The sequence below is a fragment of the Triticum urartu genome, chromosome 5A, assembly GCF_056163025.1.
Source record: "Triticum urartu cultivar PI428250 chromosome 5A, HENAU_Tu73, whole genome shotgun sequence".
Lineage (NCBI taxonomy): Eukaryota > Viridiplantae > Streptophyta > Magnoliopsida > Poales > Poaceae > Triticum > Triticum urartu.
In genome coordinates, this window is record NC_141877.1 from 157,074,831 (window position 1) to 157,146,919 (window position 72,089).

Genomic DNA, 72,089 nt, shown 5'->3' on the forward strand with positions numbered 1-72,089 from the left:
AAAGCAGAGGTCGATCAGACGAGCCTGGATGATCTTGATTAGAGAAATGAATATATTGTTCTAATATTGTTCTTATGAAGGTGAACTAGCTATATGATGTATTGTGCTATTTTCAGGTAGCTATCGTATTGTGATGTTAAAATAATTTATGTGCCTGAAATGAAATTGGCAAACAACTGTTCGATATGAAATGTGAATTTGCATAATACTGGAATTATTAATTATAAACTAATAAACCTGCTAAATGGCTCATGGAACTTTGCAAATGGATCTAGCAGTAAAAGCGGTTGTGATGGATAGCCCAATGTCATACAATTTTCTTCATCAAATCGTGTGTGATGTAGTTGAATAAAAGCAAACGGTTAACCGAAGCAGAGCGTGTGTGATAGGTACACCTATCACACATGAGGCTATATATAAAACTGTGTGGGGTGTATATACGAATGGAAACATTTTCCCTGGATTGACTGTGTGGGATGTACATACGAACGGAAACATACTTCTTGGATTGACTGTGTGGGATGTACATAAGAACGAAAATGTATTCCTTGGATTTACTGTGTGGAATGTACATAACAAACGGAAATGTTTGTCTGGGACTGACTATGTGGAATGTACTTACGACTGGAACCGATTGGGCCTGTATAATTGTATTTGACCGCTCACCCATCGCACACGATCTCATTTTGCCCAGCATGTGTGACCGGAGGGCCTATGCCCGACGGTTTCTGGGTCGTGTGGGAAGGACCCCCCTATCGCCCACACTCACTTGGCTACGGTTTAAAATGCCGTCGCAGAAAGGGGGTTAAAAACCGTTTGTATAGCACATCGTTGTACCAATGACTGCGTCACCACTTCGTCAAGCCGAATTCTTCGCTCGGTCACCTCGGGCTTGGGGGCTGGGACCTCGGTCTGGCCGAGGACTATGTCTTTGTCCCGCCACAAGCTCGTACCTCATCATCAACGTCGAGCACATTAACCAGCTAAGTCGGTTTCATGCTCAAATTTTATCCAATCTTTTAATTTTTGCTCGGTTCAACCAATCATTATATTTGTGTTAAACAAAAAGGTTATTTGTTAAAAACTTAGTTTGTCAAAAACATTATTTGTAAATAACACTTCTTTTACCCAAGCTAACTGGGGCTCTTAAAAATTATATGAGCCATTTAATAATAAATGTTCTCTTCTTAGTCGTTGCAAAGTCTTTTTCTACCACTCCTTTCTCGACTCGAGTGTGTGGTCAACAGCCAGATATCCTGGTTTCTCTGTAAAACCGCTCGAGTTTAGTTTGCTAAACATGCCTAAAAGAGAAACACTCGGCCTTTAGGATAGGAGGTTGAAACCGAAGGCTGGCCCACTTGATGTCTTGAGATCGGATGTATCATGCTAAAGCATGAGGAAGCACAAACTATTTTTAAGACCAATTTTCGGATTGGCACCAAAAAACTTGATTTACTTCGGACGTAAAGTTTTCGCACAAGTTTTTTGTTTTTTCGAGCTTATGGAACTTTTGAGCTATTTGTATGTTTCTCTTTCAGGAGGCGGGAATCCTCATGAACAAGGTGCCCTACGTAATAATTCAGCTCGGGAGATCTTTTCCGACCCGCAGCTCGGCATCTTTCCTGCCGACCTACACCTCGGCGTTGGTGAAACGCACATGACATCCGAACTAGTTCCCGAGGAGGTCGGTTGCACCCAAACTGAGTCTCGGGGATACTGTGTGTCTCCAACATAACTCTCGCAGTACAATGTCAGATGCCTTTAAAGCGTCGGTAATATCAACGGGGACTGCAACTAGAGCCGAACCCACCAAAAGCCAAGGTACTCTGAGGAGTCCTTGGCAAAATGCTCTTGGATATTGATTTATATGCATCAGTTTCAAATTGTGTCTTCGGTCAATAGTTGGGTTGCCCGGCTCCTGTGATTGCCTCCTATGTTCCCGCATTGTTCGGCTAGGTGTGCAAAGGGAGAACCACTATGATTGTGCTTCCAGCTCGAATGGTTAAGCGCCTCAGTGGAGAAAGCCGAAAACTGACTCTCACAATGAGCGTAAACTGGTCAGCGATCCGATGACTGTGTCAAACTATAGATCGATAGAGGTCGCCCCGTGTTAATGCCTTTCATAAAACTGGCCGAAGTGTTAATGGCTTGACCTCGGTTGACGCTGAACACTAACCGGGGGCTCGTAACTAGCCTCCCAATTTAAAGCTCATATGACTAAGTGAAATTTAAAAAGCCTGCACATCTGATTGCCTCGTTTCCGCTAACACAACCGCCTCCAGGCACTAAGACGTCGACTAAGGGTTGTCTTGTTAATACTGAAACACCCTGCGTAGCATCTACAAAGGGGTGGAAGCCGACGATGGGCCACTTTCAAATTATAAACAGTCGCAACGGAGAATTTGCCTTCCGTAATCATTGTTATAAAGCAATAAATATGCATCAATTTGACTTAAGATTTTGGCCAAGCTGGGTTACCTGGCTCCTATGCTTACCCCCCACATTCCCGATTGTTCGGCTAGGGAGTAAAGGGAGCACCTTTGTGATTGTTTCCGGGTCATCCGGATTAGTACCTCAGACTGGTTGAAGCCGAAAGCTAGCCATCTTAAGAATATAATTGGTCGGCAACAACGGAAGTGAAAATCTAGGTTCATTAAGACCATAGAGTTCGAGAACTTTCCCAAACTAAATCTTCAATATTTTCCTCCCACATTGATCGGAGGTGAGGTTCATGATCATGGTCAATATGACAACCTGGGAAAAGGGACTTATAAAGGAACTATTTTTTCCAGAAGATGTTTCTTACGTTAAATAGTAATAATAGTAATATAACATATCTCTTTGCGTGCCTTTGTTCATAAAACCACATGGACGGATTGCCTTGTTTGCCGTAAATCTTTGCCCTTATAAAGGCTTTATAAAGTAGGACAAACACTCCCCGGCTACTAGCCGAGGAGGTTGAAGCCGATGGTCGATCAACAAAGTTTTGTACAATATAGATCTGAGCATTCATGATGTAAAGTACTTGGATACATAGAATCATTACACATAAATTGTGATTACGGTCAATTTTAAAGCCACAAAGGGGGTACATTGATCCCTTGATCTGGCGTTGCCACCCGCCCAGTGGCTCGGGGGGTTACTGCATTGCCTATTCAATGCAGTGCAAAACAGTTTCTGAGGAGATTACGATCCTCAGGTTGGTCGGCCGCACCCAACCTGAGTCTCAGGAGCTATTGTGCACCACCTTTCTGTTCCTAGAGTATGATGACGAACAAGGAATCGGTCCTGAGGCCGATTTCGCAAATCGACCTGAGTCTCGGGGGCTACTGGGATTGGCGGTTTTATTTTTCCCTTCAGGTACATCTCGGGTTTTAGACCTACACACACCTTGAGGGCTACTGGCTATATGTCTCGTCAACAAATAAATTGCACCGATCAGAACTAAACTCCACAAAAAAACATCCCAAGACCGAGGTGGTGCACCACCTCGGAAGTGGTCCAGCATAAAGCTCAGATGCAAGTAGCTGGCTTCATAGAGGGCATTTCCGGCATTAAGCTCGGCTGAAATCCTTCAAAGTTTTCCAAGAATGTAGTAATTTATGACACCTCGGATGTAGATCGGCATTGGATCTCGGCTACGAAAGACACCTTGGATATAGTCCGGCATTGGAGCTCGAACGCAAGAGGAAATCGTCGCACGGGAAAAACTTCAAACACGAGGTGCGGCGTGAAAAATAACAAGGCATTGTTTAAGGCCGAGAACTTAAAGGGGCTCCTCTGATGCCTGATGTGTAAACTCTTCGGATTCACCTCGGCGATCCTCAAGATCAAAGATGGGAAGATTTGTTGAACCAGTTTTCAAGACCGACGACCGAAGATGAAGAACAGTTCGGATGAATCAGGGGAGCGTCCCCAACTTGAAGACCGGTTCAGGGGGCTACTGACGGTGTCCTGGACTAGGGGCTACTCACCACGTTGTCTACCGACCAGGTGGGTCGGGTCGAGGACCCCCATGGCGGTTCACTAATGGGCTTCTTCGGGCAGCCAATGACATATACAAGGAAGATTCCACAAGACATGGTGATTGATACGTCTCTAACGTATCTATAATTTTTGATTGTTCCATGTTATTATATTATCAACCTTGGATGTTTTATATGCATTTATATGGTATTTTATATGATTTTTGGGACTAACCTATTAACCTAGAGCCCAGTGCCAGTTTCTGTTTTTTCCTTGTTTTTGAGGATCGCCGAAAAGGAAAACCAAACGGAGTCCAATTGACCTGAAATTTCACGGAGATCATTTTTGGACTAGAAGAAGCCCGCGGAGTACCGGAGATGGGCCAGAAGAGTTCCAAGGCCACCACGAGGGTGGGGGGCACGCCCTACCACCCTGGGCGTGCCCCCCTACCTCGTGGCCGCCTCGGGGACCCCCTGACTTGTTCCCGACTCCAACACCTCTTATATATACCCAAACTTCCAGAAAGAAACCTAGATCAGGAGTTCCGCCACCGCAAGCCTCTGTAGGCACCAAAAACCAATCTAGACCCGTTTCGGCCCCTGTCGGAGGGGGGAATCCCTCTCCGGTGGCCATCTTCATCATCCCGGCGCTCTCCATGACGAGGAGGGAGTAGTTCACCCTCGGGGCTGACGGTATGTACCAGTAGCTATGTGTTTGATCTCTCTCTCGTGTTCTTGAATCGGCACGATCTTGATGTATCGAGAGCTTTGCTATTATAGTTGGATCTTATGATGTTTCTCCCCCTCTACTCTCTCGTAATGGATTGAGTTTTCCCTTTGAAGTTATCTTATCGAATTGGGTCTTTAAGGATTTGAGAACACTTGATGTATGTCTTGCATGTGCTTATCTGTGGTGACAATGGGATATTCACGTGATCCACTTGATGTATGTTTTGGTGATCAACTTGCGAGTTCCGTGACCTCATGAACTTATGCATAGGGGTTGGCACATGTTTTCGTCTTGACTCTCTGGTAGAAACTTTGGGGCACTCTTTGAAGTTCTTTGTGTTGTTTAAATAGATGAATCTGAGATTGTATGATGCATATCGTATAATCATACCCACAGATACTTGAGGTGACATTGGAGTATCTAGGTGACATTAGGGTTTTGGTTGATTTGTGTCTTAAGGTGTTATTCTAGTATGAACTCTATGATAGATTGAACGGAAAGAATAGCTTCGTGTTATTTTACTATGGACTCTTGAATAGATCGATCAAAAAGGATAACTTTGAAGTAGTTTCGTACCCTACAATAATCTCTTCGTTTGTTCTCCGCTATTAGTGACTTTGGAGTGACTCTTTGTTGCATGTTGAGGGATTGTTATATGATCCAATTATGTTATTATTGTTGAGAGAACTTGCACTAGTGAAAGTATGAACCCTAGGCCTTGTTTCCTAGTATTGCAATACCGTTTTCGCTCACTTTTATCATTAGTTACCTTGCTGTTTTTATATTTTCAGATTACAAAAACCTATGTCTACCATCCATATTGCACTTGTATCACCATCTCTTCGCCGAACTAGTGCACCTATACAATTTACCATTATATTGGGTGTGTTGGGTACACAAGAGACTCTTTGTTATTTGGTTGCAGGGTTGTTTGAGAGAGACCATCTTCAACCTACGCCTCCCACGGATTGATAAACCTTAGGTCATCCACTTGAGGGAAATTTGTTGTTGTCCTACAAACCTCTGCACTTGGAGGCGCAACAACGTCTACAAGAAGAAGGTTGTGTAGTAGACATCAAGCTCTTTTCTAGCGCCATTGCCGGGGAGGTTAGCGCTTGAAGGTATATCTTTAGATCTTGTAATCGAATCTTTTTGTTCCTTGTTTTATCACTAGTTTAGTTTATAAAAGAAAACTACAAAAAAATGGAATTGAGGGTACCTCATATGCTTCATCTTTTTAATGTCTTCCATGAAAATAAGGATTCCGATAATTGTGCCAAAGTGTTAGAAGAAGAATGCATTAGAATGTTTGGCACTAAATCTTTGTATGATGAGCATGATTGCAATGTTGTTAGTACAAACTCTTTGAATATCACTATACTAATAATGATTGCACTAGTCATGATGAAAATGTCTCTTATAAGCATGTCAATTTTTGTTGAGTGCATAGAGTATGCAAGTACACACCAAATAGGGAAGATAGATTTTGTAAGAGGCATAAGTATTTAAAAACTAAATGGTTGCAAGAAAGGCTAGATGTTTGTGCTGAAAATTTAAATTTTCTTAGCCATCCTTGTAACTTTGCAATGAACATGGTCATTTAAATATCCAATGAAAATTGTTTCATGATCGAATCGTGTCCAAAAATTGTGATGACTTGATTTCCCTTGCGCATCATAATGAACTTAGTTTGCTTCTAGGTTATGAAGAAATGAAATGTATAATTAAGGATATTCCAGAATTTGCCCTCGATAATGTTCTTGATTTTGATCTAGAGGAAATTTATATGTATTGTGCGGTGAATTGCATTGAAAATCCTTATATTGCCAATTACATGAAGACAAGAAAACAAATAAAAGATGAAGAGAATACTAATGAAAGGGAAGAGACTTCCCAATATCCTCCTATTATTTCTTATGATGAATAAGGTAACGAGGAGGAGCCTTCTATTCAACCAATCCCATTAATAAGGAGCTCCAAAAAGAGGATTAAACCCACACATGATGTGGAGAAGAAAAAGAAAAGACAGAGAAGAAAAGTTAAAAAGGCATCCCTCTCAAATGATGTTGCTCCTACTACTCATTGTGATGATAATAGTTGCTATAATATCGGTGGTATCCATACTATTAATGATGAGAGTGATTATGCTTATGATACGAAAAGGCCCAAACTTGGGGATGCTATGTTTGATGAAAATGACATGTTTGAGAATTTATTTGCTGCAATTAATGTTTGTCCCAAGCTTGGGGATGCTATGTTTTATGAAGATGATATTTTTAACCTCCCAAGTTTTGATATGCAAATTTATTATGATTATAGCATGCCTCCTATTTGTGATGATTATATTGATGAAAGTGGGTTTGGAAGAGTGTCAACTTTAGGAAGTAATGATCCCACTATTTTGGAGGGTGTTGAATCTTATTGTCACAACTATGAAAGTGGATTTGGAGAGGTCATGACTTTATTTAGTAATGATTCCACTATCTTGGAAGAGGTTTCAATCGATTATGATGAGAACAAAGTTGCTACTTATGATAATTATTGTGATGATACTTATGCTATAAAAAGTAGTGATGGTTATATTTATAAAACTTGTCATGATTATGATTACCCTTTTTCTGAATTTTATTCTTTCAGTATGGAAACAATTTATAGTATTCGAGTTTCTTATGATACTCTCACTATTCCAAATGAGAAGAAATTTGCTTATGTGGAGAGTAATAAAAATTCTATGCTTGTAGATCATGAAAAGAATGCTTTATGTGATGGTTATATTGTTGAATTCATTCATGATGCTACTGAAAATTATTATGAGGGAGGAATATATGCTTGTAGGAATAGCAATAATATCAAGTTTCCTCTCTATGTGCTTAAAATCTTGAAGTTATGCTTGTTTTGCTTTCCTATGCTAGTTGATTCTTGTTCCCATAAATTGTTTGCTCACAAAATCCCTATGCATAGGCAGTGGGTTAGAATTAAATGTGCTAGTCATATTCTTCATGATGCTCTCTTTATGTTTCATTCTCATCTTTTATGTGAGCATCATTGAAACATCATGCCTAGCTAGGGGCGTTAAACGATAGCGCTTGTTGGGAGGCAACCCAATTTTATTTTTGTTCTTTGCTTTTTGCTCCTGTTTAGTAATAAATAATTCATCTAGCCTCCGTTTAGATGTGGTTTTATGTTTTAATTAGTGTTTGTGCCAAGTAGAACCTTTGGGAGGACTTGGGTGAAGTCTTTGCGATCTTGCTGTAAAAAACAGAAACTTTAGCGCTCACAAGATTAGCTGCCATTTTTTACTGAAGAGTGCGATTAGGTTTATTCTTATTGAAGATGATTAATCGACAAATTCCTCAGGTCCACCAATTTATTTCAGAATTGTTTGAGTGACAGAAGTATACGTTTGATACAGATTACTACAGACTGTTCTGTTTTTTGACAGATTATGTTTTCTATGTGTTGTTTGCTTATTTTGATGAATCTATGAGTAGTATCGGAGGGTATGAACCATAGAGAATTTGGAATACAGTAGATATTACACCAATATAAATTTATAATGAGTTCACAAAAGTACCAAAAGTGGTGATTTATTTTCTTATACTAACGGAGCTTACGAGTTTTCTGTTTAGTTTTGTGTTGTGAAGTTTTCAAGTTTTGGGTAAAGATTCCATGGATTATGGAATAAGGAGTGGCAAGAGCCTAAGATTGGGGATTCCCAAGTCACCCCAAGTTAATATTCAAGGACAACCAAAATCCTAAGCTTGGGGATGCCCCGGAAGGCATCCCCTCTTTCGTCTTCGTTCATCGATAACCTTACTTGGAGCTATATTTTTATTCACCACATGATATGTGTTTTGCTTGGAGCATCATTTTATTTTATTTTGTTTTGCTTTCTGTTTGAATATAATACCAAGATCTGACATTCTTAAATGTTAGAGAGTCTTCACATAGTTACATAATTATTCAACTACTCATTGATCTTCACTTATATCTTTTGGAGTAGTTTGTCATTTGCTCTAGTGCTTCACTTATATCTTTTTAGAGCACGGTGGTGGTTTTATTTTATAGAAATTATTGAACTCTCATGCTTCACTTATATCATTTTGAGAGTATTTAGAACAGCATGGTAGTTTGCTTTGGTTATGAAACTAGTCCTAATATGATGGGCATCCAAGATGGGTATAATAAAAACTTTCATATAGAGTGCATTGAATACTATGAGAAGTTTGATACTTGATGATTGTTTTGATATATGAAGATGGTAATATTAGAGTCGTGCTAGTTGAGTAATTGTGAATTTGAGAAATACTTGTGTTGAGGTTTGCAAGTCCCGTAGCATGCACGTATGGTAACTGTTGTGTAACAAATTTGAAACATGAGGTGTTCTTTGATTGTCTTCCTTATGAGTGGCGGTCGGGGACGAGCGATGGTCTTTTCCTACCAATCTATCCCCCTAGGAGCATGCGTTTAATGCTTGGTTTTTGATGACTTGTAGATTTTTGCAATAAGTATATGAGTTCTTTATGACTAATGTTGAGTCCATGGATTATACGCACTCTCACCCTTCCATCATTGTTAGCCTCTTCGGTACCATGCATTTCCCTTTCTCACCTTGAGAGTTGGTGCAAACTTCGCCGGTGCATCCAAACCTCGTGATATGATACGCTCTGTCACACATAAACCTCCTTATATCTTCCTCAAAACAGCCACCATACCTACCTATCATGGCATTTCCATAGCCATTCCGAGATATATTGCCATGCAACTTTCCACCGTCATGTTCATCATGACACACATCATCATTGTCATATTGCCTTGCATGATCATGTAGTTGACATCGTATTTGTGGCAAAGCCACCATGCATAATTTACCATACATGTCACTCTTGATTCATTGCCCATCCCAGTGCACCGCCGGAGGCATGCATATAGAGTCATATTTTGTTCTAGAATCGAGTTGTAATCTTTGAGTTGTAAATAAATAGAAGTGTGATGATCATCATTAATAGAGCATTGTCCTGAAAGAAAAAGAAAAAGAAAGGCCAAATAAAAAAATAAAAGGGGACAATGCTACTATCCTTTTTCCACACTTGTGCTTCAAAGTAGCACCATGATCTTCATGATATAGAGTCTCTTGTTTTGTCACTTTCATATACTAGTGGGAATTTTTCATTATAGAACTTGGATTGTATATTCCAACAATGGGCTTCCTCAAATGCCCTAGGTCTTCGTGAGCAAGCAAGTTGGATGCACACCCACTTAGTTTCTTTTGTTGAGATTTCATGCATTTATAGCTCTAGTGCATCCGTTGCATGGCAATCCCTACTCCTTGCATTGACATCAATTGATGGGCATCTCCCTAGCCCATTGATTAGCCGCATCGATGTGAGACTTTATCCTTTTTTGTCTTATCCACACAACCCCCATCATTATATTCTATTCCACCCATAGTGCTATGTCCATGGCTCACGCTCATGTATTGCGTCAAAGTTGAAAAAAAAATGAGATTACTAAAGTATGAAACAATTGTTTGGCTTGTCATCGGGGTTGTGCATGATGGGAGCATTTTTGTGTGACAAAAATGAAGCATAGCCAAACTATATGATTTTGTAGGGATAAGCTTTCTTTGGCCATGTTATTTTGAGAAGACGTGATTTCTTAGTTAGTATGCTTGAAGTATTATTATTTTTATGTCAATATTAAAATTTTGTCTTGAATCTTATGGATCTGAATATTCTTGCCACAATAAAGAATATTACATTGATAAATATGTTAGGTAGCATTCCACATCAAAAATTCTGCTTTTATCATTTACCTACTCGAGGACGAGCAGGAATTAAGCTTGGGGATGCTTGATACGTCTCCAACATATCTATAATTTTTGATTGTCCCATGCTATTATATTATCAACCTTGGATGTTTTATATGCATTTATATGGTATTTTATATGATTTTTGGGACTAACCTATTAACCTAGAGCCCAATGCCAGTTTCTGTTTTTTTTCCTTGTTTTTGAGTATCGCAGAAAAGGAAAACCAAACGGAGTCCAATTGACCTGAAATTTCATGGAGATCATTTTTGGACCAGAAGAAGCCCACGGAGTACCGGAGATGGGCCAGAAGAGTCCCGAGGCCACCACGAGGGTGGGGGCGTGCCCTACCCCCTGGGCGCGCCCCCCTACCTCATGGCCGCCTCGGGGACCCCCCCTAACTTATTCCCGACTCCAACACATCTTATATATACCCAAACTTCCAGAAAGAAACCTAGATTGGGAGTTCCGCCGTTGCAAGCCTCTGTAGCCACCAAAAACCAATCTAGACCCATTCTGGCACCATGCCGGAGGGGGGGAATCCCTCTCCAGTGGCCATCTTCATCATCCCGGCGCTCTCCATGACGAGGAGGGAGTAGTTCACCCTCAGGGCTGACGGTATGTACCAGTAGCTATGTGTTTGATCTCTCTCTCTCTCTCTCGTGTTCTTGATTCGGCACGATCTTGATATATTGAGAGCTTTGCTATTATAGTTAGATCTTATGATGTTTCTCCCCCTCTACTCTCTTGTAATGGATTGAGTTTTCCCTTTGAAGTTATCTTATCAGATTGAGTCTTTAAGGATTTGAGAACACTTGATGTATGTCTTGCATGTGCTTATCTGTGGTGACAATGGGATATTCACGTGATCCACTTGATGTATGTTTTGGTGATCAACTTGCGAGTTTCGTGACCTCGTGAACTTATGCATAGGGGTTGGCACACGTTTTCGTCTTGACTCTACGGTAGAAACTTTGGGGCACTCTTTGAAGTTCTTTGTGTTGGTTGAATAGATGAATCTGAGATTGTGTGATACATATCGTATAATCATACCCACGTATACTTGAGGTGACATTAGGGTTTTGGCTGATTTGTGTCTTAAGGTGTTATTCTAGTACGAACTCTATGATAGATTGAACGAAAAGAATAGCTTCGTGTTATTTTACTACGGACTTTTGAATAGATCGATCAGAAAGGATAACTTTGAGGTGGTTTTGTACCCTACAATAATCTCTTTGTTTGTTCTCCGCTATTAGTGACTTTGGAGTGTCTCTTTGTTGCATGTTGATGGATTGTTATATGATCCAATTATGTTATTATTATTGAGAGAACTTGCACTAGTGAAAGTATGAACTCTAGGCCTTGTTTCCTAGCATTGCAATACCGTTTTTGCTCACTTTTATCATTAGTTACCTTGCTGCTTTTATATTTTTAGATTACAAAAACCTATATCTACCATCCATATTGCACTTGTATCACCATCTCTTCATCGAACTAGTTCACCTATACAATTTACCATTGTATTGGATGTGTTGGGGACACAAGAGACTCTTTGTTATTTGGTTGCAGGGTTGTTTGAGAGTGACCATCTTCATCCTATGCCTTCCACGGATTGATAAACCTTAGGTCATCCACTTGAGGGAAATTTGTTGTTGTCCTACAAACCTCTGCACTTGGAGACCCAACAACGTCTACAAGAAGAAGGTTGTGTAGTAGACATCAGTGATCAATACAAGGAATCCTCTCCATCGATGTAACCGAATAGGACTCTTGTTATCCTAGGCCTTCGGTACATTATATAAGCCAAGGTCAGGCTAGTCGATAGATATATGCTAGATCATTAGAATCATACATGACATAGGATCTTGAGGTAGATCAACTTTGTACTTGTACATCATCATCAATATAAACAAGAGCGGGACGTAGGGTTTTACCTCCATCAAGAGGGCCCGAACCTGGGTAAACACTGTCTCCTTCGTCTCTTGTTACGCATCGATTAAAGATCCACAGCTCGGGACCCCCTACCCTGAGGTCTGCCCCAGTTTTGACACTGACACTTATCTTTAGTATTTACCAAATATGCATATAAAAATGTAGTTGAATTATCTATCACAGTCATGAAATATTTCTTTCCACCTTTATTTCATATCATTCATCTAACATAGATTAGAATGTATGAGCTCTAGTGGTGCCAAGTGTCTCTCCTCCGCAACCTTGTTAGGCTTGCGAGGTTACTTTGCTTGCACACACGCATGACACTGAAAGCCTTTGGCTAAGGTGAAACTCGGGATTAAATTCACCTTATCTTGATGTGTTGATATCCTGCAAGTGCAAAGTATCTAGTTGTAGTCTTATCGAAGTAAGAGCATTGATCCCACAGGGAGGACAAGAATTGAACTTTGTCTCTCGTAGTGATTTAGATTATAGTGCCGGCAAATTACTTGCATTGATCCCAAGCAAAGCGGAAACAAAAGTTTAAAGTATTGAGTAATTTTTGTGAACACGGAAATAAAGAGCAAGAGTAAAATAAAAGAATATGAGACGTAAGTAATGGTTATCAGAATCGATAGGACTAAGGAATTCTTAGGAGTTCGGATTCCCCACTATTATGTGTCTACACCACCTATGCGTAAGCATAATTTATAGTTTGGATTCCTAACCCGATTTATATGTTTCAACAAGTGGGCGGAGCCAAGTACAAATACTTCCATGCATGCAGCAGCCCCGTATCCCATACACCACTGCCATTCAACCCCACTCCGGTTTACCGAATGGTAATTAAAGGTTTCTCGATGGGCGCATCTAATGTGATCTCTGCTTATCCCCAATTGCAATGATTCATCCGCTTCTCACCTTCATATCAATAGTAATACCCTCCTGTCCAAAGGAGCCATATGTTGGATGATCGACTTCACCCAACATCTATAAGATCATTAACATAAACATATATAGAGGATATTAAATCATATTATCATTTGATCGTAAACATACTAGGGTTCATCCATCCATGAGAACTAGGAAGACTACTCGCACATCGAGGGCATAAACATCGCGAAGTGAATCATGATGAACATGACGATAATGTCTAAATAATACAAAGGTGAATCAATGTTGACTAATATATTACAAAAAGATGGAGGTGGGATAGTGATGATGAAGACGGGTGGTGATGATGCCCTCTTGATGTGGTGATCCGGCGGCGGAGTCCCTGAATCAATTCCCCCTCCGTAATCCTTCCGCGGGCTAGGGTTCTTCATTTTGGATGAGTTTCTAGTGGTTGCCTGTGTCTGATCGTTGATCCGATTGCATAGGGGTGAAGTAGTCGATTAGGAGGTGGCGACGGCAAGTGGAACGATAAGTGGTACGGACACTTCCACTCGTACACACATTTTTCGGGGTCTTCAATGGGGGGAGGGGTTAGGTTTCTGATTACGCTCAGTTTTTCCTATGGTTTTCTTAAAAATGTTTCAAATTTTTATTTTATTTCCTTGTGTGAAAGCATAACTTATGCTTTCAAAAAAACCAAAAAGCACGGGAAGTGGAATTATGCTTCCCCAAAAGGAAAAACATAGTTATACTTCCACACACAAAAAATGATAGCCTTCGCTTTCAAAAAAATGTGAAAAACACTACTGTGCTTTCGGTGTTTGGTTTTCTAGGTTTTGCTTTGGTTTTTTAGGGTTTTTTTAACACGGTAGACGCAAGCGCTTATACATACGCGCATACACCCATCCCTATGAATGCATGTATGCACACTCTACCTTTATGAGCACCTTCGAGAGACTGAGTCGGCATATCATCTTGAGATTTACGAAGTCATCATAGGCACCTCGTCGTCGACGAGAACGTCTCCTCCCACGCAAAACGCATCACCGGAAATCCTGAAATAAATGCAGGAATAACGCGAGCACCAGGACTTGAACCACAATCCCTCTAACCATCCAACCACATGTTGGTTCGCCTTTTCTTTTTCTTTTCTTGGTTTTTTCTTTTCTTTGTTTTCTTTTTTAATTTCAGATTTTTATATTTTTTCATAATAAAAAGTTTATCAAAACCTATTAACGATCTAATTTCAAAGATCTCGACGCAAGAAATCCAACAATAAAAAATATTCATAATTTAGACACGTGTTCCCAAAGATAAAACATTTTTTAAAAAAAAGTCTAAAAAAAATCTCAAATTACGACAAGCGACACATGAAATAAAATGTTTTATAGAAAGCAAATCTAAAAGAAGGATAACTCTCATGTCCCCATAAGTGACACGCATGCAGCCAGAGAAGGTGGGAGTGAATTTTTCAAGGGTACCCTTAATTAGTGATTTTAGAAAACAGTGAGTAGATCTATCAGCGTTTGTTTCCTTCCAACTATTTCTCATCAGTTTCATCAAACTTCTAACAACGAATAGATCACTTACTCAAAGTAATAACCAAATTAAAATATGTAGCCTACATGAGTATATCATATCACGATATCGCCAACAACATTAATATTCGATTTTCCAAGGGGGGCACCGCCCATTATACTCTTAACACATCACACAGAAGTCACCATACATTAGCACAATAACACAACATGTAATCCCAAATCTGAAGTGCACCTGCTGCTCTTATTTTGAATGCGCCTCCGACTTTGTCGGCATGGTACGAACGTTCTTGAGAAGGTCCTGAATTTTGGACAGCATCAACGCCTGAGAGGGAGCCTGAGAGGAATCAGCAGGCACGCTGCTGCTCGCCTGCGGGGGCCTATGGCCGTCCTGAAGCTTTATTTTCTCAAAAAGAAACTGCTTCTCTGCCTCCGCTTCCTCCAGGCGCCGCTTGAGGTAGAGGCTAGCGTAGTCCTGCTCAGCCCTCTCAGATTTGGCAAGCGCGATGCTCTGGAGCCTCTCAGCCTCCTGGCGGGCCTCACTTGCCTTGAGCTGGAACATCTCAGCCTCGGCCTGTTTCAACCGAACAATGCTCTCGAGCTCCTCCACCTGCTGCTTCTTCCGCAGCCTCTCGGCCTTGAACTCCTGAACTTGTCTGGCCTTCTCATCAAGCTCACGGTCACAGGCCTCCACAGCGGTGCGAGCCTTTTTGTACAGTCCCATTTTCTCTTCAGCAACAAGCTCCATCTTTCTGACAGCTTCTTGGACTACCTCTGCAATACGATTACATGCCTCCTGGGGAGTGATCAAGCGTCCCGATTCTTCATTTTCAGAGCTCTTAGGGGAATCCATCTCAAGCTCTGTGAAAACATAAGCATACCAAAATAAAGCATTTATCAGTCAGTTCATTCCTAAGCAGCCAAGCGAACTGCAAATGGTAACAACCATGTTACTAAGAGACTCGAATGACTAATCGTGACATGCAAAATGAATAAAATAGGCATGATCAGTACTGAGCTCAGACAAAGGACAAGCAGAATCCAGCCAACCAACTTTAAACACATGTACAAAGGGAGCATCTAGAGTGTATAAAACTATGTACTTGCTAGAACTTCTAAAGATTTTGGTACTATGACCTGTTGGGGATTATTGTAATTTGTAACTGTGGAAGGAAACCAAGTAGTGATGACAACTGTGTTATAAAGAGACTCAGATGACTAATTGACTTAAATGTGACATAAAAAATGAATAAAGTAGGCATAATTGACACTGAGCTCAGGCAAAACACATGTAGAGTTCAGCCAACCAACTTATACACTTGTAAAAAGCTATGTGCTTGCTAGAAATTTATACACATAGCCTTGCCTCTAGAAAGCTATGTGCTTGCTAGAAATTTGTTAAATTCCAGCGCTATGACCTTTGGTTAGGATTATTGTAGTTTGTAACTGTGAGGGAGATAACTGGTTGACTGCTATTGTACTTGTAATGAGATCGAGTAAGTCCTAGAGGAATATGAATTCAGGGAGATAACTTCGGTAATAAATAATCCTTTCCTGACAAAATATCTAAACTTTCTACATCTTAAACTTTCCAGGAGCTGCTCATAGAAATGATTTTCATTTAGACTTGTGTAAAATCAATACAAATCGGTTACTGAAACCTTTAACATTAAGTTATTGCAGTTAAATGGTAACAGGTCACCAGGAAGGTGCCAAAATGGATTAAATTGGAAGAAAAAATAAAGAATGAAACAATACTAGCTCTTTCTTTCACCATGTAATCATGTGATGGCTGATGATTGATGAATGTGTCTCAAATTCTTTTCTGACATCAATAGCAAATGACCTCATTTAATTTAATTATGGAGTCTCTCCATCCTACCAAAAATCAACAGCTTGACAGCACAACTTAAGAAATAATATGGGTTGGATTATATAGCATAAAAAGAGTGAAGCACTCGCATTTTAAACAATGCATAAATGAGTTGAGCCGTAGCTTAGTGAAGAAACTGGAAACTGTCAGTAGTCCCGATAGGGTGGTGCGCATGACCGGAAGTACAGAAGAGATCATGCTTGCACACAAAGCGTTTACCCAGGTTCAGGTCCTCATGGTAGAGGTATTGATGTATGGGTCACCTCGTAATGGTGTTCATGTCTATCAAGACTAAGGTTGAAGATGGTAAAAGTATCTCTAGCTAACCACAGCAGTGTTGGTGCATATCGCTCCATCAACTACGCCTCGCACCCACACCTTCCCTTGGCACTTGGTGCTTGTCTAGATGCAACCTCGCCTTCTCCATGGGCTTCTGCAGACGATACTGGTCATACTACACGGCCTCATCTAGCAGCAGGCGTTGGTGGCAACTCCTCTCCTAGTGCTGCTAAGTCGACTACTTCAGTTGAGCAGGAGATTATGCGACTTCGTGACCTGCTGATTGCCTCTGGCTCTCCATTTCTGGGCGCACCAACGTCAACCTCTATAGTTGAGCCCCTGACCGAGCAGGAGATTGCACAACTTCAATGCCTGCTAGCTGCATCTTCTGGTTCTGCATCAACAGGTTCAGTTGGTTCTGCTACCAACTCTTCTGGAATTGTGAGACCACCTTCTACACAGGCAGGTACATCTTTGTGGATTCTTGATGCTGGAGCATCTTTTCATATGACTCATGATTCATCCACTCTGTGCTCTATTCGACCTCTCGATTCTCCTGTTTGTGTTCTTGCTACTAATGGTACCTCCCTCCTAGTTAATGGTCGAGGTATTCTTAGCACTTTGTCTTTTCATGTTGCTCATGTTCCTCAACTTACCATGCAACTCATTTTTGGTGATCAGATTGTTGACTCATTACAGGGTCATTCTCAACTTTGGCTCATGTCTTGTTCAGGATCATCACACTGGTGTTCTCCTAGATGCTGGCCCTAGGGCTGGGCATTCGAGGTTAGACCGAACCGTTCGGTTCGGTGCTTCGGGTTATCTTAAAATTCGGTTTCCTTAATTTACTAACCGTTCGATCCTACAAAAAATGAATGACCGAGACTTCGGTGGACCGATAATTCGGTTCGGGCCTCAGTTACAACCGAAGAGCACTGAGATATTTGTTATGGAGCAAGAAATTGGGATTTAATCCTCAAAAAAGAAAATGGAATCGGGAGTCAAAAGAAACAACGAGCAATCAGCTATTGTGGTGGGAATCCTCGGTATAACCGCCGACTTTCAAGGACTGACGGTGCTTGGCTTGCTGCCGCATGCGAACCATGACGCCGTCGCCCGCCGTCATGTGGGATCCATGGGCGCCGCCGCCGCTGTGGCGTGGGAACATGGGCGCTGCCGCCGTCGCCGAGTGGGCACCATGTGAGTCTTCGGCTGCCGCCGCGTGGGAGTATGGGAGTTGCCGCCGCACCGAGTCGGGGCCATGGACCATTGGAACAGCCAGCCGCCGCTGGGACTGTGCGAGGCGGGCAAATGGAGGCGGCGGCGCTGGATATGCGTGCGTGAAGCCTGTAGCTCATTTTGGGATAAGGTGCGGTACGGGGCTGTGTTGTTTCGATTGAGAAGGGCTAGAAAAGCTTCGTATGCATGGGCTATTGGGCTTTACTGACGGGCTGTGTACAATATTTCGGTCAGTTCGGTGAATTCGGTCAACCTGGTCCAATGACCGAACGTACCGAAGTAATTTCAGTTTCTTATTTTTGCCAACCAAGTAAACAACTGCAGTTTCAGTCCTCGGGTTTTTCGGCTTCGGTCCTGGGTTTTTCGGCTCCGGTCTTCGGTTCTCTGTTTTTCTGCCCACCCCTAGCTGGCCCCCAACATCCTTCACTGCCACCACCGCCAGTCTCTCCGTCTCGGTTGCCTGTCTACCAGCTCTTTTCAACAGTGGCATCATCGCCTTGGTCACTTGTGTGGCTCTCGGCTCTCATCCTTTGTTCGACGTGGTCTTCTCCAACCTGTCTCTGGCAGTGTGTCTTTAGACTGCAAGGGTTGTCGGTTTGGTGAACAGGTTCAGTTACCTTATCCTCATGAGATTGTGCCTCAGCATCCTTTCAACCTTGTTCATTCTGATGTATGGGGTCTAGCTCCTTTTGCCTCGAAAGGAGACCATCGTTACTATATTATCTTCATAGATGATTTCTCTTGACATACCTGGATATATTTTATGTCTTCTCGTAGTGAGGTTATATTTATATACAAGTGTTTTACTGCCATGGTTCACACTCAGTTCTCTACGCCTATTCATGTGTCCCGTGTTGACTCTATTGGAGTATATCTCCAAGACATTGCTTGGAGTCCTTGTTCTGCAGGGTACTCTTGCTCAGTTCTCTTGTCAATGGTGTGGCTGAGTGCAAGCATCGTCGCCTTCTTGATACAGCTTGTGTGTTGATGATTGCCACCTCTTTTCCACCTCACTTTTGGAAAGTGAGGCTGACTCCACTTCCACATATCTCAGCAACATTCAACCATCCTCTACTCTGCAGGGTTGCATTCCTTTCGAGCGTCTTTTTTATCGTTCTCCAGATTATTCGGCGCTCCGTTTGTTTGGTTGTGTTTGCTATGTTCTTCTTGCCCCCCCCCTTAAATGCACCAAACTGACCGCTCAATCTATCGAGTGTGTCTTCTTAGGATAGGGTGATGAGCACAAGGGTTACCGTTGTTGGGATCATGTCAATCATCGAATGCGTATTTTTCGAGATGTGACTTTCATTGGGTCTTGTCCCTTCTACCAGCATCCATCTTCCTCAACCTTTTCACCCGAGGATATATCTTTCCTCACTTTTCTAGTTTGCTATGTTCTTCTTGCCCCTCCGTAAACACACCAAACTGACCGCTCAATCTATCAAGTGTCTTCTTAGGATAGAGTGATGAGCATAAGGGTTATTGTTGTTGGGATCATGTCAATAGTCGAATGCGTATTTTTCGAGAAGTGACATTCATTGGGTCTTGTCCCTTCTACCAGCATCCATCTGCCTCAACCTTTTCGCTCGAGGATATATCTTTCCTCACTTTTCTTGACACGCCTATCGCTCCTGTTGAGCCCTTGTCCACCCATCTCACTGCTCATGCTTCTCCGATTGTTGCAGATCCGGTGCCACCATGTCCTATGGTTTCCTCACCTCGCATATCCCAGGATTTTGCACCACCATCCCCAATGCCTTCCCCGTCTCCATCACCTTAGTCTATCCCGGGGATTCCTCCTCGTATTGTTCCTTCTTTTCCTCATTATTATACCCGTCGTCCACGTGTTGTCGATGAGTCTACTTCTGGTGTGCCATCTTCCTTGTCTCAGCATACTTATGACTTACGTCATCGCCCGCTTCCGCCTGTTGACCGCTATGATTTTTCTGGCACTATTGTGCTTGGGCCGACTTCTTATCGTGATGTTGTTCATCATCCCGAATGGCAGCTTGCGATGGCCGAGGAGATTGCTACTCTTGAGCGCACCGACACGTGGGATCTTGTTTCTCTTCCTCCGCGTGTTCATCTCACCACTTGTAAGTTGGTCTACAAGGTTAAGACTCGGTTCGATGGTTCTCTTGACTGCTATAAAGCTCCTCTTGTGGCTCGTGGCTTTCAGCAGGAGCATGGTCGTGATTGTCGGGGGGAGGGGGGGGATGACCCCGGGTAGTCCCGAATCAGCGAGTCGAGTTGGCGGCCCGCCTGGCTTGGCCTGCTGCTCCAGCCGGCCAACTGCCTGAAGTCAACTGCCACGTCCCGTCAGACCTGCGCGGACGATACGGCCATGCTCTACAATGGAGCACTATCGATGAATAGCAAACACTGTACGTACGAGCATGTGTCATCTCAAATAGTATTTGTTAGGCTGCCTGGGCCATCCCTTGTCCCCTGGGCACCAGTTTATAAGGTGCACTAGGGAGCCTCCCATGGCAAGGGCTCACGCACGCTCAATTTTTCTCCTTCCCGATCAATCTCCTCTAGCTAGAAGCAGCCAACTAGAGGCTCACAGGGAGACTTTCTCCATGGAACCCAAACAGCTCAAGGAGCAACCATGTACCACCATATACACTCCATATAAATTAGACATGCAGGAGTAGGGGTGTTACCTCCGCGCGAGGGCCCCGAACCTGGGTATATCACCGTGTGTTGTTGCCCAATCCAGTCCCGGATCTCCACCGTAGCCTTGCTCTCACCTCTCTTAGCCATCCCATGGCATCTTCCATGCAAATACCACGAGTGATTATGACTAGACTTCTGCTCATGTGGCCCATAAGACCACTTCTTGTTGTGGCCTCTGTTTGCCACCAGTATGTGTCTCAGCTTGATGTTAAGAATGCCTTTCTTAATGGTGAATTGTGTGAGGAGATTTACATGCAGGCACCACCTAGGTATTTTGTTCCTAACGGCATGGCCTGCCGTCTTCGTCACTCTCTCTATGGCCTTAAGCAAGCCCCTCATGCCTGGTTTGAGCGTTTTGCCTCTATGGTGACCGCCACTGGTTTTTTAGCGAGTGCTCATGATAATGCACTATTTGTCCACCTTCCTACTCATGGTCGGACTCTTCTCCTTCTATATGTTGACGACATGATCATCACTGGTGATGACCCTGAGAATATTGCCTTTGTGAAGGCAAGTCTTAGTGAGCAGTTTCTTATGTTTGATCTTTGGCCCTCTTCGTTGCTTTATTGGGATTGAGGTCTCTGCTACCTTTGATGGCTTTTTTTAGTTCCCAAGAAAAGTATATCCAGGATCTCCTTGCTCGTGCTGCTCTTACTGATGAGCGCACTGCTGAGACTCCCATGGAGCTCAATGTTCACTTCTGTGCTTTTGATGGTGACCCCTTGCCTGATCTGACACGTTATCGCCATCTTGTTTGGAGACTTGTCTATCCAGCTGTCACTCGTCGGATACCTCCTATCATGTCCATATTTTGAGTCAGTTTGTTTTTGCTACCACTTTGGTTAGTCACCTTCTCCGTGTTCTCTCATATCTTTGTGGCACGATTTCTCACCGTCTGTTCTTTCCTCACTCCAGTTCCTTAGAGGTTCAGGCCTATTCAAATGCTACGTGGACTAGTGATCTCTCGGATCTCCGTTCACTTTCTGCTTACTGTGTTTACCTTGGTGGTTCTCTAATTGCTTGGAAGATGAAGAAATAAGTTCCAGTTTCCTGTTCGAGTGCAAAGGCTGAGTTGTGAGATATGACTCTTTTGACCGCAGAGGTAACTAGGTTACGATGGTTACTTCGGGAGTTTGGTGTGTCTGTTACTACACCTACTACACTATTGTCAGACAATACATGTGCTATAAGTATTGTGTGCAACCCTATGAAGCATGAGCTCACCAAGCATATTGGTCTTGATGCTTCTTTTGTGCGCGCTGGTGTGCAGGATGACGTTATTGCTCTTTAGTATGTGCCTTTCAAGTTACAGTTTGCAGATTTGTTAACAAGTCCCAAACAAGATTGTGCACCAAACATTATGAGCATAACATAGTTGCTCGGGATGTCATAGAAAACCTTTCTTAACAAAATGCCAAAGAAAACCAACGCCAACACACAGTTCATTCAAAGAACTTTGGAGATATGGGTTTGCATACCATGTCACCCCCCAACAAACTCTTGGGACATGTATATAAGTTGCCATTTTTATAAGGGCACACATACAAGTAATATGAGCTGGACTATAGCATAAAATATTGAAGCATTCGCATTTTAACAAATATACATATATGAATTGAGCCGTAGCTTGGTAGCGACGGTTGGCCATTGTGCACCAAACATTGTGATCATATTATAGTTGCTCTGGATGGTAAAGAAAATCTTTCTCCAATAAAATGTCAACCAAAACCGGCACACAGTTCATTGAAACCAATCGGCATAGGAAAGATAAAAATCACCAAGTTTGTTAAACCAACCAAGAACCAACAGTTACTAAACAACTTGCTGCAGCTTTCTGGCTGAGTTGACCCCACCTTACCGTTATTGAAGCAGTTAACTCCTTATGGTGGTTCAATCATAAGATATACAATAACATACAATGGAAAACTAAATAATGAAGCAAGTAACCAACAGATTCTTGAAGTACATGTCTTTGTGCAACAAAGCAACAGATGGCTGATGAATAAACATATATTTTATTGGATAATTTGAATGTCTAGATCAATTTTTGTCGTCTACCTATATGATGGTAAAACATAAGCACATGAATGAATTAGGGGTGGTGAATGGTAATAGGATTACCAAAAACAGTAGAAACAATCAAATAAGGGCTACATAGCATCAGAAAATGATGGAGCAACAGAAGTACACAAACCTCGAAGTGCATGCAGTATCATCCTAGGATTGACAGAATCAGGAGAACTATTCCTCAATCTTTCAATCAGATTCGCACATTTCCTGAACAAATTTCTTCCTTTTGGGTCCTCGCTTAGACGAAATATCTTACAAACAAACTCAAGCTCTCGTACTAAGGCATCCCTATCCCAACCAGGAGCACATTGTTGAAACACATCCTTAACCCAACCGAATAATTCTGATGTCTTCTGGCAAGCCTGGCACCTAAAAAGCATTTCGGCATGACCGGTGCCGCTCTTAATTGATTGCCCTGTCCCAATCTGGCCAACACGAATCGCACAGTCGGTGTGCGTCCAATGGGAACAGAAATCGCACCCAACCCATCGGCATGTGTTGACCTCAAAATCAAACTTGTTGCAAATCACGCACATGCAAAGGTTGCAAAACCCATTTCTGTTAGCACATACATTGCATCTGCATTCCTCAGCCGGGAGAGCACTCTGGCAAGCAATGTTCCGGCACCTCTTATACAAGAAGACCTCCACCAGGTGGCTTTGGGGAATGGTGACGCTGGGGTGCAAAAACGCCTGGATTCCAGTCTTGATTGCCACGAGGATCTCCAGTTGGACATGATGGGCCATTGAAAGCATAGTTGGTGTCAAATCACCTCTGCCCTGGACAAACTTCTGCAGATACAGAAACTCCTCAATATGATGAGAGCCCCCTGTCCCCTCCAGAATCGACCTGAGCTCATTTTTAATCTCCTCCAGGTGCTCCTCTGGCATTACCTTCATTTTCTCAACAACTAGGTCCACTCTCTCCCGCGCAATCTCCCTCAGTGACACCCTATCGATGCGGGAGCTTCCACGAATAACCTGCAACTTGGGGATACCATTTCTGATATCCTTTTCCATCTCCACCTTTTTCACAGCACCGCCACTACTAGCAGCAGCAGCATTGCTATGTTCCGGCTCTACAGGCCAGGTCTCCCTCGAACTTGCACTTTCGGTGGCAGAGTCATGGCCCTGGTCAGAATTGGACACAGGTTCCTGCATTTCAGGCGAGCCAACCTGTTCCGACGAGGCCAATGAGAGGGAAGTCTGCAGGCTAGGGGCCCGGGCACCATGGCGAGGCGGCAGCATCCCCTGGGGCGGAGGCTGTTGATGGAAATTCGCACCTGAAGAAGTCCCCATGACGCACAAACTGTAAGCTGCAACAACACAAAGTTCAAACACTTAATACTACATAGAAGAATGGTCTAGGATTGAAAACATAGCATCAGCATAGGACCCATTTGAGCCACTGTGCTCTACGCCTTGAGCAGCCAAGGACCAGATCCGAATTAAGCAACGACAAGGTTGATCACAGACCGAATCCAGTACTACAACGGTACCTTCCGCGCATCTCTCAGCGAAGAGACATGTGAACCACGAACAATTCGCCGATTCAGCTAACGTGGACCTAACTTCCCGCTGCGTACGGGGAGCTAGTCGAGACCTGTGAGGAGCTCGCGTAGAGCGCGAGACTGCGCAGGTCGAGTCCACAGCAAGAACCCCATCGATCGAACTAATCAGGACACCCAAACCTCGGTATGTGAGCCCATGGCCTTGCTACTGTATACGGGGACCAAACCCTAGCAGTTGGAGCCGAATCGGAAGTCGAGCTGCTCACCTCGGCGCGGCGGGGCGACGGGATCGGCGGCGCGACAGCTCTATCTAATCGGAACCCGGAACGGCGGCGGGTTCGCACCCTTCTTCGTCGCCTCTAATAATTTTTGGTTTTGTGTGCGACAAATGGAGTCCAACCCAACGAAACCAAACGAAACGGAGACGACGAGTCGAGCGAACGCACGAAGGGAAGCGAGACCGGACGTCGCCGGTGTGGGGAACGGAGGGAGACCGGCTTGACCGGTGGGCGACGCGGGGTTGGAGGTGGGATCCACGAGCAAACTGAAAGGGAAGGGCACCTGCTTGATTTTTTTTAAGGCAAAGCATAGCTTCATACGTCACGTGTGGCATGTAGTAACACTATCCACATGTTTTCTACACGAAAATTGTCATTCGAAAAAAAAAAATCAAAAAAAATCAACTTGTCATCCAAATAGTAAGTTGCAATACTTCACAACTAAAGTTGCCATCCTCTTGTAACTAAAGTTGCCATCAAAAAACATGTGGGCAGAATTGCTTCGTGCCACACGGGTTGGCGTTATTATTTGGGTAGCTTTATTACTTTTAGGGGTTGTTTGATTCTAGGCCTTGCATGGCCATACTTTGCCACACATTTTTGCCAAGCTTGTCAAATAAGAGTCACAAGTTGGCAAGCCTAAGGAAACCTTGCTACATTTTTTATATGTATGTCATGTGGGGCCCTAGTGTGACTTGTCTAAGGTGTGGCTTGAATCAAACACTAACCTAAGTTGGTCAAACCTGCCTAACCTCAGGTGTGGCAACATTTGACAATCTTAGTGACAAACCAAACAACCCCTTACTAACGGTGTCCGGGTATATCACCCGATACACAGGCAGCCACTTGGCTAGTACGCCAGACTCAAACACCACATAGTGGTTCGCTGGATACACTTGACCAACACTGGCTGATATGTCTATTTTGCATTATGTTTACCTATTGTTATTTATAATGTTTTTATGTATAATAATGCTTTTTGGAGTAATTCTAATGTCTTTTCTCTCATAATATGCAAGGTTCACACAAAGAGGGAGAATTCCGGCAGCTGTAAATTTGGATTTGAAAAAGCTACATCAGGCTACCTATTCTACACAACTCTAGAATGAGCTGAAACTTCACGAGGAATTTTTTTGGAATAAATAAGAATTATTGAAGAGAATAATTACTAGAGAGGGCCCATCAGGTGGGTACAACCCATCTGGGGGCGCCAGGGAGCCCAGGCACGCCCTAGTGGGTTGTGCCCTCCTCGGCCCATCTCTGGTGCCCATCTTATGGTGTATAAGTCATTTTGACCTAGAAAAAATAAGAAGATCACTTTTGGGACGGAGCGCCGCCGTCTTGAGGCGGAACTTGGGCGGGAGCACTTTTTCCCTCCGGTGGAGCGATTCCCTCGGGGGAACTTCCCTCCCGGAGAAGGAAATCATCGTCATCATCATCACCAACAACCCTTTCATCTTGGGGAGGCCAATCTTCATCAACATCTTCACCAGCATCATCTCCTCTCAAACCCTAGTTCATCTCTTGTGTTCAATCTTTGTACCAGAACCTCAGATTGGTACCTGTGGGTGACTAGAAGTGTTGATTACATCTTGTAGTTAATCACTATATGTTTTTTTGGTGGAAGATTATATGTTCAGATCCATTATGCTATTTAATACCCCTCTGATCATGAACATGTTTATCACTTGTGAGTAGTTATTTTTATTCTTAAGTTCATGAGAGAAATCATGTTGCAAGTAATCATGTGAACTTGATATGTGTTCTATATTTTGATGATATGTATGGTGTGATGCCCTTAGTGGTGTCATGTGAACATCGACTACATGACACTGCACCATATTTGGGCTTAAGGAAATGCATTATGGAGTAGTTATTAGATGATGGGTTGCTAGAGTGACAGAAGCTTAAACTCTAGTTTACGCGCTACTTCGTAAGGGACCGATTTGGATCCAGAAGTTTAATGCTATGGTTAGATTCTATCTTAATACTTTTCTCGTAGTTGCGGATGCTTGCGAGGGGGTTAATCATAAGTAGGAGGTTTGTTCAAGTAAGAACAACACCTAAGAACCGATCCACCCACATATCAAATTATCAAAATAGTGAACACAAATCAAGCCAACATGGTGAAAGTGGCTAGATGAAATTCCCGTGTGCCCTCAAGAACACTTTGCTTATTATAAGAAACCGTTTTTGCATGTCCTTTGCCACAAGAGGATTGGGCTATCTTGCTGCATATTATTTGTCGTTACCATTATGTGCTCGTTACAAATTATCCTGCTACCAAATTATCTGTTACTTACAATTTCAGCACTTGTTGGTATTACCTTACTGAAAACCACTTGTCATTTCCTTCTGCTCCTCGTTGGGTTCGACACTCTTACTTATCAAAAGGATTATGATTGATCCCCTATACTTGTGGGTCATCGAGGCTCTTTTCTGGCGCTGTTGCCGGGGAGTGAAGCGCTCTTGGTAAGTGGAAATTGGTAAGGAAAAAATTTACTACGTGCTGAAATCTATCGTCACTTGTTACTATGGAGAACAATCCTTTGAGGGGTTCGTTCGGGGTATCTTCACCTCGATCGGAACCACAATTAGTTGCCCCTCAACCCACTGCACCTACTGAAAATATTGAATATGAAATTCCTTCGGGTATGATAGAACAACTGCTAATCCTTATGCAGGTGATGGAACCGAACATCTTGACATGCACTTGATATATGTGGATGAAATTTGTGGATTGTTTAATCTTGCAGGTTTACCCGGAGATGAAGCTAAGAAGAAGGTTTTACCTTTATCCTTAAAGGGAAAGGCATTGGCATGGTATAGGTTATGCGATGATATTGGATCTTGGAATTGGAATCGGTTGAAATTGGAATTCCATCAAAAAAATTATCCTATGCATCTAGTTCATCGTGATCGGAATTATATATATAATTTTTGGCCTCGTGAAGGAGAAAGTATCGCTCTAGCTTGGGGGGAGGCTTAAGTCAATGTTATATTTATGCCCCAATCATGAGCTCTTGAGAGAAATTATCATTCAGAACTTCTATGCTCGGCTTTCTCGTAATGATCAATCCATGCTTGATATTTCTTGTGCCGGTTCTTTTATGAAGATGACTATTGAATTCAGGTAGGACCTCTTGGAAAGAAATAAACGCAACTCTGAAGATTAGAAACTCGACGAAGGTAAAGAGTCAGGTATTAAGCTTAAGTTTGATTGTGTTAAATCTTTTATGAATATCGATGCTTTTCAAAAGTTTAGCACTAAATATGGACTTGATTCTGAGATAGTAGCCTCTTTCTGTGAATCTTTTGCTACTCATGTTGATCTCCCTAAAGAGAAGTGGTTTAAATATCATCCCCCTATTAAAGAAGAAATTAAAGAACCGATAGTTGCTAAAGAAGAAACTATCATATACAATGTTGATCCAGTTGTTCCTACTGCTTACATCGAGAACCCACCTTTTCATGTTAAGATAAAAGAACATGCTAAGGTTTCAACTGTGGTCCGTAGAAGTAATATCAAAGCACCTAAACCCCCTGAGCAAATCAAAGTAGAATCTAGTGTTGCTATGGTTAAGGATCTCTTGGTCGATAATATTGATGGGCATGTTATTTACTTCGTTGGTGAAGTTGCTAGAATTGCCAAACTTGATGGGAAAGATAAACATAGACCCGCTGTTGGCATGCCTATTGTCTCAGTTAAAACAGGAGATCACTGTTATCATGGTTTATGCGACATAGGTTCTAGCGTGAGTGCTATTTCTTTTACCTTATATCAAGAAATTATGAATGACATAGCACCCGCTGAAATAGAAGACATAGATGTTACTATTAAACTTGCTAATAGAGACACCATCACGCCACTTGGGATTGTTAAAGATGTTGAGGTCTTGTGTGGGAAAATAAAATACCCTACTGATTTTCTTATTCTTGGTTCCCCACAGGATGACTTTTGTCCCATTATCTTTGGTAGACCTTTCTTGAACACCGTTAATGCTAAAATAGATTGTGAGAAACAAACTGTCGGTGCTAGCTTTAGTGATGAGTCTCATGAGTCCAATTTTTCCAAGATTAGTAGATAACCTCATAAAAAGAATTGCCTAGTAAGGATGAAATTATTGGTCTTGCTTCTATTGATATACCTCCTACTGACCCATTAGAACAATATCTGCTAGACCATGAAAATGATTTGCATATGCACGAAAGAAATGAAATAGATAGAATCTTGTTCGAACAACAACCTCTGCTTAAGCATAATTTTCCTATTGAAACTCTAGGAGGTCCTCCTCCACCTAAAGGTGACCCTATGTTTGAATTAAAACAATTACCTGACACTTTGAAATATGCTTATCTCGATGAGAAAAATATTTATCCTGTTATTATTAGTGCTAACCTTTCAGAACATGAAGAAGAAAGATTATTGATGATCTTAAGGGCATCAGTCCCACTCTATGTCAGCAAAAGATTAGTATGGAACCTTATGCTAAACCCGTTGTTGATCACCAATGTCGGTTAAATCCGAATATGAAAGAAGTGGTAAGAACGGAAATATTAAAACTTCTGGAAGCAGGTATAATCTATCCTATAGCTGATAGTAGATGGGTAAGTCATGTCCATCGTGTCCCTAAGAAAGGAGGTATTGCTGTTGTTCCTAATGATAAGAATGACCTTATTCCACAAGGATTGTTATAGGCTATAGAATGGTAATTTCATATGAGTTGAATATATTCATAATACAATTCTACATGCAAACAAACAACTATGCAATCACCATATCATGTGTTCAAGACGATTGCCTTGAGCATGCAGAAAGATTAGGTGCACTCCAGAACTTGGAAAATTATATCTCCCCTCCATTTTCCTATTTTCAAAATAACTCAATTACCACATAAAGCCAAAATAGTGCTAAAAAGTTGTTTGGAAATTTTTGAAATAGATACAAAAATAAAGCAGATGGAATTTGAGAAATAACAGAAAAAGAATCAAGTCATTTGGAGGTCATATGATTTTCCTATGGATTTACTAAGCTGGAATAATCAAGGAAATGGACTATTTATTAGATCCAGCAAAAACCAGGCCTGGGAAAAATGTTCACCCTATCTGGATAAATGGATCATGAATTTATAAGTAGGTAGAAATTTGAATCATCGAATTTGGATATGAAATGGCTGTTGTGGAATTATTTGAGATCTTCTGGAAAAGAAAATGCGAAAAGGGCAAGAATGCGCACTGGGCGGAACTTAGCCGTCTGGCGTGACTGGGCCGAGCCCAGCTGTTCGGCTGCTCGGGAAGGCTGATGATGCGAAAGGCAAATTCCTGGGATTACGCCTTCCCTGCGTGGTGCCGACATCGAGGAAACCCATCTCCACTTACAGACGCGCAGGCGTGGTGCTCGGTCACTGACAGTGGGTCCGCCTGGCCCACTAGTCAGGTTTGACCAGTCCACCCCGCGCCTTCTCCTCTGGCCGAAATAGAGGCGGTGCTCCGGCGAAGCCTACTGGCGAACGGCGGCACCGTTCGGAAAACCGAGGCCACCCATGAGGTCGAGACGGTCCCGTGGGTACCCGCCATGGTCACCGAAGTGGACAGAGTCACTGACGGCAAGCTCTCTAGCGGACGGCGGCGTCGGGTGGGATGGGGCTTTCGCCTACGGCGGCCCCTGACCAAAATCAAGCATGGGGATGGATTCGAGGGATGAAGGAAGAGCTTCTGGTGAAGAGAGTGGAAAGGGGGGCCCTGGTGGCGCCGGAATGATCGAGGCAGAGGCGGCGGCTGTGGTTGTCGGAGAAGAAGAAGATGACCATCTCTGATCTTTCTGCTACTATGGGAGGATCAGTGAGGGAGGGAGAGAGGTGGTGATGGACTGAGAGGGCTCGGGGAAAGCTTAAATAGGGGGAGAGCGGTGCCGCGGCTTCCAGAGGATGGACACGGCGGCGGCGGCCATTCAACGCGAACGTGTGGGCGTTGGCAAGGTAGGCATGGCCGGTGTGTCACTTGTGAGGCCGGTGAGCTGCAGATGAGCTCGAGCCGCTAGTATTTAAGCGAAAGGGGCTCAGACGGAGACGTGGTGAAGGCATACTCGTTGGGCGGCGGTCCTGGTCGTCGTGGACGGCGCTAGGGGCCAAGCGGAGGTGTCGGCGAGGCTCGATCTGGTCGGGCTAATCCAGCGGAGGATTAGGTTTAGAAGGGGAGACGGCTGAGCGGTGGCAGCAGCTCGGTGTCGACGCGTGCAAAACGCGCGCTCTGGACACGCTCTAGACGTGCACGTAGCGTGCTCGACAAAATGTCGCGGTGGTCTATATTGCTCTAATGGAGTTGATATTTGACAGGATGATGAGTCCCAGTGTGGCAAGGGTGATGGACATGTTGGTTTGGCTAAATGACCAAGTGTCCAGTGTGGGTTAGAGAGTTGCAAATTTTCTAACATGACCATAAGGTGCTCGACAGAATGCTAGAGCTAGCTAGGAGACTTTGTTGGATTTGAAACTTGGCAGGATGGAGTCTCTTTAGATGATAGAGTTGATAGTGGAGTTATTTTGGCAAGATGAGAAACTTGCTAGTGCAAGTTTTAGCAGAATTCAGTTCTGGACAGAAACTTCAGAGGAGGTTTTGGTGGACTTCAAAGATGCAAATAGCGCTGATCTCCTGGAGTTAAGGTTTTGGTTGGAAGGACTAGAAGATGGCAGAGTTTCGAAATTAATGGAGCTAGGAAGATTAGGGTTGCAGTTGTAACTCAAAAATGGGACAAAATTGAAAAGAGGATGTTTCTCTCAAAATTTTCAAAAGACATTCTTAGGTTTTTGCTCAAAAGTGATTTATAGGCATCATCTGACTTCTCCAAATTTTTGTGGGATTTTGAAACCATTATTTAAAATACTTGTAGTGCAACAGAAGCATTTCAATTACTGAAAATGTTTTTTTAAAGAATTACTTGTGGCAAATTTTATTATGAAAATATTCCCTACTGTTGTTTATGATATAAATGATATGATTTATAGAACAAACAAGGGCCACAGCATTCTACAAAAATAATCTTCTATGGAGGGAAGAGTTTTGTAAAAATAGAAAATAGAAAAAGCTATGAAATTAATAAATGACCTAGTATAATTCAAAATTTTATTTCTGGCCAAATTCTACTTAATGAAAATATGATTAATTTTTTAGGGTGTTACAACTGTGATATTGGTTGTGTCTTGCATATGATTTCTAGCATGTACTGCTTCTAATTTGTTGAAATGCCAGACAGTTTGAACTTGACAGAGTGATATTGGTTGCACCTTTCATATGGTGTCTAGCTTGCAGTGCTTCTAATTTTTTGAAATACCTTCTGCTTAGTTACCACATCATAGGTGTGAATATGTCACGCCATCCTGTTTTTCGTACATATTCCATCCTCGTATCATGTGTTTGCCTTTCATCCGAGTAGTGTTCGTCAATATCATGCATGAATGAGTTCTGAAGAGCGAATTGTATTCCTTTTTCTTATCGGTTTGACTTCACAATGCAAAGTCAATACAACTCAAGGAAATTAGTCCGACAGTGGATGATGGTGGTCCTTCGGAGCAACTCAAACAGAGGGTCTCTACAGATTCTACTCTGCCATCCTACCAACAAGATTCGCAAGACAACACAAGGCTGGACAGTCAACGTAGCTGTGTAGATGATGATCACATCTTCCCTACTCCACCATCACAAGTGCTTGCTCTAACTTGGTACTATTATATGTGGTTGCATGTTGCGTATGATGTCTAGCTTGTATTGCTTCTAACTTTGTTGAATTGCATCTTCTTACTTTACACATAATGCATGTGAATATGACACTTGTTCCTGTTTCTAGAACATACGTGTAGATGATGAGCACATCTCACCTAGTACACCATCATAGGTGCTTGCTCTAACTTGGAACTGTTATATGTGGTTGCATGTTCCGTATGATGTCTAGTTTGTATTGCTTCTGATTTTGTTGAATTGCATCTGCGTAGATTACAACTTATACCTGCAACGATCACTTATCCATAAGACATATTTAACTTGGGAGTGTGATGTAGGTTGCATCTTGCATTGTCTTCTAGCTTGTACTGCTTCTAATTTCTTGAAATGGCACTCACAACGAGACACTTTTTACCTGATAGAGTGATATTGGTTGCATGTTCATATGGTGCCTAGCTTTCATTTCTTCTAATTTTGTTGAAATGCCTTCTGCTTACTGTTTTTCATACATATTTCATCCTCCTATCGTACGTCTGTTTATGCAATGCTGTCTTTTTTGTATATATTCCACCCCCCTATTCTGCGCTTGCCTTACATCAAAGTAGTGTTCGTTTGTATCATGCATCAACCAGTTATGCAGAGCTAATTTTATTCATCTTCTTTTGGTTTTGACTTCATAAGGCAATATCAGAAAATAGGAAGGAAAAGAGTAAGTTAGGGGATGTTGGTGGTCCTTCGGACCTACGCAAACATAGACTCTCTAGATTGGCCACTGCTATTGCTAATCAGGTTGAAGTCCCAAGTCTACATGATGAGTTCATCTCCCGTACTCCACCATAGCAGGTGCTTGCTCTAAGTTGACAGTGTGATAATTGGTTTCATGTTGCATATGTTGTCTAGCCTGTATTTCTTCTATTTTGATTAAATTGCACTTGCTGAGTTTATACGTTATACATGTTCATATGACATGCCTTTCTATGTCTAGAATACACTGCATCTATCAATCATACCATGTTCTTACATCAAAGTACTGCTGTTGTGTATCCTGCATCAGTCACTCATGATTGGACGCTTTTAACATGGCGGTTTGATAGTGGTTGCATCTTGCATTGATTTCTACGTTTTACTGCTTCTAATTTTTCGAAATGCCACTTATGACAAGACACTTTTAACTAGGAAGAGTGATATTGGTTGCATCTTTCATATGGTGTCTAGCTTGCATTACTTCTATTTTCTTGAAAATCCTTTTGCTTAGTTTACACATCGTAGTTGTGAATATGTCATGCCGTCCTATTTTTCTTACATATTCCATCCTCATACGGTTGTCTTACATCAAAGTATTGCTTATCTGTATCATGCATCAATGAGTTTTGAAGAGCGATTTTATTCTTTTGTGTTGTGGGTACGACTTGACATGGCAAAGTCAAAAAAGAGTAAGGAAAAGAATATGGTAGGGAATGGTGTTACTCGTCGGGTGAAACGAAAAAGGATCTGCCCTTGAGATTCTGCTGGTACTTATAGTGCAGTAGAAGGTCCAAGTCCACCAGCTAAATCTACAAACAAAGTATCACCTGCTCCACCATCTGCAACATCCGCTTCAGCTGTACCAGCATCTCAACGAGTTACTTGTTCGTTTGCTCCAGAACTGGCCAGTCCTCAAGCTGCCTTCACACCTAACACTACTTCCAAAGCACTGCTGGCACAACAGGACTTGGCAAGATCAGATGAACCTCATGAGCATCAACACCAAGACGGTACCTGACCAAGTCAAGTTGTAGTTGCATGCTCCTTTATATGTACTCTCACAGTTTGATGTGCACTAACACTTTCCATATCCGTTGTTGAACTAGCACCACGGCGCAAGCGGAAACAAACATCAGGGATAATGCTTGACAGATTAGCAAAATCTAAAGGAGGAAGAATGGAGATCCATTTTGAGGCAGATTTAAAAAGGCCACGTGATGCTACAGAGTCAGCCAAGTTAGTATTAGAGGCAACCATTGCCGTTAGGTGTCATGCACGTATCCTCCCAACGTGGATCCAGTACAGGAATGAGAAAGGCAATACCCAGTTTAACACCTTCCTTGACCATTTATCCGTTAGTAATGTTATTCATCGCAATTTGTAATATTGTCTTGCTCTGTGCCATACTTTCTAGCTTCCTCCTAATAAGACTCACATTCTTTTTTCAACAGATGAGGTTCAAGTTGGATTCGAAAGATGATGCAACTAAACAAGCATGCACTCATGTTTCTCAGTCTGCTCTGCGACAGTATCGGTACCACCTTAGAAAATCTCACTTTGAAGGCAAGCCTAACATTGAAATCACCCAAACATCTCTGGTGGAATATATTACAGATGAAGACTGGACAACCCTTGTTAAACACTAGTCTGATCCAAAGTATCAGATAGGGTATATGTATTTGATCGGACCACATATTGAACTTGTATTCATGTATGTGCCTTACAAGTGTATCTTCTTTTAGGCTAACTGTTTGAAGAACAAGACCAACCGTTCTAAAGTGAAATTCCAACAGACAACGGGATCTCATAGCTACATTGCACACTACGAGGCTCTTGTAAATAGTTGCTAGTTCCTTCTTTTTTCTGTGCCATATTATCGTATCTATATTGACTTGTTCCAAATACAAAGGAAAACCCGTGCGGACCAAAAAGAACCTGAACGAATGCAGTGCAAATCTTGAAGGATTGCCACACCAGCAAGATGAAGGGCATGAGCACACTAGTTCAGGCCGCTGTTGTAAGTCCTTACTCCTCCTACCTTTGAATTGATTGGTACTGTGATGTGTTCATTTAACTGCTTGGTTTGCAGCCAATGTTAGTTACCCTATTCACTTTTATACACAGTTGTCTTAACGTATCATTTCACCTTACATGGTTTAAAAGAGATGAAGGATATTCTTTTGGTCTTGATCTGTAATCTAGTTGTGATGTTCACGTGCGCACACAATGATACAATAGCATGTTTGTTTTATATCTGTTTGCCCATGATATGAATGATGTCATACTATGTTCATCCTACTTTAAACCATGCCTCTTTATCCTTAGATGTCAATGAATGTGAGGAAATAGACAATGCAGTAGGCATGCTACATGGACATATGTTCCGAAAGTGATTTTATTATGTAGTTGGCACTATAATACATGCTAATGTATTACAGTAGTTCACCAAAATAAGTTATGTATAAATGTGAAACCTACTTTGTTTGTTTTGTCTCATTAGTAACTTATCTTGTACACTAATCTACAAGTTCAAACTTTAATCAAGCTATGGAACAAATGATTGAACAGCCACAACCACCTAAAGGTGATGAGGCTACCACATGCACAATGTCACCTCTTGCTGTAGTGCGTCAGTATCTCTCCACTAACAGTGCAAAAAGCACCTTCCTGCGTAATTCTGGGTTGGTTGTCAAGGTAACCTCGTCCAAATCGCCTACTGAACAAAATCTTCCGGCTAGAAAGAGTGATATATCTATGCTCCAGACACAAGTCTAATCCCTAATGGACGTTGTGTCGGAAACAAGAATAGTGGTTGACAAATGTCATGAAGATATGAATGGTTTTGAAACCAAACTATCAGACATTTGCTTCGTTGTTCAAGAGCAATGGTGAAAAAAAGGGGATGATCATGCTGCTCCATCAGATTCTATAGCCTGAAACATTAGCACTTAGGTCAAATGATCTGTGCTTCTATACATCTGATGGTGCTTTTATCTGCAAGGACTGTAAACTTTATGCCAACAGGCCTTTGTTGTATGGTTGGAATTTATTTTGTTGTGATACAATATTTATGATGCTGCCAATGGTTGCAGTAATTACGATGCTATTTTTGTATAGTGTAGGTTTATCTTAGTAATGTATTCAGCCGAAAGCTTCGTAGGATCCTAACATGCCAACATTTGCCGGGCCCATTCCAATTGGGCTAAAAATGATTCTGGGCCGAAATTTACATGTAGCCCACTAAAAATATCTGGGCCTAAATCAGCATAAGCTTTTATATTTTTCTGGTAGGCCTGTGCCCATAGTGGGCCTTTAACAGGCCTAAACATAATTTGGGCCATCAGTAAAATGGGCCGTTTACAAGTGTAAATATCTCGAGCCCATAAAAACATGGGCCTTTAATAGGACGAAAGTAAGATTGGGTCCTGATTGTGCCAAATGACCCACTGGTCTTAGCAGGCCGAAATGGTGGCCCATTTACAATGCAGATCGTCCATATGCCGAAATTCAGACGGGCCGTAAATGCGCCGACCTACTACACGGGCCTTTAACAGGCTGGAAATTCGGTCGGGCTTGATTAGTGTCATTTTTATATGGGCTGTTAGTAGGCCCAGTGTGATGTTGGGCCACATATGGCCCATGGATTTCGTCCAACGTTAACAGGCCGAAAGTCACAACAGGATGAAAGTGGCCCAAATCTATAGTGGGCCTCTAACAGGCCGAATGTCAGACATGGCCGAATATGACCCATATCCTTCACGGTTGTTTATGGGCCGAAAGTTTCAATGGCCTATAAATGGGCCCAAATGAAGCAGGACCTTTAACAGGCCAGAAACACACCGGGCCGTAATTCGGCCCAAATACTTAGCGGACTATTAACAGGCCAGAAGTGACCATGGGCCGCGATAATGACAAGTTTAGGATGGGCCGTTGACGGGCCGATTTGACACTAGCCGTACGGGCCTTAACTGAGAATGTTGGGCCTTTAGCTGGGCCGACCCATTATGGTCTGCAAATTCTTGTGAGCCTTTAGCTGGGCCGACCCATTATGGTCCGCTAAATCTTGTGGGACTTTAGTTGGGCCGGCCCATTTAATATTTATGGGCCACTTTTGGGCCGGTCCACGTGTCAACATATCATAGGCGCATCTCGCCCATTGGATGAGTGACACCTGTGCCAGCGCAGAGCTGACACGTGGTTCCATCAGCCAATGAGAATTTTACACGTAGAAAATCGGCATTGGTCGTGGCTATTAGCGGGTTATCGGATCCAAAATCGGACCCGCTAGCTTAACGGTGACCCGTTACGATGGATGCCACGTGTCGGTCACCCTTGATGAAAGCACTTCTATGACGCGCGATTTATCGTCATGGAAGTGGACACTTCCGCGATGATAATTTTCGTAATGTCATGGAACACTTCTACGACAGTACATGTATGACTATCTTGATTCTGTCATAAAATTTTCATGGATGTACATGCATGACAGAAAACAGGACCTATTGTGACAAACACGTATCATCGCGGAAGTGTCTTTTTTTGTAGTGCAACCTCGCCAGCCGGAGATCTGATCCATCTGGCTATGGAAGATCACATGCATGCGCCTATAAGAGTCGTCGCCTACCCGCGAGACATTTTCCCAGGCCGCCGTGGCGCGGTGGGACATCTCTGCTGCATTCGCGGCGCGGCGGGACATCTCTACTGCTTCCGCGACGCGGCTGGACCAGTCTGATGCATCGACGACGCGATGGGACCTCCGTGCTACTTCAGTGGCGCGGCGGGACCTCTATGCTGCTACTTCCGCGCGGCGGGACATGTCGGTTGCTTTCATGGTGAGGCGGGACATCTCTCGTGCTTCCGCTTCCATGCTCGCCTCTCCCTAGTGGTAAACTCTCTACCCAGAACTCATGCTAGCCATTTCAAACGCAAGGGAAGGATTCTGAATGACTTGTTTGTTTTTGTGGATGAGGAGTTGAGGAGGAATGTGCAGTCATCTTGGCATAGTAGTATTTATAACCGAGTACTAATACGCTCCTAAGTGGGAAACCATTTAGGTTGTGATCGGTGTGAACATTTTTGCAATTAAATATAGCGTGGTAGTAGTAATTTGGAATGTGATGAGACGCAAGCTCAAAATTTATTGACGGTTCTAGTTTCGAAGTGTGGCACTATTCCCGGATGGCGTAACATGGGCACGTGTTCTCGGCCGTGGTGTAGCATATGGCATGGTACTTCTTTTTCTACCACTGTGTACGTGCAATAACTGGCACCATCGGATACATATCTTACGGTTATTGGGGCGTTCGACAGGAATAGCCTCGTGGCGAGCTATAGACTAGTCTTTTTTAGACACAGTACAGCTATCTCTCAGGACTTCTCGCACGCACCATCTCTAGGTCCCTAGGTCGATGCCACCCACATACACTTGTACCCTGAGTTTAGTATGTTATACAGGAAGAGAAGAGGTGCACACATGCACTCGTCCTCTCTCACACACGCATCTGTAGCTACGAATTGTAGTGTTCTCAACCATCCGATTGGATCTATCATAGGTTTCACGTTGCTCCTTGGCCTTGAGATTGAGAAGTTTAAAACACGGAGGCTAAGCTGGAGGCGCGAGGTTTTGGTTAATGTGCAGGTCGCACACGGCACCAACACGACACGAGCTTCGTCTGCCTGGTGCGCAGTCAGGTGAGTTGTCCAAGTATAGACACAACCAGGCCCTCCTTGGTATCTGCGCCTCGACTTATGCGCAGGGAAATTAGGATCGGAGGGAGTACTACTAGTAGTAGTACTACTTTGATGTGTCGCGTCAACTCGCAGAAGTATGCAACACTTCCTGAACAAACAAGCATATACGCTGTTATACTTCTTACCCAAAGGGTCTTTATATCCAACAGACACAAAATATCCGTTCGACTATTGGAAATTACTTTAACTGTTGATCTGATGTCGAAGTAATTGCTGCATTGCCACCAAAACCAACCATCTCTTAAGCTAAAGTAGACCAAGCTAACCCCTATATTAGCATATTACTAAGATAAACAGAAGGCACTGTAGAATCATTTAGGAGGTGGGCTTGCCAATCTGAAAGTGGAGGGACACCATCCCCGACAACCCAGCCTCGGCCAGCAGCTTGGGCAGAACTGTGAAGAAGGTCAGATCCTGCACGGCAACGTCGCCGGGATCCTTGCTGCTTGTCACCTCCATTTCCACCTTGATGTCGTTGGTCCTACCTTTGGGTTCCCCCGGCGGGCCGTTTTCTCACTGCTTGGCCACGTAGTGCGGCAGTGGGGACTCCCCCGCTCTGATGCAGACGACCGACACGGTGATACGCGCGCCGATGTCGAGCACGCTGCTGACCAAGAAAAACGCGCGGTCGTCCTCCTTCGCGAACAGCAAGAGCCATGGCTACGACAGTGACACTTGCAGCTGGAGCACCTTGCCGTACTAGATCATGTGCACGACATGGGATGCACGATGCTGATGTGGTGGGAGAACGTCGGCGGCGGGCCTTCGTAGCTACAGACAGGCACGGGGAATTTGTAGGGAGCAAGCGGACACATGCTCAGGTGATCGGCGAGCTTGTGGTAAGTGACTTAGAGCCCACAACCTTCGTGTGGGCACTCCACCCTCACCAAGGAGAGGATGGCGTCCACCATAGTGTTCTGCACATCGAAGCCACCGCCGTGCTCACACTTCTGGCACTGCCGCTGGTTCCTGGGGCACTCGACGCGGCAGTCCGCGCAGGCCAGGTGCTGTCCCTTACACTGCACAAATCAATCGAACAACACATAAATGAATAAACATGCACCTTGCTCGATCAGCCGAACGAACGAGGTGTATTCAAACCTCATACACTGGAGGCTTCAAGGGGCGGAGGCACAAGGGGTAGTGGAGCAAGGTGAGGTCCATCGAGACCATAGAGAGCTCCATCGTCGGGTCCTGTTTCGTCGGCATGATCTCGCCCTCCTCATGCACAACCATCTCTCGCTTTAGGGCCGGGGCATTACAAAGCTTTACCGTCACATATTCATACTACTTCAAGGTGCATTAAATCAACACATGCAAGTAGCAAAAGGAATGTCATGGCATGCATGCATGCGTTGTAATTAATGCATCGATAAACACAAATTATTGAAATATATCGAGTGCAGTGCTTTGATGTGTCGCGTCAACTCGTACAACAACAAGAAGTTTGATTACAACGCCCTCTCCCTCGCGGACTAAGCTCCGATGCCTTAACCGCACCTGCCTTTGCTTGTATGACAGGTGGGCCACCCACCTATTGGGCCCACCTGTCATGCATGTAAAGGTAGGAGCAGGAAGTCAATGAAGCTGCGTCCCTCCCTCGCCCATGAGCATGGTGGCTGGCAGGACTAGGAGAAGCTTTCGCTACATGCTCTCCCTCCCGCACGCGGTGGACATCTAACAGTTCATTCGGTGTCAGATGGCCAAAAGCATACTGTAGTACTCCACTGCAGTAGTACTCCATCATTGTTCGACTTCCCGAAGAGGCGAAGAGCCAAGCGCGGCCTGGACGCTCGTGTGGCAGTTTCATGTGTAGAGTAGTCTAGGATAGCATGTACCATGCCTCTATGCTTAAAATCGTTGGGGTCGGCTCCATGCTATGAGGCCGTCTCGAAGCATTTTTTATTTAAATAATCTTCTGGCCCTACCTGTCATCCTGGTGATTGTAGTTTGCACGCTCATCTGGTCAAGACAGGAATATAGATTTTAATTTGTGGTGGGGTAAATGTTAGAGGTTGCAGCAAATATATTGTACACTGCGGGTCTTTTAGCCAAGTTTAGAGGCAAGCATGTGGGGCCAGTGCTATGATGTGTCGCGTCAACTCGTACAATGAGGAGAAGCTTGATTTTAGTACTACACGCCTTCTCCCTCGCCCTGCGCGTGGTAGCTCGCAGACGAGGACAGGCTTTTGCTTATACTACAACAAGCTATCCCTCCCACACGTGGTGGACGGAGATGCAGAAGTGGATTCGATACTGTAGAAGTAGTAGTAACATCATTGTTCGTCTTCGAAAGTGAGTTATATCAACTAGAGGGGGTGAATAGGTGATTTTTACAAATTCGTCACTGAGGAATTTCAGGGTGAGGAAATTCCTAAGTCATGAACGACTAGCAACAGAATAAGTACTCAGATGCAATCATAACAGTGCAGTAGCATAGTCATCATGATGAAATGAAAATAAGCACAGAGTACAAGTAGCGTAAACACATGATAGCAGGCTGAAGACAAAGTGACTGAAGAAATAGGATTGAGGAAATTGAGAAAGTCTTCGGTCAAAGTCTTCAAATAGTAACGATCAAGTACTTCAGCATATGAATGAGTAATTGAAAGAGTTGAGGAAATAGAACCAGTAGCTCGGTGAAGACAGTGATTTGGTAGACCAGTTCCAACTAATGTGACAGTTGTATGTCTGGTTGGAGCGGCTAGGTATTTAAACCTGAGGACACACAGTCCTCACCGTATTCTCCTTGAGCTAAGGTCACACAGACCTCGCCCAATCACTCGTGGTAAGTCTTCAGGTGACTTCCAAACCTTCACAGACTCGGTCACTCGGCGATTCACAATTTCCTCTTGGATGCTCTAGACCATGACGCCTAACCGTCTGGAGGATGCACGATCCTCAAAGGTAACAAGCGCCGGTTCCATGTAGGAACAATCTCTTTAGTGATGCTCAATCATTTTGGGTTTGTAGGTGTTTGGGTTTGGGTTTTCCTCACTTGATGATTTTCGCTCAAAGTCCTCGAAGGATGGGATTCTCTCAATGACAAGTGTCAGTTTCTCGCAGAGCAGCCAACCAACTAGTGGTTGTAGGGGGCGGCTATTTATAGCCTAGGGAGCAGCCCGACATGATTAGACATAAATGTCCTTCAATGATATGACCGTTAGGTGGGTAGATATTTTGGGACAGCTAGCGCATAGCATAGCAACGCTCGGAAATTTGTCTATCAAATTCCTCAGGGCTATCATGTTCCTCACTTGTAGGCAATCCGCACTGGAGAATTCCTAACTCCTTAGTCAGAACAAATTCCTCAGAGACTAGAAGATCTTCGTCTCTATCACTGAAGAAATTGACTGAACTGTAAGAGATTTCCAATGGCTTCACTCGAAAGGATTGGGTAGGTGTAGGATTTTGAGATGAGCATCACTTGGAAACTTTTCGTTAGTTTTACCTCGACCCCTTTAACAATACGGTGTTTCCTATGACTCAAGAAAGAGAAAAATGAAACTACGAAAACAAAAGTCTTCATGCTTCATAATCCTCGCATGAATATCAAGTCTTCATGGTCACACCAAATTCTTCACTTTCAAAGTCTTCAGAAAGCCAAAGTCTTCAGTTGAAGACATTCATTTCTAGGGGTCGACTTTCACTGTAAAAATCAAACTCCTCATAGACTTATGGACCTGTGTACACTCACAAACGCATTAGTGTCTTCAATACACCAAAATCACTAAGGGGCACTAGATGCACTTACAATATCCCTGAGGGAGTCCTGGATTAGGGGGTGTTCGGGTAGCCGGACTATACCTTCAGCCGGACTCCAGGACTATGGAGATACAAGATTGAAGACTTCGTCCCGTGTCCGGATGGGACTTTCCTTGGCGTGGAAGGCAAGCTTGGCGATGCGGATATTCAAGATCTCCTACCATTGTAACCGACTCTGTGTAACCCTAACCCTATTCGGCGTCTATATAAACCGGAGGGTTGTAGTCCGTAGGACATCAACTCCATATACAACAATCATACCATAGGCTAGCTTCTAGGGTTTAGCCTCCTTGATCTCGTGGTAGATCTACTCTTGTACTACCCATATCATCAATATTAATCAAGCAGGAGTAGGGTATTACCTCCATCGAGAGGGCCCGAACCTGGGTAAAAACATCGTGTCCCTTGTCTCCTGTTACCATCCGGCCTTGACGCACAGTTCGGGACCCCCTACCCGAGATCCGCCGGTTTTGACACCGACATTGGTGCTTTCATTGAGAGTTCCTCTGTGTCGTCACCTTTAGGCCCGATGGCTCCTTTGATCATCAACAACGATGCGGTCCAGGGCGAGACTTTTCTCCCCGGACAGATCTTTGTCTTCGGCGGCTTCGCACTGCGAGCCAATTCGCTTGGCCACCTGGAGCAGATCGAAAGCTACGGCCCTGGCCATCAAGTCAGGTTTGGAAGCCTAAATTACATGGCAGACATCCGCGGAGATTTGATCTTCGATGGATTCGAGCCACAACCAAGCGCAGCGCACTGTCTCGCGGGGCATGATCTAGCTCTGTCACCGAACAGTATCCCGGAGGCCCCAAACGCACCAGCTCTGACCCTTAATTCGGAGCCAGTTGTGTCAATCGAGGATGAGTGGTTGCACTTCACCTCGGGGGCTGCGATCTCAAAGGCGATCGAGCCGAACGCCGGCCCCACACTCCGCGTGACTCACGACTCCGAGGATCCGGACTCCTCTCCGGACTCCGAACCCCCCGCGCCCCTGCCGATCGAATCCGATTGGGCGCCAATAATGGAGTTCACCGCCGCGGACATCTTTCAGCACTCGCCTTTTGGCGATATCCTGAATTCTCTCAAGTCTCTCTCTTTATCAGGAGAGCCCTGGCCGAACTGCGGTCAGCGAGGATGGGATATGGACGATGAAGAAATTCAAAGCCCACCCACCACCCACCTGGTAGCCACTATCGACAATTTAAACGACGTGCTCAACTTCGACTCCGGAGACATCGACAGCATGGATGACGATGCAGGAGATACCGATGAACCAACGCCCATAGGGCATTGGACAGCCACCTCATCTCACGATGTGTACATGGTGGATACCCCTAAAGGAAGCGACAACAAGGAAAAAGGGGATGGAACGGGAGATCGACCCCCCGAAAAGCAATCAAAGCGTCGGCGTAAACGCCGACCCAAGCCTCGCCTCGATAAAAACCCAGCCATAGAGCAGGACGAGCCGGTAGACGACGAGCAGGCCTTAGAGCAACCGTCCGAACAGGGTAACACAGATAGAGAAACCGAACATCCCTCCTCCGGCGAAAACGGCATTCCGGACGACCTCACGCCAGATAAACCCATGGAGCAGAAGAATCTCCACAAGAGGCTCGTTGCAACTGCACGCAGCCTGAAAAAGCAGAAGCGGAAGCTAAAAACAGCGGAAGATGCACTCCGGATTAGATGGAGCAATACCGCAGATAAATACGGCGACGGTCGCCGCACTAAAAGCTATCCGAAAAGAAAGCTATTGCCTGAATTCGACGAAGAGGCCCTAGAGCCCTCGCATTCAAAAAATAAGAAAGCCACACGGTCGGATAGACGACCCCACAAAACGGCAAGCGGCGCCACACTTAAATCGGCATGCGACCCACCTAAGGATTCACATCATGGCCTAGTTAGGTCCATTTATGGGCCAAGAAAGCAAGCTCTCGTAAGCAATGCAATAAAGCCATCATCAGAATCCGGCACACCCAAATACAGGGGCGCCGCACACCCCCTATGTTTCACCGATGAGGTCCTGGACTATGAATTTCCAGAGGGATTCAAACCCGTAAACATAGAGGCATATGATGGAACAACAGACCCTGGAGTCTGGATCGAGGATTATATCCTCCACATACACATGGCTAGAGGAGATGATCTCCACGCCATAAAATATTTACCCCTTAAGCTTAAAGGGCCAGCCCGGCATTGGCTTAAAAGCCTTCCTGAAAACACAATTGGAAGTTGGGATGAGCTCGAGGATGCTTTCCGAGCAAATTTTCAAGGGACCTATGTCCGCCCTCCGGATGCAGACGATCTTAGTCACATAACTCAACAGCCGGGAGAATCAGCTCGGCAGTTCTGGAATAGATTCCTCGCTAAAAAGAATCAGATAGTTGACTGTCCGGACGCTGAAGCCTTAGCAGCTTTCAGGCATAACGTCCGAGACGAATGGCTCGCCAGACACCTCGGCCAAGAAAAGCCAAGAACAATGGCCGCACTAACAAGCCTCATGACCCGCTTTTGTGCAGGAGAGGACAGCTGGTTGGCAAGGTGCAGCTCCAGCGACCCAAGTACTTCCGAAACTAGGGATGGAAACGGAAAACCGCGACGCAACAAGGACCATCGCCGGACTAAGGAAAAAAGTCCGAAGAGCACGGCAGTCAATGCCGGATTCAAAGGTTGACGACAAAATCAGACAAAACCACCCCTCCAGGATAACAGGGATGATCCATCCAACTTAAATAAAATCCTGGACAGGATATGTCAGATACACAGTACTCCCGGGAAGCCTGCTAACCATACCCATAGAGATTGTTGGGTTTTCAAACAATCCGGCAGACTCAATGCCGAACACAAGGGGCTCGACACACCAAGCGAAGACGAGGACGAACCCCAAGAGCAGAGCACCAGGAAACAAAAGAACTTCCCACAAGAAGTAAAAACAGTGAACTTACTTCACATAACAAAACGTGCGGCGCCCATAAAGGTACGCACCACACGACCTATCCCCAAAGGGTCCCGCCACTGGTTGTCAAAACCAATCATCTTCGATCAGCTAGATTATTCTAGAAATATCAAGAATGCAGGCTGGACTGCCTTGATACTCGATCCAATAATTGGCGGACTCCGGTTTTCAAATGTCCTTATGGATGGCGGCAGTGGACTAAACCTGATATATCAGGATACAATCCATCACATGGGGATAAACCCAGCAAGAATCTGCCGCAGCAAAACCTCCTTTCAAGGGGTAACGCCTGGTCCGGACACCCATTGTATGGGTTTTCTCCGGCTCGAAGTTATATTCGACTCTATCGATAACTTCCGCCGCGAAAAGCTGACCTTCCATATCGTCCCGTTCTCAAGTTGCTATCAAGCACTACTGGGACGCGAAGCTTTCGCCCGCTTTAACGCAATACCGCATTATGCATCTCTCACGCTTAAGATGCCCGGTCCATGAGGCATCATCTCTTTGAAGGGGAAGCACTAAAGTGCGCCTCCCCAAGCGGAGGACTGTGCGGCCGCTTTGACAGCCCCACAGTAAAATGGCCTCACCTGCCAAAAAACTTCGAAATAGGTCATTAAAGACCACGAACGCGGATAGACGAGTTCGGGACAAAATCATCATTGATGCAAGCTTAGTGGCCATATACCCCCACTAGGGGCTCCATGCATATACAATAAGAGACAATAAAGATCAATTTTATATATTTTACTTTATACTTTGTTTATTTTAAACTTTTGTTCGGCACGACCCGTTTTCAACTCAGTTCCTCTCTTTTACAGATGAACGTCGTGCGGCGCCCGCCCAGGATACGACACAATGGAGACACAGGCGCAGACGTGCAGTAGGGACCCGTCCTAAAGGATTCTTTTTAGATTAAGACCCTGCGTAAACCTTTTTTACTGTCTCTTGTTGCTACACATCCCCTGGTTTTTTTCTGATATAACCAAAGGAGGAGGCTGGCGTCTTGGCATGTGGCCACATCAGAATTTTTGCACGTACCTGGACACTAGGGGCTTTTTTTAATAAAGAGTGTTGTTTCGCCCGCACTCATAAAGACCGAACACCTTAGGGAGTGTTCGGCGTCGCGAGTTTTGGCATTATATGCATCAGCTCCGAATCATGTCTTTGGTCAAATGTTGGGTTGCCCGGCTCCTGAGTTCGGCTACCTTACATTCCGCTCTATCGGCTAAGGTAGCACCAGGAGAACTACTGCGATTGTGCCCCGGTTCGGCCGGGCGAGCACCTCAGTAGAGAAAGCCGAAAACTGACTGTCATGATGTAGCGTGAGACTGGTCAGCCACTCGATGACCTATCAGAATCTATCGGATTCCTCCGCTTTAACGAAGGGCCGCTTCCCAGTCAGGCACATACGCGCCCCGAACTCGGGCGAGCGCAGTCGCCACCAAGGGGCTACCTAAATAGTCTCACTGTCAAGCTCCTATGGCTAAGTGAAAGTGTTAAAGCATTATAGTACGGTTGCCTGGCCCGCTGCGCTATCACCTCCTTTGTAGGACCAAGACGTTGGGTTAAGTGTGAAAATGCGTCTTCTGCGAGCACCCCCGCACTATGTGCGTGGGGGCTGAAGCCAACGACTGCCATCTTTCAGATTTTGTATATATATATATCTTAAAACGGCCGCACAGGAGGTGTTCCCAATACTTGAAGGCACAAGTATAAAAAGGCCACTATAGTTTATCAAAATATTACTTTATAATTACATATGCTATGATAACATAGCATCTTTCGAGCACTGCGTCTCTATTACACGAGCGCCTTCAGGGACTTCCTGAAAATAGTGCTCAGAGGGTACTCGGCTTTTGTCCGAATCTCGGGACGCAACAACGGTGGTCTCCATCTCTGCCCAGTATGTCTTGACACGGGCAAGAGCCATCCTTGCGCCCTCTATGCATGCTGACCTCTTCATTGCATTAATATGCGGCACCGCGTCAAGGAATTGCTGCACCAAGCTGAAATAACTCTTCGGCTCCGATCTCCCTGGCCACAGATGACCCATGACGTACTTCATGGCGAGTCCGAACAACCTATTCAGTTCGGCCCATTGAGCCAAACGATCGTCCACTGCCAGTGGACGCTCTGGATTGTGAAACTGCAACCAGAAAAGCTTTTCCACTTCGCGATCTTTTTGATCTCAAAAGTGTTCGGTCGCATCAGCAGCACTCGCTGCCAAATCCAGATAGGTATCCGCCACACTCCACATCCGGTCCAACGGAGCAAACCTCGGATCGCAAAATTTCCTTCGCAGCATAAAGGGCTTTCCAGCCGCAATCTGTTCGGCCTGACGCAGCTCCTCCTTCGCAGCTCTCATCGCAGAGCACACATCCTTGGCATTGGCAATGGCCTTCTCTAAGTCCGTCTGTTTCGCCTGGTCTTCTTTCTCAAGAAGTCTGCAACGGTCTGCAGCACTCTTTAACTTTTCGGCCATCTCGACCATCTCTTCCTTGCTTCGGCAATGAGCAGCCTGTTCGGCTCTCAGCTCTTCAAGGGCTTTCTTGGCAGCCGCATCACTTTCTCTGGCTTGTTCTTTAGCTCGGGCAAGTTTTGCCCTAAGACTCTCCACGGCGGCCGCACCATCTGCGTCAAGCACACACATCGTAAGACACTAGCATAAAACTCTTCTTACCTGATGCTGCCCGAGGAATTACATACCTTGAGCCTCATCAAGCCGCTTGTTGACAAGCGCGATGTCAGCATCTGCCACGTCTAGTTGCCGCTTTAGTTCGGCAAAATCATCATTTCGGCTCGATTCCGGACACCCTGCCGCCTACATTCAAAGGCGACATCTTAGACCTGGGATTATGATCCTCCGCGTGCCGTCATTTATTGACGACGCGCAGAGTCTCAGGGGCTACTATCTACACAGGGCGCATCTTATTCATGCGCAACTGACAAAAGTGTACATTATCTAATGTACCTCAAAACCCGTCAGTAAACTTTTGACGGCCTCATGCAATCCGCTCTCTGCGGATGAGATCCTTTCAATCACCGTGCCCATCAATGCACGGTGCTCCTCCGAGATAGAAGCTCGCCCCAGCAGAATCTTTAGCTCCTCCGGCCGAGCACCAGACGGTGCCGGACTTGTCCCACGACCTCTTTCGAAGGCCGGACGCGGAGAACCTCAGGGGGCCACATAGCTATCTTCTGCCCCTGCCGGATTCGGAGAAACCCTCCGCGACGACACCTCAGGGTCGCCCGCCTCGCTAGGCGGCACGGCAGGGGGAGGCGTCCCGCTCTCCATCATCTCCGGAAGGAGATCCCCCGAAGACGAGCTCTGCTGAGAAGGGCTGAGGTCCGAGCTACAAGGTAAAAATTCGGTTAATCTTCTCAGATATAAATCAAGGATTTCCCTCATCCCTCAAAAGGAAAATCTTTCTCTACTTACGGCTCGCTGGAGGGCTGATCCCCTTGAGGGCGTAGTCCGGCCGAGGAACTCCCCGGCGTCGGACCCTCTGACGAGGATTTTTCCCCCGCTTCGAGGCCATGGTTTCCGGGTCGTCAGAGGCGGCTCTCTTCTTCCCCTTAGGAGAGGAATTGTCGATTCCTCCCTTCGGAGCAGCCTCCTTCGAGGAGGCCATAGTTTCCTTGTCCTCCCCCTTGCTTCCCTCCAAAGGCATTATCTCCAGCATCCTGACCAGCACGGGATCCGGCCTGGTTTCAGGAAGGGGAGCCGGACACCTGATCAGCTTTGCCTTCGCTATCCACTCCTGTTTAAAAGGACGACTCTTTTAGGGGCAAGTTTATGACAATTATACGGATAGAAGGTCCGGGCACAAGGTTTCTTACTTGAGTATCCGGGCGATTGCAGCTTAGGCCTGTGTCCTCGGTTAAATCCAGACACATCTCTTGTGATTCGAAGAACAGTTTATACATCTCCGCGGGCGTTGCGCCCATGAAATTCTGGAGAGCTCATGGTCCCTCTGGATTAAACTCCCACATGCGAAGGGAGCGACGTTTGCCGGGCAATATTCGATGAATCAGCATGACCTGTGTCACCTTGACCAGGCTGAGGTCTCCTTCCAAGAGATCCTTAATGCGACCCTGTAACAAGGGCATGTCTTTGGGCAAACCCCAATCTGACCCTCTGTTGACCCATGACGCTAGCCGTGGTGGGGGACCCGAGCGAAAGGCAGGAGGCGCCACCCACTTGGTGCTCCGGGGAGCGGTGATATAAAACCACTCTCGTTGCCACAAGCCTAGCTCCTCTTGAAAAGAGCCCTCGGGCCATGGAGCATCAGCATTTTTGCTTATAACAGCGCCTCCGCACTCTGCGTGCCATCCCTTGATCATCTTCGGCTCCACTTTGAAGGTCTTGAGCCATAATCCGAAGTGAGGGGTAACACGGAGGAACGCTTCACACACGACAATAAACAAGGAGATATGGAGGATGGACTCCGGAGCTAAGTCATGGAATTCCAGCCCGTAATAAACCAGCAGTCCCCTCACAAAGGGATCCATTGGGAAGCCCAACCCCCGAAGGAAGTGAGACATGAACACCACGCTCTCACCGGGCTGGGGACTGGGAATGACCTGCCCTTGAGCAGGCAACCTATGCGAAATTTCACCGGTCAGGAATTTAGCCTCCCTCAACTTTAGTATGTCCTCCTCCGTGACGGAGGAGGGCGTCCATCGGCCTTGAAGGTCAGAACCGGACATCGTCGAAGGTCCGAAGCGCCTGGAATCTGGAGCCTAGGGTGTTGGAACTCGAGGCGACGGGCGAACTCGCTTGAGATTGAAAAAAGGAGTATGGCCTTGGTCTCTTTATAAGAGGTTGAATACCAAGAGCCCTCCCTGTAACCGTTTGGGACTCGTCTTTAATCGAGGAAACGTGCTAACGGGCACGGTTGGGTTACCCACGTCCGTATTGATGAGAGTCCCGTAAAAGGGGGTACACGATCTCTGCTTTGACAAGACGTGCCAAGGAAACCGCCTCACAAAACGTGCTGAGGTGGAAAAGTAAAAACGATTCGAGTAAAGGACTTGGCGGTAGTGTGATGATGCACTGCGGAATACGTGAGCAGATTTGATTTGTGTTAATATTATTCTCTCTATGGCAATATGTGGAAACTTACTTTGCAGAGCCGGACACTACTCTTGGTGTTTACAATCTTCTATGAAGGACTTGGAGGAGGAACCCGCCTTGCAATGCCGAAGACAATCTGCGCGCCGGACTCATCGTCATTGAAGCCTGGTTCAGGGGCTACTGAGGGAGTCCTGGATTAGGGGGTGTTCGGGTAGCCGGACTATACCTTCAGCCGGACTCCAGGACTATGGAGATACAAGATTGAAGACTTCGTCCCGTGTCCGGATGGGACTTTACTTGGCGTGGAAGGCAAGCTTGGCGATGCGGATATTCAAGATCTCCTACCATTGTAACCGACTCTGTGTAACCCTAACCCTATCCGGTGTCTATATAAACCGGAGGGTTGTAGTCCGTAGGACATCAACTCCATATACAACAATCATACCATAGGCTAGCTTTTAGGGTTTAGCCTCCTTGATCTCGTGGTAGATCTACTCTTGTACTACCCATATCATCAATATTAATCAAGCAGGAGTAGGGTATTACCTCCATCGAGAGGGCCTGAACCTGGGTAAAAACATCGTGTCCCTTGTCTCCTGTTACCATCCGGCCTTGACGCACAGTTCGGGACCCCCTAATCGAGATCCGCCGGTTTTGACACCGACACTCCCCCTTTTGGTGATAAACATATGAAGTGTAATTGCTGATATTGAGGAATTTGAATGCAAGATATAGAAGAACTCCCCCTGAAGAAGTGTATATGTGAGGAATTTGCTTTGAATAGGAAATGCACATTGTAGAGTGGAATCATGGAGATCTCCCCCTATATCTTGTAATTCATACACGCATTTAACATATGATATGAAGAATTTGAAATGCATGATGAAATATGGTGTCTGATGTAATTCAACATGCGTGCATTAACATATATGAGGAAATAGCATGCAGAAAAATAGAGCAAAAGTATCAGAACACCATCGGACTATAGTTTACAACTTGATCCAACAAATACTTTAGAAGAACGAGAGTTGTAACTTAGCAAAAAATGCCCATATAATGTAGACCCGCTTGAAGACTAACTCAAATCCCCCCTTTGTCATCGAATGAACAAAAGGGACGAAAAATGAGGACTAACACCCCTGTCGAACTTCAAGAAGTCGATGGAGGAGCGCCAGCGTTGTTGGGGTCGTTCATTGATGTAGGGACTACCATAGTGTCGTTTAAATCTTCAACTTCATCTGTCTCGCGCGATGAAGAATACAAGCTGGCCACCAAGTGAGGAACTTTGACCTTCTTGAATTTCATCGAAGGCGGCTGAGACCAGTCAAAGTCCTGCTTGAAGCCCATCTGCTTGAGATCTTCATCACCATAGAGGTGAGACAATAAAGCCCAAGTGCGATCAAAAACTTCATGCAAGTAGTAGTGGTTCTTCTTCATAGTGTTTTGCGTGATTGTCATGTTCTGAAAATTGAACCAAACTGACGCTTGACCCACTTGTGATTGCGATCCACCTTCTGATGAAGACCGAGGAGAAGCTCACGATTAGTCATCACTCTTGGAGCAGCGGCTTGAGGATATTTCTTTGAAGCATTTGCGGTAGTGTCATGTGTAGCAGAGTCATCATTGGTGGAATAAGATGCAGCTTTGTGAAACTGTCCATCCAATGGGCGAGTGCCTTCATCGATAACATCAGCCTTGCCCTTCTCATCAGCTGAGGAAATAGTCCTTTTGAGGACTTCAATCGGGGGCAAGTAGCTGAGATGATTTTGACAATCAACCTTGTAGTTGATTGAAGACCTTGATCTGATGAATCTCATGATCCAGGGAGCGTAAGGCTTCAACTCAAATGGTGACAGAGCTACATTTGCCAAAGTCCCCATGAAGAAATCATGGTAGTTGATAGGAATGCCATGTATGATGTTGAAAAGCAAATTCTTCATGATGCCAACAACTTCTTTATCATCAGAGTTGCGGCCCTTGATTGGACTGAGGGTTTTGGTCAATATCTTGTAGATAGTCCTTGGCACATAGAGAAATTCCTTGACGAGGAATTTGGTTCTTGGAGCTTGGCCTGGCTTCAAAGGCTTCATCAACACTTGCATCAGATGATTGGAGAGCTCAGGTTCATCATAGATGCGCCTTGCACCTTCAGTGGGCGGACTGACTGGGACGACATGAAGCAATTCAGAGGCCGGAGCTTTGTTGTGAGTAGTTTCAGTCTCCAGCACCCATGAATTGACATCTTCAACATTTCCTATAATGTGCAGTGTGGCAAAGAATTGAAGAATGAGTTCTGCATTCCAATCGCAGATGTCGGTGCAGAGGTTGAGTAGCCTAGCATCATGAAGAACACTAAGGACTGGGTTGAAGCACGGTAGATACTCCATATCAACATGAGGAATTTGCTGATGGTCAAAGATCTTGTCCTTACCAAACAACAACGAGGAATAGAAGTTCATCTGGCTAGCAGTCCAAAAACGCTTGCATTGAAGACGAGCAGAGTCCTATGGATTGTAGTCATTGAAGAAAATGTGCTCAGCAAAGAAGTCATTAGACTTGAACTTCTGCTTCTTGGAGTGAGGATTCTGGGGCTTGGGCTGAAGATTTCCAGTTGATGTCTTCATCAGCCTCTTGAATCACGGTCTCTGGAGCCACAGGCTGAGGAATTTCAGTGGTAATTTCTTCAGCAGCCTTGGCCTCCATTTCTTCAGCAACATTTTCAGTAGCGCTAGTGGCTGGAACTTCTTCAGGAATAGACAGAAGTGAAGCTTGATGTCCTTCAGAGCCCGTATGAATTTTTTCAGTCTGGACAGGGGACTGAGGAATCTGTTGTAGAGGGGTGAACAGTGGTGAATTGGGGTGATGACTTTCCCAGTAGTCATCATTCAGAATCAGTGTTGTACACCCAATGTACACATCTTCATCTTCATCATCTATTTCTTCAACGCCCGCCTCTTCAGCTGTGACTAAGGCATGGGCGATGATACCAGTGGAGTTGAAGTGATATTGTCCACTTCAATTTCTTCATCAATCTACTCTGACGTAGCAGCAGAAGGATCTTCTTCATCAGATTCACTTGGAATCACATATTCCTCACCAAAGGGAATAATCTCCTTTGATGGCATGCTTGGTATGGGAACTACATCTATGGGATTTTCAGAAGAGCTTGTCAAAGTCTTCACTTTCTTTGGAGCTGAAGACTCTGAGGAAGCAGATGATTTCCTTTTCTTCACTGTTGCTCGCTCCGCGGCCTTGGTTTTCTTCAATTAGGATGCAGAAGGAAGGTTGATGCTTATCTGTGCTGGAGGAGCAGAGGAAATTGGTGCAGTTTCTTCAGGCACAACTAATGCAGTTTCCCTGGCTTGTTCAGTTTCTTCAGGCGCAGTAGCACATGCTTCAAATGGCCTGGCTTGTTCTTCAGGCGCAACACTAGAGGTTGCCCTGGCAGTTTCTTCAGCGGCTGGAATTTCTTCATCGGTCCTGGTGCTCTCATTTTCTTTAGTAGCATGATTTTCATCAGCGGTGCTGGCATGTTCTTTAGTAGGCTGAGCAGATACTTCAGCCTGAGGAATTTCATGTTGCGTTGGGGCTGCAACATTTGAGGTGAATCCCTTGGCCAGCTTGACAAATCTGACTTTGGCTCCCAGCTAGTCATCATAGTATCGGCCAAATTCATCACTAAGACCCTTGATTTCTGATTGCAAAGCTACAAGGTCATCAGGTGATAGCTTAAAAACATTTTGCTTCAGAAAGCGCTCTTTCTTGTACTGAGCTTTCTTCACCCTCCTCCCCTGTTCAAATTTCCATTTTTCCTCATCAATGAAGGTCGTCAACACATGACTTTGGCTAGGAGTGAGGTTCAACTCTGGCAAAGGAGTGTTGGGGTCCTTATGCCATAGGTCGATGAAGTCTAGGATCAACTTGGGATTCAGCATCAATGGTACATTATTGCCTTTGGCTCTAGCGGCCCTGTGTTGTTTGTCTCTGATGATTTCAGCTAATTCCTCATCATCAGCTTCGTCTTCACTCGACGACACTTGGAAGGCAACCTGCTTCTTGTGAGGACTTGGCCTTGTGCCTCGTCCAGCAGTGGCCTTTTTCTTCAGCAAGGTGGGGCCTATTGAGGACTAAGGAGGAGCTGAAGAACTTGTAGATGCTCCTGAAGCAATTGAGATACCAGTTGTCCTTTGGCATGAGGCGAGATGCGCAGGTGCTGAGGATTTTGCAGTAGCTTAAGGTTTTGCAACAATGGGAACTGGAGCTGCTTGAGGAATATGCCGTGAGGGCTTTGATGAGCTTGACCATGAGGGCATTGCTGAGGAACTAGGCTTGTGCGCAGGCTTCTTGTGCATAGCCTTCTTAGGCTTGCTAGCAGAGGCCTCAGCAGCGGCAGCAGCAGAGTCTTCATTGAATTACCTCACTGCTTCCTTGGCCATTTTGGCCAACTTGGCTTACCGTTTGGCCCATTCATCTGGATAGTCCTCACCGCGCTTGAGGCTAGTAGGATCAGCTTCTTGGCCTGGTGCCAATGGAGGTCTTGGGCAAGGAGGGTGTAAGGCGAATTTCTTCATGTATTTTGGAGTTACATATCTGTACTCCCTCCATTCCCATGCCCATATCCTTTCGATCCTCTGTATGCGCACCTTGCGCTGATTCTTGTTTTCCTTGCCATGTTTGGCTTCATTAGGAGTGCAATATTCCTCATAGATGTCATTTGGGATCTCAAAGGCAGTATTCACTTCTGGTCTCTTGCCTCCCTTCTGAGGTCTCTTACCATCATCCATTTTCTTTAGCTGAGGATTTTGAACAATAGAATTCTCTGAAGAGGTATGCAATTTTTCTTCGAGGAACGCTGCAAATGAGTTAAGTTGATGAGAACCTAGTGATTGAGCAGCGGACATGTGTACCTGTGAACAGAGTATATGTGCGAAGAATTTGGAGAGGTCACACGCGTTCTTAGAAGTTTTCCAAAAGAATCAAGTTTGAGGAATTTGACCAAGAGTGTCTTGAGGAATTTCAGTAAGCAGTCTTTGACTTAGTCCAGAGTTGTATAGATTGAAAATCCACAGAATTGAGTAATCTTGAAGAGAAAACGTTGCTTAGAGAAACAAATGAAGAAACAGATGCATGTGTGGTGTTTAGGAGTGTGGAAATTGAGGAATAAGCACCTTTTGAAGATTTTGTGGAAATCATCAGAATCAACAAGGGCAACAAAAATAGATTTTATTTACCCTTGACGAAGAACACGACGAACTGGGAATTGTAGATGGGAAGTTCGTCCGTTTAGATCTTCCACGCCCTAACTTGGTGGCGGAAGACAACTACGGTGGCGGCGGAGTGAAGATTTCCGCGGCTGGCGTGAGTACGACGGTGATGAGGTCGAGGCAGTGAAGCTCTTCCTCACTGGCAACGATGGAAGTAGCGGCGACGCTAGGTCAGAGAGCTTGAGCGAGGGGAGTAAGGTAGATCTGTAAGTGCATCTAGTGCCACCCCTAGTTGGTTTTGGAGTATTGACGACAAACCTAGTTGAGGGACTAATGTGTTTGTGAGAATTGCAGGATAACACAGGTAGAAGTCCCTCATTGATTCGGTTTTCCTACCAGAGATGACCCCTAAAAATGTATGAAGACATTGATGTCAAAGGTGGTATATGAAGATATTCACATTGAAGACTATGACAAGAGAAGACATCGCATGAAGCCTATGGAGCTCGAAGACTTAGATCTTTCGTAGTTCTTTTTCTTCTTCTTTGTTGAGTCATAGGAACCACCGTACTGTTAAGTGGGGTCCAAGAGAACCATTCAGAATGACTGAAGTGATGCTTAACCAAAACCTATGTCTTCGAGTGAAGACTATGAGAGCGAATCTTGTCCAGAGTCGGACAAGTCAGCTTTGCTTGTAGCCCAAGTAAAGTTGCCGTGTGAGTTTGAAATCTGACCATTGGAACACGTGTCAGTTCCTTAGTGACCCAGGGTCATTTCGGACAAATCAGGTCGGGTTGCCTAGTGGCTATAAATAGCCCACCCCCTACAACCAAAAATGGTTGGCTGCTCAGAGTTAGTATACGGCTTTTGTCGTTTGAGAGCAACCCACCTCGAAGCTTTTGAGAGAGAATTCCTTGCGAGGATAAAGCCCTAACCACCCAGAGCCAAAGAGAATTAGGCATCACTTAAGTCTTCTTGTCTGTGTGATCTGAAGACTTATTACACTTGAGGACTGTGAATCCTCCAGCCGGTTAGGCGTCGCGTTCTGAGCATCCAAGAGACATTGTGGATTGCCGGTGAACGAAGTCTGTGAAGGTTTGGGAGTCTACCTTGAAGACTTACCAGAGTGATTGGGCGAGGTCTGTGTGACCTTAGCTCAAGGGGAATACGGTGAGGACTGGGTGTCCTGAGCTGCGTGTTCAGGACTGGGTGTCCGGGACTGTGTGTCCTCAGGTTTAAATACCTAGCCGCCCTAACCAGACGTACAGTTGTCACAGCAACTGGAACTGGTCCAACACATCATTGTCTTCAACGAGTCACTGGTTTCATCCTTCCCTTCTCTTTACGTACTGTTACTCCTTGTGAAGTCATTGTATGATTGCACTATCTTTTATCTTCACTGAGTGACTACATGTTCTGTTTGGCTTCATAATATCTTCCTACCTGATCCTTACTACATTGCTGCTATTAGTCATTGTGCTTTCACTCTATTGAATACTTGACTATGGCTTGCCTAGTGTAGTCTACCTTCTGCTGTAGGGTAATAGGTTTATTTCTATCGTTTGTCTTCATAACTTCCACGTTTTGAAGACTTTCATAAAAATCGCCTATTCACCCCCCTCTAGTCGATATAACGCACTTTCAAGATCGGGGTAAATGCAGTCTGAGGAGGGTAGGGGTATTTATAGACAAGGTGAAAAACCGCTCGCCCGAGGAAATTGGACGAACGTGCCCCTGACCCTTCTCATCCTAGCGACATTTGTCACCCACACAAAGTGAGGTGGAGATCGTGTGAGATCGTGGGTGAATATAATAATCTTATTGTGGGATGTGGAACGGTTTGAGCAGCAAAAAGCCGAAAATTCAGATAAGAAAATTTTAAAGTTTCATTCGCAAATTCTTCAGCTGACAAGCACATAGTGAAGATTTTGAATGGTTTTCAAATAGAACACACATGAAGAATTTGTGAACAGATTAGGTTGAGTTTAGCATAGAGGGGGAAGGGTCCGAGCACATTCACTTAGCAGAAAAGTCAACTTGAAGAATTAGCAATAAGTGAATGTTGTAGAGGACTGGAAACTCAAATATATATAGCCAATGAAGAACACAGTCGAAAAGAGTGAAGACTATGAAAAGTTGAAGAATTGAACAACTAAGGAATTACATAACTGAAGAAAAACTCAACTTGAAGATTTTCAACTTTTGTTGGTGACGTGACCCACCGTATAAGAATGATGATTACAGACGCCGTGTACAATTGTCGTAGGGATCTAAGAATCAAATTTTTCGTTAATTTCTTCACACTTAGAGGGTTAGTCTTCATTGATTGAAGAAAAACGTTACTTCGTGTGTTGCACATCTAAGTCATCAATTTTGCATAAGTGTTAGGATGTCTGTCCTTTTCAAAGAACATTCGAAGATTCTAAGATATTTAGCTCACACCGCAACTTGCTAAATCTCATCTCATCCAAGGGCTTTGTGAAGATATCGGCTAGCTGTTCTTCAGTCTTCACGTGCTCGATAGAGATGTCGCCCTTCAACACATGATCTCAAGAAAATGATGACGAATTTGGATGTGCTTTATCTTCGAGTGCTGAACTGGGTTATGAGCAATCTTGATGGCACTCTCATTGTCATAGTAGAGTGGCACATTCTTCACACTAATGCTGAGTCATTGAGGGTTTGTGAAAGGACATGTGGTGCCCCCATGTGTGGTTTTCGTAATTGATGACATTCTCTATGGACTAATGGTTGCATTGAGTTATATTTGAAGGATTTGTCCATAGGCTTTTCTTGAAGTCCATGTGTTGGTTTCAAGGAGTTTATGAGTTGACCAAGGTGCTATTAAGGAATTATCCAAAGATTGGTCATGTGAGTGTTGAGCTTATTGCAAGCATGTCTTGAATAAGAAGAAGAGTGTGTCATTCATGTCTACCTTCAAGACATCATCCAAATGAAAAGAGTTGGAAAGATTCAAGATTGATCAAGACTAAGTCAAGAGTGAATTATCCAAAGACATCATCCAAGGAGTTTATGAGTTGACCAAGGTGCTATTAAGGAATTATCCAAAGATTGATCATGTGAGTGTTGAGCTTATTGCAAGCATGTCTTGAAGAAGAAGAGTGTGTGATCATTCATGTCTACCTTCAAGACATCATCCAAATGAAGAGAGTTGGAAAGATTCAAGGATCAAGACTATGTCAAGAGTGAATCAAGACACAAAGCGTACAAGATGTACCGAGGGATCAAGTGATCCCATGGTATGGTAAGCATTATCCATTACGCTTTGTGTACTAACCCATGGTATTCGTGAGAGTTCTTTGTGGGGTTAGGTTGCAGTGTGCAAGTTCAAGCGGAGCATCACGAAGAGATCATCCTTGAAGTTTGCCATCCATTGTGGTGTCAATGGACTTGTGAAGATGTGCCAAAGAGCGGCTCACCCATAGTAGAGTATGGGGGAGCAAACATCTAGTCTTCATCAAGCCAACACAATCAAGAAAGGTGGTCCAACTTGAGGGAGTCAAAATCATCATCATCTAGCTCAAGTGGACTATGTGCAAGGCAAAGGTTTCCCTTGATAGGTTCTCTATTTTACCGGTCTCATGGTGGTAGTTTGAAGACCAGGTTATAGGATCGATTGCCGTACTATCAAGGGGGGCTCTCAAGTGAGTAGCTTGATCTTATCGTTCGTAGAGAGCTCAAACCATTGCATGCTTGCATCATCTTTCTTGGTTCTTGTTTGGTTTTCTCCTTGTGAGATTTGGAGCTTATGGTCATCTTCTTGACAAGCTCGAGTTCATCAAAAACCGAGTTCACATGCTTCTTCTATTGCATTTTCGGCGTTGGAGGTTTTACCAGTCTTATTCGAGGAAGGGCTCTCACCATTTTCTTATGGGCATTTTCTTATTTCCTTATTATTTTTATTTCTATCAAGTTTGTGTTAGCCCTTGTCGCTAGCTTTCCAACAAACTTGGTTTCGTTCAATTCAGAGTCCATCTGCAGAAGTTGTGTCAGTTTTGGTGCCCTTAAAAAGGCTGCTGCGGTACTACCACTCATGGGAGCGGTACTACCGCTTGGAGGGGATGTAATTTTTTACTACCACTCTTGGGAGCGGTACTACCGCTTGGAGAGGTACTACCGTGGCTATTTCTGTGGCTACTTCTGCTCCGGACCAAAAACTCGTCATAAGTCCAGCGGTGGTAGGCACGGATGTATTTTTTTTACTACCGCTCACAAGTAGTAGTACCGCTACCCTTTGAGGTAGTACCGCTACCCCTAGCGGTAGTACCATGAGGGTCGAGCGGTAGTTCCACTCTGTGCGGGCTATGAGCATAACGGTTGGATTTTCCCCCTCCTATAAAAGGGGGTCTTCTTCCCCAATGAACCTTATCCTTTGAGCTTGTGTTCTTCCCCCATTGTTGACCTTCTTCGAGCTTGCTTTCTCTCAATCCCTCCAATGATTCTTGCTAGTTCTTGAGGGAAAAGAGAGAGGAGATCTAGATCTACGTTTCCACCAATCACTTTCTCCTCTATGTGAAGGGAACCCATTGGATCTACATCTTGGAGTTCTTCGTGTTCTCTTCTTCATTCTTCCTCTCATTTGGGAGAGAAGTACTTGGGCACTCCGTGTGCCCTTGCCATTGCATTTGGTGCATCGGTTTGAGTTCTCCATGGTGATACGTGGAAGTTACAAGTTGAGAAGCTTGTTACTCTTGGGTGCTTGGTACCCTTGAGCTTGTTCCTCTTGGGTGCTTGGGCGCCCTAGACGGTTGGTGGTGTGCGGAGCTCAATCATAGTGGTGTAAAGCTCCGGGCAAGCGTCGGGGTCTCCAATTAGGTTGTGGAGATGCCCCGAGCAATTTGACGGGTACCGATGACCGCCCCCAAGGGTTGCCAAAGTGTACAGGTTCGGCGACCGCCCCAAGGGTTGCCATTTGTACGGGTTCGGTGACTGCCCTCGAGGGTCCCTTGGTGGAATCACGACATCTTGCATTGTGCGAGGGCGTGAGGAGATTACGATGGCCCTAGTGGCTTCTTGGGGAGCATTGTGCCTCCACACCGCTCCAAACAGAGATTAGCACCTGCAAGGGTGTGAACTTCAGTATACATCGTCGTCTCCGTGTGCCTCAGTTATCCCTTACCCGAGCCCTTTACTTATGCACTTTACTTTGTGATAGCCATATTGTTCTTTGTCATATATATTGCTATCACATAGTTGCTTATCTTTCTTAGTATAAGTTGTTGGTGCACATAGGTGAGCCTAGTTGTTTTAGGCTTTGTGCTTGACAAATTAACCGCTAGGTTTATTCCGCATTTGTTCAAGACTAAACCGTAATTATTTTAAAGCGCCTATTCACCCCCTCTAGGTGACATCCATGATCTTTCAGTTTGCTTCATCCATAGCAATTGAGCACAACACGAACCAGCAGCAATGTACTCAGCTTCAACAGTAGAGAGTGATACGCAGTTCTGGTTCTTCGAGGACCAACATACTAAGGATCGTCCAAGGAAATGGCATGTGCCTGATGTTGACTTGTGGTCCACACGATCACCAGCATAGTCAGAGTCAGAATATCCAATGAGATCAAAAGCCGAGCCCTTGGGATACCATAATCAAAGTGTTGGAGTGTGAGCTAGATATCGAAGAATATGCTTCACAAACTTATGGTTTGATTCCTTCAGTGTAGCTTGAAAATGGGCACACATGCAAACACTAAGCATAATATCTGCCTAGATGCACATAGATACAATAAAGAGCCAATCATGGAGCGGTATACCTTTTGATCAAAGTCAATACCATTTTCATCAGTGCATAGATGGCCATTTGTGGGCCTAGGGATTTTGACGCCTTTGCAATCTTGCATGCCGAATTTCCTCAACACATCCTTGAGGTATTTCTCCTGAGATATGAAGATGCCATTGCACTGTTGACGAACTTGAAGACCTAAGAAGAATTTCAAATCTCCCATCATAGACATTTGATACTCCTCACTCATCATATAGGTAAATTTGTTAGTGTAACGTTGGTTAGTACAACCAAAGATAATATCATCAACATAGATTTGGCACACGAATAATTTAGCATCATAGGTTTTGGTGAAAAGAGTTGGGCCAAGTGAACCGGGTTTGAAGCCTTTCTTCATGAGGAATTCCGTCAAAGTATCATACCACGCCCGAGGGACCTGTTTGAGGCCATAGAGGGCCTTATTGAGTCTGAAGACTTTGTCAGGATGCTTTGGATCTTCAAAACCTGGGGGTTGAGCAACATATAATTCTTCCTCAAGCTTACCATTGAGGAATGCACTTTTCGCATCCATTTGATATAAGATGATATTATGATGGTTAGCATAAGCAAGAAAAATGTGAATAGCCTCAAGTCTAGAAACATGTGCAGAAGTTTCATCGAAATCAATTCCTTCAACCTGTGTGTAGCCTTCAGCTACAAGCCGTGCCTTATTCCTCACCACAAGGCCATTTTCATCTTGCTTGTTGTGGTAGATCCATTTGGTGCCGATGATATTGTGCTTGCGTGGGTCTGGTCGTTTGACAAGTTACCAGACATTGTTGAGCTCGAATTGATGTAATTCCTCTTGCATTGCTTGAATCCACTCAGACTCCAGAAATGCCTGTAACGCCCTCGATGCGGCTATATCTCCCACGTGTCGAAGCACGACTTAGAGGCATAACCGCATTGAAAGCAATGTCGCAAGTGAGGTAATCTTCACACAACCCATGTAATATAATAAGGGAAAGAGATACATAGTTGGCTTACAATCGCCACTTCACACAATTACATGAATAAAACATTACATCATCCAGATACAATCAAGGTCCGACTATGGAACCAAAATAAAAGAAGAACCCCAAATGCGACAAAGGTCCCCGATCGACCCCAATTGGGATCCACTACTGATCAACTAGAACGAAACAACATAAAGGACAAGATCTTCATAGAGCTCCTCCTTGAGCTTGGTTGCATCATCTGCAAGGACTTATCGGCACCTGCAAGCTGGTTTTGGAAGTATCTGTGAGCCACAGGGACTCAGCAATCTTGCACCCTCGCGACCAAGACTATTTAAGCTTATGGGTAAGGTAAAAGTAAGAGGTGGAGCTGCAGCAAGCGACTAGCATATATGGTGGCTAACATACGCAAATGAGAGCGAGAAGAGAAGGCAAAGAACGGTCGATGAAACTATGATCAAGAAGTGATCCTAAACAACCTACGTCAAACATAACTCCAACACCGTGTTCACTTCCCGGACTCCGCCAGAAAGAGACCATCACGGTAACACACGCTGTTGATTCATTTTAATTAAGTTAAGGTTCAAGTTATCTACAACCGGACATTAAAAAATTCCCATCTGCCCATAACCGCGGGCACGGCTTTCGAAAGTTCAAATCCCTGCAGGGGTGTCCCAACTTAGCCCATGACAAGCTCTCACGATCAATGAAGGAATAGACCTCCTCCCGAGATGTTCCGATCAGACTCGGTATCCCGGTACAACAAGACATTTCGACAGGGTAAAACTAAACCAGCAACACCGCCCGAATGTGCCGACAAATCCCGATAGGAGCTGCACATATCTCTTTCTCAGGGCACACTCAGATTGTCCTAGGTACGGGTAGGCCAGCCCAGAGTTGCCCCTGGTGGTCACCGGCAGCTGACAGGTTGGACCAACACTCAGAGGAGCACTGGCCCCGGGGGGGGGGGGGGGGGTAAATAATGATGACCCTTGAGTCCGCGAAACCCAAGGGAAAAAAGGCTAGGTGGCGAATGGTAAAACCAATGTTGGGCATTGCTGGAAGAGCTTTACTTAAGGCGAACTGTCAAGGGGTTCCCATTATAGCCCAACCGCGTAAGGAACGCAAAAACCGGGAACATAACACCGATATGACGGAAACTAGGGCGGCAAGAGTGGAACAAAACACGAGGCATAAGGCCGAGCCTTCCACCCTTTACCAAGTATATAGATGCATTAATTAAATAAAATATATTGTGATATCCCAACAAGTAAACATGTTCCAACAAGGAACAACATCTCCATGTTCCAACAAGGAACAAACTTCAATCTTCACCCGCAACTAACAACGCTATAAGAGGGGCTGAGCAAAGCGGTAACATAGCCAAACAACGGTTTGCTAGGACAGGGTGGGTTAGAGCTTGGTTCAACAATATGGGAGGCATGATAAGCAAGTGGTAGGTATCGTAGCATAGGCATAGCAAAAGAGCGAGCAACTAAGCAAGCAAAGATAGAAGTGATTTCGAGGGTATGGTCATCTTGCCTGAAATCCCGCAAGGAAGAAGAACGAGTCCATGAAGAAGACAAACGGACGTAATCGAACGGGTCCTCACAAACATGACGTTATCAGAACCAACCCTAAGAAGCAACACCGGAAAGAAGCAAACAACATAGTAAACAACCAACACATGAACATGGTATGATATGCGGGATGCGGTATGCGATGCATATGCATGATTGGAAAAGGAATGCATGAACCTGGCCTCAACTTGGAAATCCAAGTGTGCAACTGGAAAGGTGAGATGAAATCGCTTGAAAAAGATATAAAGAACACCGGAATCGGAGTTACGGTTTGGAAATGGCAAGCGATTCAAATATGACACTGGTCTGCGATTTACAGCAAGTGGCCATGTAAATGCAATGAGGTGAACATGCTACAGCACCCAAACATGGCAACAAAATACATGGCAGGTATGCATTCATGATGCTTAACAAAAGTCTAGCACTGAGCTACGGCGAATTCATCCATTAACAGGTTCAAGCAAGCATGGCAAAAATGCATAAGGTAAACAGATCTCAGACTTAGTGAAATTAACACTTGTCTGGAATTTCAGATCAGGTAGCCCTCTTCGGAGCAACAAAACTACATGCTACAGGATCTGAACATGGCAAAGTAAAGCATGGCATGGAGCTACTCAAAGAGCTTAACAAAAGTACCTTAGTGACCTTGAGCCAAAAGGGATCATAAAATACAATTGCAAGCATGTGAACATAGCAAAAACATAATCAGTTTTCAGACTTAGTGAAAACTGGCACATGCTGAAATATAACTCAAGTAGGCATGTTTACGAGCTCGATGCACTCACTACGGTGCAAGTCATGGCAAGACAAGCATACATCCATCAAGAAGGCATAAAATGCAAGCTAGAAATGGCAAGAAAAAAAGCATAGCATGCACGGATCAACTACAACAACATCGGCAAAATTGCAAACAAGTTGACAATCTGCCCGGATTCACAAAGTAGCAAAAGTAGAGCTCGATTGACTCAAGCTAGGGTGATCCATAATTGCATACAAAGACATGGTTGGATAGAGAACTACAAGGTTAACAAAACATCCTTACTGATCATCCTCAAAAGAGGCACGGATCACTAGGAAACAACATGAACATATGGCCATATGAGATAAACTGCTCAAGGACTTTGTGGAAATGCTAAGTCCCTGAAATCCGAATTACCAAGTGCACCACTTTGCAAGCTCGTGCTAGTCACCACACACATCACAAAAATACATGGGTTGCACCTCTGGAAAGATGGCAAAACCCTTAACAAAACATATGTAGAGCTCATGGGCATATCATGCACACAATCATCATGGCAAAAATGACAAATATCTCAAACGGAGCAGCAGATCTGACAATTATCTCAAGTAGCCCTCTTCTAACAGCATTTCGGGCATCAAGATGAACTCAAATGAAAATGATGCAATGGAATGAAATGATGTACTCTCTGAGATGAACATTTTCATATGCTATATGCATGAATCGGAGCTATGGGTGCAAAGTTACGGAGCTACGAACAGAGGCACTTGGATCTGAGAATTTCCAGGACTTAGAAGAAATTTACCCCACGGAAAAAGTCAACGGCGGACGGGGATATCCAGGACGGGGCGGTGCGGGGACGGGCGAGGGCGTTTGGATCGGGGACCAGTGGAGCTGGTCCCGATCCGGATCGGATCCGACCGGAGTTTACTCCGGCGAGGGACGACAGTGGCGAGGCGGGCGCCGGCGGAGGTGGTTCGGCCAGCGGCGGAGCTCGGCGAGCCCGGGCACGAGGCGCGGAGCCCGATGGCGGCGGTTGTGTGCGGTGGCGGCAAGGCGGCCGGCGGCGATGGCCGGTCGCGGGCAGGGCGGCGCCCGCGGTTGAAGGCGGCGGGGCGACCGGGCTGGGCGGCGGAGATCCCGGGCGGCGGCGGCCCGATCTGGCCCGGGGCGGGCCTGATCTGGGCTCCCTCGGGCCCGGCGGCGGGGAGGAGAGAGAAGGGCGGCGCGCTGACGTGGCGGCGGCGGATTCGTCGGGGGCGGCGGTCGGACATGTCCGGGTGGTGGATTTTTGTCCGGTGCGCGAGGTATGGGAAGGCTAGGGTTAGACCGCGAATTTCGGGAGGGTTGCACATATATATAGGTAGAGGGAGCTAGGAGAGTCCAAATGAGGTGCGGTTTTCGGCCACGCGATCATGATCGAACGCTCTAGATGATGGAGCAGGTTTAGGTGGGTTTTGGGCCAACTTGGAAGGGTGTTGGGCTGCAATACACACGAGGCCTTTTCGGTCCCTCGGTTAACCGTTGGAGTATCAAACGAAGTCCAAATGATACAAAACTTGACAGGCGGTCTACCGGTAGTAAACCAAGGCCGCTTGGCAAGTCTCGGTCCAATCCGAATTTTTTTAATCCTCACACATGAAAGAAAGGTAGAAATGACAACCGGAGAAGAACGGAGCGCCGGAATGCAAAACGGACAACGGGGAAAATGCTCAGATGCATGAGACGAACACGTATGCAAATGAAATGCACATGATGACATGATATGCAATGCATGACACACAAGCAATGACAGCGCAACCAACAACGAATAACTGCACGACACCTGGCACATCGGTCTCGGGGAGTTACAATGCCTCATCTACTTTGGTGGGCTCTGTGATAGAGACAAAAGCAAAGTGCCCACAAAAGTTAGACAAATGTGAAGCCTTTGAGCGTGTGAGAGGACCTAGTGCTTTGATGTTGTCGATGATTCTCTCAACCTACACTTCATTTGCGACGCGAGGATGAGTGGGTTGACGACGTTGAGTGGTCTCAACATTTTCTTCAGAGCCATTTTCCTCAGGTGCACCAACATGATGTTCTTCATGTTCTGGAATGACTTCTTCGGCAGATTCTTCGGTGGGAATGACATCCTCAGTAGCCTTGAACTTAATGGATTCCTCAGGTGGCATTTCATCTAGAACAGGAGGTAGGTGTTCTCTTTGCGAGCCATTAGTTTCATCGAACCACACATCTACAATTTCAACAACCTTGTGGTGATAGGTGTTGAAGACTCTGTAGGTGTGCGAGTCCTTTCCGTAATCAAGCATAAAACCTTCATGTGCTTTCAGTGCAAATTTAGAATTGTGATGAGGATCTATAATCCAATATTTAGCACCGAAGACTTTGAAATAACTCACATTGGGTTTCTTGTCAGTGAGGAGTTCATATGAGGTCTTTTTGAAGAATTTGTGAAGATATACCATGTTGATGATGTGGCGCGCAGTATCAATTGCCTCAGGCCAGAAGCGAGGAGGCGTCTTGTATTCATCAAGCATAGTGCGAGCCATCTCAACTAGAGTCCTGTGCTTGCGCTCCACGACGCCATTCTGCTAAGGAGTATAAGGATCAGATAACTCGTGAGTAATACCAAGTTCATCAAGATAGTCATCAAGACTAGTGTTCTTGAACTCGGTCCCATTGTCACTTCTGATGTGCTTGATCTTTACACCAAAGTTGGTTGAAGCCCTCGAGGAAAATCGTTTGAAGACTTCCTGCACTTCAATTTTGTAAGTGATGATATGCACCCATGTGTAACAAGAATAGTCATAAACAATGACAAAGCCATATAAAGATGTAGCATTAGTGAATGTTGCATAATGAGTAGGGCCAAAGAGATCCATGTGAAGCAATTCAAATGGACGAGTGGTAGTCATGATGGTCTTTGAGGGATGCTTGGCCTTGGTCATCTTTCCAGCTTCACAAGCTCCACACAGGTGATCCTTCAGGAATTTGACACCCTCGATGCCAATGACATGCTTCTTCTTCGCGAGTGTGTGCAAGTTCCTCATGCCAGCATGACCAAGTCGTTGATGCCATAACCAACCCTCTGAAGCTTTTGCCAGTAGACACGTGGCAGGTTGTGGTCCTGTAGAGAAATCAACAATATACAAGTCTCCTCTCCTAAAGCCTTCGAAGACTTTCGGAATTGTCAGCTTCCATGATCACAACACAACGATACTTGCCAAAGACAACAACCATATCAAGATCACAAAGCATTGAGACAGACATGAGGTAGAATCCCAAGGACTCGACAAGCATGACTTTGTCCATGTGTCAATCCTTTGAGATTGCAACCCTGCCTAGACCCAATACCTTGCTTTTGCCTTTGTCAGCGTAGGTGATATGCTTCAGATGCGACGGAGATAAAGAAGTGTCCATCAATAGGTTCTTGTCACCGGTCATGTGATTTGTACATCCACTATCGAGGACCCACTCGGTGGCTTTGGGTTGATCATCCTGCAGATGAGTTAGTGCATCTTACAAACTCATATACTTCATAAGTGAAGAATATGACATCAAATTCACCAGATCAATTTCATCAAACAATTCAGCAGATATAGCAGTATGAGGACATGAGAAATGAAAATTCATTTATTCATGATTAGCTTGCATCCTTTCAAGCATATTCAGGTCTCCGGCAAATTTTTCAGCCGTCTTAAGTTCGTCTGGAGACCTGACCCTGCATAAGAGATTAGTTCTTTTTCTTCACCACCCACATCTGGAGGGGTGGGAAAGAGTTCATTCTGCAAGCTCCATAAGATAAAGGTGGCATAGAAGCCAATCCAGTTCGTTTCACAGAAGAGGGGTTAGAGTTAGCATATGAATAAGCAGAGAAATTTTTTGAGGACTTATGAACATAATGATTTGAAGAATAATGCACATATTCATAACCCTTAGATCTTCCCTGCGAAACAGAACTATTAGCATGATGATGTTCATATGAGGATCTGGATCCATATGAGGAATTTGGTCCATGTGAGGATTTGGATCCATATGAAGACTTTGGTCCATATGAAGAATTTGATCTGGGGTTCCTATTCTTCACAGGTGGTGTCATGATGACATTCACCTGAAGACTTTTCAAGGCACCTTTTGGGAACCCAGATTTTCTTCATAGGGGGCTGCCTGCAGTTAGTGCCAACATATCTAGCAAATACTTCACCATTCTGATTTTTGAACAGTTTATAATTGGAGTCAAATGACTGATCAGAAGAATATGAAGATTCTCATGTAAAGCCAGATAAAGTGGATGGATGTACGGGAGGTCCCTTTGCAGCAACCCATGAGGTTTTGGGATACTGCTCAGGTTTCCAGTAGGTCCCATCAACATTGAGTTTCCTCTCAAAGGCAATACCCTCTTTCTTAGGGTTCCTGTTGAGGATCTGCCTTTTAAGCACATCACAAAGAGCCTGATGCCCTTTGAGGCTTTTGTACATGCCTGTCACATACAATTCCTTCAGCCCTGCATGGTCAGTGATACTAGTAGCATCCCTAGACGAGGAATTTGTGATAGGAGAGACAATTGAAGAATTTGCAGCAGTAGAAGCATTTGAACTTTCAGGTGAAGAATTAGCAGATTCATGTTCAATGCATTTCAAACATGGTAGATTGAATTCAACTTGAGCGGCACTGATCTATTGAGCAAGCAATGAATCACGTTCCTTCTGAAGATCTTCATAACTCACCCTTAGCTGCTCAAGATCTTGCTTTCTTTGAAGAAATTCATAAGAAAGCTTCCCATGACCAGATAAGAGAGTGTTATGATGAATTTGAAGGTTATAAAACTTAGTCTGGAGTCTCTGGAGATTATCAGTCAGAGTTTGAGTTCGTTCTTGAGGGTACACGGGAATTTCATCTAGTCACTTTCATCATGTTGGTTCGATTTGTGATCACTACCTTGATAATTTGATATGTGGGTGGACCGGTGCTTAGGTGCTGTCCTTACTTGAACAAACCTCCTACTTATGATTAACCCTCTCGCAAGCATCCGCAACTATGAGAAAAGTATTAAGAATAAATTCTAACCATAGCATTGAACTTTTGGATCCAATCGGTCCCTTACGGAATAGCGCATAAACTGGGGTTTATGTTTCTGTCACTCTCGCAACCCATCATCCAATTGCTACTCCACAATGCATTCCCTTAGGCCCAAATATGGTGAAGTGTCATGTAGTCGATGTTCACATGACACCACTAAGGGAATAACAACATACATACTATCAAAATATCGAACACATATCAAGTTCGCATGATTACTTGCAACATGATTTCTCCCGTGACCTCAAGAACACAAGTAACTACTCACAAATGATAAACATTCTCAAGACCAGAGTGGTATTAAATAGCATATTGGATCTAAACATATAATCTTCCAACAAATAAACCATATAGTAATCAACTACAAGATGTAATCAACACTACTAGTCACCCACAAGAACCAATCTATAGTTTCGGTAACAAGATTGAACACAAGAGATGAACTAGGGTTTGAGATGAGATGGTGCTGTTGAAGATGTTGATGGAGATTACCCTCCCCAAGATGGGAGAGTTGTTGGTGATGACGATGACGATGATTTCCCCCTCCGGGAGGGAAGTTCCCCCGGCGGAATCGCTATGCTAGAGGGCAAAAGTGCTCCTGCCCAAGTTCTGCCTCAAGGCGGTGGCGCTCCATCCCGAAAGTCCTCCCCTTAATTTTTCTAGGTCAAAATGACTTATATACCAGAAGATGGGCACCGGAGGTGGGCGAGGAGAGCACAACCCACCAGGGCGCGCCTGGGCTCCCTAGCGCGCCCAGGTGGGTTGTGCCCACCTGGTGGGCCCCCTCTGGTACTTATTGGATCCAATATTCCTCATATATTCCATAAAAAATCTTCGTGAAGTTTCAGCTCATTTGGAGTTGTGCAGAATAGGTAGCCTGACATAGCTTTTTTAGGTCTAGATTTCCAGCTGTCGGAATTCTTCCTCTTGGTGTATACCTTGCATATTATGAGAGAAAAGGCATTATAATTACTCCAAAAAGCTTTATTATGGATAAAAACATCATAAATAACAGTAAGAAAACATGATGCAAAATGGACGTATCAGCTCCCCCAAGCTTAGACCTCGCTTGTCCTCAAGCAAAAACCAAAATCGAAAAACATGTCCACATGCTTTGAGAGAGAGGTGTCGATAAACACAAAATACGGGCATAGAAGCATCATGTTGATTATCATAACAACAATAAAATTAAACATATGACTCTTATCATAGAACTTTTATCATATACTTCTCATGAATAAGTAGCAGTTCATCACACAATCAATGTATAAAGCAAAAAATCTATTAAAAACCAACAAACTATGTTCTCAGACAACTTTGCAACTACAATTCATCATTTTTTCAAGAAGGGTCACGTATCAGAACCTTTGGGCAAGTCGACATACTCAACCATCATATAGTCTTCTATGATTGCTAACACTCACTGCGTACACATGAGCAAAACCTTTCAACCGAATACATAGAAAGATAGGGGCTTATGGTTTCGCCTCCCAACGTACTCACCTCAAGGGTGATGTCAACAATAATAACTCATGCCACCCATATTCAACTGGACATATGTGCCTAGATCTTTGCTGACCACATGATGCTTGCCGAAGGAGAAAAATAAAAGGAATAGAGAGAAAAACTTTGACTCTTGCATAAAAGTAAAAGATAGGCCCTTCGTAGAGGGAAGCAGAGGTTGCCATGCGCTTATTTGTCTGTATGCTCAACCCCTTAGTGCAAAATAACATCATGTTACATTGCCCCTTGTGATAGTGACCTTTATTATGCAGTCTGTTGCTTTTATTCTTCACCATCACAAGTTCGTGCAACACTCAGTTTTCTCTTACACTAAATGATCTCACACTTTTAGAAGCAATTCTTATTGCCTTTTTGCACCGATGACAACTTACTTGAGGGATCTTGCTCAATCCCTAGGTAGGTATGGTGGACA

General features: G+C 44.5%; 2 protein-coding genes across 2 annotated transcripts; both read right to left on the reverse strand.

Annotated features, from left to right (window-relative positions):
- Positions 1 to 14,910: 14,910 nt before the first annotated feature.
- On the reverse strand, positions 14,911 to 25,005 carry LOC125508213 (OBERON-like protein). The gene is made up of 3 exons (XM_048672829.2): positions 24,785 to 25,005; positions 23,133 to 24,323; positions 14,911 to 15,729 (listed from the first exon to the last, which is right to left on the reverse strand). Exons 2-3 carry the CDS (start codon positions 24,304 to 24,306, stop codon positions 15,113 to 15,115), a joined length of 1,791 nt encoding a protein of 596 aa, XP_048528786.2. The 5' UTR covers positions 24,307 to 24,323; positions 24,785 to 25,005; the 3' UTR covers positions 14,911 to 15,112.
- A 14,515-nt stretch (positions 25,006 to 39,520) lies between these two features.
- Positions 39,521 to 40,192, reverse strand: LOC147970659 (putative E3 ubiquitin-protein ligase SINA-like 9). Its single transcript, XM_087523549.1, has 3 exons — positions 40,109 to 40,192; positions 39,895 to 40,026; positions 39,521 to 39,643 (listed from the first exon to the last, which is right to left on the reverse strand). Exons 1-3 carry the CDS (start codon positions 40,190 to 40,192, stop codon positions 39,521 to 39,523), a joined length of 339 nt encoding a protein of 112 aa, XP_087379675.1.
- Between the last annotated feature and the right edge of the window lie 31,897 nt (positions 40,193 to 72,089).

Excerpts from the sequence above, each read along its gene's own strand:
- LOC125508213 (XM_048672829.2), bottom strand. The coding sequence starts at position 24,306 with ATGGGGACTTCTTCAGGTGCGAATTTCCATCAACAGCCTCCGCCCCAG. Across the intron at positions 15,730-23,132 it reads GATACTGCATGCACTTCGAG|AGCTTGAGATGGATTCCCCT; the intron begins GTTTGTGTACTT and ends ATGTTTTCACAG.
- LOC147970659 (XM_087523549.1), bottom strand. The coding sequence starts at position 40,192 with ATGGAGCTCTCTATGGTCTCGATGGACCTCACCTTGCTCCACTACCCC. Across the intron at positions 40,027-40,108 it reads TGAAGCCTCCAGTGTATGAG|TGTAAGGGACAGCACCTGGC; the intron begins GTTTGAATACAC and ends TGATTTGTGCAG. Across the intron at positions 39,644-39,894 it reads TGGACGCCATCCTCTCCTTG|GAGGACGACCGCGCGTTTTT; the intron begins GTGAGGGTGGAG and ends CTGTTCGCGAAG.